We start from the raw sequence: 72,089 nt of genomic DNA on the forward strand, positions 1-72,089 counted from the left end.
TGTTGGTGCCTTATTCGTTGATTTTATGTAATCACGTTAGTTACATTAGTACGCAAAGTTTAGGAATTTCATATATATTTTTGGATACGTTTAGTCCTATGTAAACTAAATGAATCTTGTTTGTCCAGATTTGAGGCTTTTGAACATCCGGATATCACATTATATGCAAGTCCTCTTTATATAAATCATGTTTTTATTACTGTAGGCATGTTAGTCTCAACCCTAACTTTATGATGGGGTATTTATTCAAGGCTACAAAAACAGAGGACAATATAACTGATAGACAAAAAAAATGCAATTCAATAAAATATATAGGCATATAGCCTACAAAGTAGGTCTATATCTAGGCCTGTTTTGAATTGTGTATAGTAGTTATACAACATATTCCAGATGGGATAGTCCATAATTCATTCATGACTACTCATGCAGTTCATTTCCTCGCAGCCCCTTTCCCCCCACTGCGATTACGCACGAGAGTCGTTAATCGGACGGAAGATGGGAACAGCCGATCTATGGCATAGCCTGCCTTAATGTTTGCTCATTGTGTATGCAGGACTGAACAGGATATAAACTAGCCACTGTTCACTGTCTACTCTCTGGAGTGTGCAATTAATTGCGTTAACATTAAACGGTGGATTTACTGTAAGAAGCAACAACCCTCAACTTGAACATTTTGTTCTAACCTACAAATTGGCGAACAACAAACGAAGGTGAATTTGACGCAGAAAAATCAGATGGAGGCAACATACAAAAATTTGCGTAATGTGGATACCAAAGCAGGTGGACGTAAATAACACTGAGTTATTATTTGGAATAGGAATGTACTGTTGCATCTGTTATTAACACAGAGTTATATCTTTCCATCAGAGCCCTTTACTTTGTTGGGAATTGAAGAAATGTAAATTACCAGAGATGTGTGTCAATTGACAGCAGAAAGACAGAAGCTCTTCCCTCGGTGCGGTGTTAGAGCGCTCCTCTAGATTATCAGGACTTTCCTATTTGCAAAGACACAACTTTCCTCTCCGTGTGATGTTGCCAATTGCCACAGTGTTCATTTTCACACTTCTGACAGGTAAGCCTTGCACTTTACGTTGATGGATGGTGGTTATGAAATAGTTTTCAATAAATAAATAAAAAATCTGTTTGTACATTATCTTTTTCGTTTTATTCAATTTATTTTAATTGTCACCCATATGTACTTTACTGTAATCTACTTCACTGGTACTGACATATTTAGTTAAAAGTAAACAATTGACCAACAGATCAAAAATGGATGTAGTGTCCTCTTGACAGTTGGAAACACATTTGAATGAAAAGCTTATTTTATAACATTAGCCCCATACTTTGATGTAGATGCACTCATTCATTTAAAACAACAGTTCCTATTTACATACACAATGAAAAAGAGGATACAACTTTTTAAAGAGACAGGAACCATGATATCTCAACTTTTTAGTTTGCACTTACATGTGATGATAATCCTGAAAATAACATGTATTCTATGATGCTTTGAGATACCATTAGGCCAGGGTTTCCCAAAGTCGGTTCTGCGTGTACGTTTTTGTTTTTGCCCTAGCACTACACAGCTGATTCAAATAACTAAATCATCATCAAGCTTTGATGATTTTAATCAGCTGTGTAGTGCTAGGGCAACAACTCTGCCATAGGCCAATGTTTGCTAGAAAGTAGTCTGGCATGACTACTGTTTATTAATTTTGACTAAGTTGCTTAATTTCCCTTGCTTCACTGAGAGCCCAACTAGCACATTTGGTTCCATGGAAGTTGTGGGAATGTATGTTTTTGGTTTGACGTTGTTTGTGGGAACGAAGCCATACGTTTTCTCACTGGTAAAACGTTTTCTCATTTAAAAAATGTTCTGAGAATAGAAGTGAAAATGTATCCTGTTCTTAGGTTGCAGGGAGGTTCTGAGAAGGTCTTACTCTGGTTCCTTGAAAGTTTTCCTCTGAGGTTTTATTAACGCTCTGAGAATGGAAAATATAGGTTATTTGGAGATTTCTTTTATAACTTCCTTAAAATGTTCACAGAAAGGACACATGGAAATGTATTTCCTTAGGCATTAATCATGCAAACACATTAATTATTGTCTCTTTCATTGTGACACGGCATCAGTGAGATCCAAACCTATAATCTTCTGTTCTCCATCCATGGAATTAGTCCACTGCGCCACCAGGATGGAGCTAGCATGACATGTTTAAAAAAAAAAAAAAAATGTTCATTTTATTCTATTCAAATAGACCCCATTTCAAAGGAAACAAGCACTCATTGAGAGCAGGTGTGACCAATTAGTGAGCGCGGGCAACACACCTGGACACACTTCACAAGATAGAGGATAGTTTTGTTGAGGCTGAGAACGGAATGTATATGTTTTTAAATAACATTCTTATAACGTTTTCTGAACATTACTAAAGTTTTCTTGTGTTAATTTATAGAACACTGTTATCTTGGCTGCAGCGAGGTTTGGTATGGAGGAGAAAAAAAGTGAAGGCCCCATACACCATGAACAATAAAATGGCAAAGATCCACCAGATAAAAAAAAAACTGGAAATTTGACATTCACATAAGTATTCAGACCCTTTACTAAGTACTTTGTTGAAGCACCTTTGGCAGCGATTACAGCCTCAAGTCTTCTTGGGTATCACGCTACAAGTTTGGCACACCTGTATTTGGGGAGTTTCTCCCATTATTCTATGCAGATACTCTCAAGCTCTGTCAGGTTGGATGGAGAGCATCACTGCACAGCTATTTTCAGGTCTCTCCAGAAATCTTTGACCGGGTTCAAGTCCGGGCTCTGGCTGGGCCACTCAAGGACATTCAGAGACTTGTCCTGAAGCCACTCCTGCATTGTCTTGGGTCGTTGTCCTGTTGGAAGGTGAACCTTCACCCCAGTCTGAAGTCCTGAGAGCTCTGGAGCAAGTTTTCAACAATGATCTCTCTGTACTTTGATTTGTTCATCTTTCCCTCGATCCTGACTAGTCTCACACTCCCTGCCACTGAAAACCACCCCCACAGCATGATGCTGCCACCATCATGCTTCACCGTAGGGATGGTGCCAGGTTTCCTCCAGACGTGACACTTGGCATTCAGGCCAAATAGTTCAATCGTGGTTTCATCAGACAGAGAATCTGGTTTAACATTGTCTGAGAGTTCATCAGGTGCCTTTTGGCCAACTCCAAGCGGGCTGTCACGTGCCTTTTACTGAGAAGTGGCTTCCGTCTGGCCACTTTACCATAAAGGCCTGATTGGTGGAGTGCGGCAGAGATGGTTGTCCTTCTGGAAGGTTCTCCCTTCTCCACAAAGGAACTCTGGAGCTCTGTCAGAGTGACCATCAGGTTCTTGGTCACCTCCCTGACCAAGACCCTTCTCCCCCGATTACTCAGTTTGGCCAGGCGGCCAGCTCTAGGAAGAGTCTTGGTTGTTCCAAACTTCTTCTATTTAAGAATGATGGAGGCCATTGTTAATGTTTTGGTACCCTTCCCCAGATCTGTGCCTTAACACAATCCTCTCTTGGAACTCTACAGACAATTCCTTCATCCTCATGACTTGGTTTTTGCTCTGACATGCACTGTCAGCTGTGGGACCTTATAGTAGACAGGTGTGTGCCTTTCCAAATCATGTTCAATCAAACAAATTTACCACAGGTGAACTCCGATCAAGTTGTAGAAGCATCTCAAAGATGATCAATCAAATCACATTTATTTATAAAGCCCTTTTTACATCAGCCGATGTCACAAAGTGCTTTACAGAAACCCAGCCTAAAACCCCAGATAGCAAGTAATGCAGATGTAGAAGCACGGTGGCTCGGAAAAACTCCCTAGAAATTAAGGAACCTAGGAAGAAACCTAGACAGGAGCCAGGCTCTGAGGGGTGGCCAGTCCTTTTCTGGCTGTGCAGGGTGGAGATAATAACAGTACATGGCCAAGATGTTCAAACAATCATAGATGACCAGCAGGGTCAAATAATAATAATCACAGTGGTTGTAGAGGGTGCAACAGGTTTGCACCTCAGGAGTAAATGTCAGTTGCCTTTTCATAGCCAATCATTCAGAGTTAGAGACAGCAGGTGCGGTAGAGAGAAAACAACCCTAGCCTCCCAACACATAAACTATTGCAGCATAAATACTGGAGGCTGAGACAGGAGTGGTCGGGAGACACTGTGGCCCCATCCGACAATACCCCCGGACAGGGCCAACCAGGCAGGATATAACCCCACCCACTTTGCCAAAGCACAGCCCCCACACCACTAGAGGGATATCTTCAGTGGAAATAGGATTCACCTGAGCTCAATTTCGAGTCTCATAGGAAAGGGTCTGAATACTTATGTAAATAAGGTATTTCTGTTTTTCATTTATAATACATTTGCAAAACTTTCTACAAACCTGTTTTCGCTTAGGCATTATGGAGTATTGTGTGTAGATTGATGAGGGAAAAAACAAATTTAATACATTTTGGAATAAGGCTGTAACGTAACATAATGTGAAAAAAATAATTTCCGAATGCACTGTATTCTTAAGGTCCCTCAGTCAAGCAGCGAATTTCACACACAGATTCAACCACAATGACCAGGGAGGGTTTCCAATACCTTGCAATGAAGGGCACCTATTGGTAGACGGGTCAAAATAAAAAAGCAGACATTGAATATCCCTTTGAGCATGGTGAAGTTATTAATTACACTTTGTATCAATGCACACAGTCACTACAATGATACTGGCGTCCTTCCTAACTCAGCTGCCAGAGAAGAAAGAAACCGCTTAGTGATTTCACCCTGAGGCCAACGGTGACTTTAAAACAGTTACAGACTTTCATGGTTGTGATAGGAGAAAACTGAGGATAGATAAACAACATTGTAGGTACTTAATTATCAGGCAGAACAGAAAACCAGCAAGCTCCGGACCTCGTAGGGTAAGAGTTAATTACCCCTGCCCTATATAGTGCACTACTTATGACCACAACACTAACCTAAATGACAGAGTGAAAAGAAGGAAGCCTGTACATAATAAAAATATTCCAAAACATGCATCCTGATTACAATAAGGCACTAAAGTAATACTGCAAAAAATGTGGCAAAGCAATTAAGGTTTTGTTCTAAATTCAATGTGTTATGTTTGGAGCAAATCCAATACAGCACATTACTGAGTACCACTCTTCATATTTTCAAGCATAGTGGTGGCTGCATCATTTTATGGGTATGCTTGGAATCGTTAAGGATTGGAATGTTTTTCAGAATAAAAAAAAGAAATGGACAGGCAGAGGAAAACTTGGTTCAGTCTGCTTTCCACCAGACACACTGAGATGAATTCACCTTTCAGCAGAATAATAACTTAAAACACAAGGCCAAATCTACACTGGAGTTGCTTACCAAGATGACAGTGAATATTCCTGAGTGGCCGAGTTACAGTTTTGACTTAAATCTGCTTGAAAATCTATTGCAAGACCTGACAATGGTTGTCTGGCAATGATCAACAGCCAATTTGACAGAGCTTGAAGACGTTTGAAAATAATAATGGGCAAATGTTGCACAATCCAGGTGTGGAAAGCTCTCATTAAGATTTACTCAGAATGACTCACAGCTGTAATCACTGCCAAAGGTGCTTCTACAAAGTATTGACTCAGGGGTGTGAATACTTATGTACAGTAAATTAGATATTTCTGTATTTTATTTTCAAAAGATTTCCTAAAGTTTCTAAAAACATGTTTTCACTTTGTCATTATGGGGTATTATGTGTAGATGGGTGAGAGAAAAAAACATTTTGAATCCATTTTGAATTCAGAGTGTAACACAAAATGTGGAATTAAGTCAAGGGGTATAAACACTTTCTGGAGGCACTGTAAATAACTCAATGTATTAACTGTAAACATTAACTCTGTAACCCATTACAGTTACACCACTAGGGCAGAAGTGCAGTGGTCACCTTACCTGCTCCAAAGATGAGATCAACAACAATCTCCGCAGCACGTACAGTGACGCTATCAGAGAGCAAGATCTGGAGCACTGCAAAGCCTTGATAGTTCCACCAGTACCAACCACAGAGTTAAACGAGAAGCCCAGTTGGAAGGAGGTATAGGAGGTTGTCAAGAGGGAAATAGCTAGCTCAGCCCCTGGACTGAGTGGTGTGCCCTACAAGTTCTACAAACACTGCCCACAGCTACTACACCAGCTCTAGAGAATCCTGAAGGTCTTCTGGAGGAGAGGAAAATTCGCTCAACTGTGGAGATGTGCAGACGGAGTATGGATTCCTAAGGAGGAGAACTCAAAGAACATAAACCAGTTCAGAACCATCTCGCTGCTAAGTGTTGAAGGAAAGATATTCTTCAGAATTGTGTCCAGGCATCTGACAGACTACTTCCTGAAAAACTCCTACATCGACACATCAGTCCAGAAAGGAGGGATTCCGAAGGTGTCAGGGTGCCTGGAGCACACACGCATGGTCACGCAGCTAATCAGAGAAGCCCGGGAGAACAGAGGAGACATTGCTGTACAGTGGCTGGATCTCACAAACGCCTATAGCTCCATACCCCACAAGCTGTTTGAAGTGGCTCTAGTTCGGCACCACATCCCAGGCTGGACTACTACAACAGTTTCAGTTTGAGAGTCACCTCTGAGTCCACAGCATCGGAATGGCACAAGTTTGACAAAGGAATCGTGATTGTACCAACATGGTGTCCTCCCACGGATCCTCTGGCCCCTGCTGGTCCTGATCTTACAGTCAAGGGCTTCTAGAGAAGGGTCAGCAGCTACCTCCGCAAATGGCTGGAATTACCTCAAAGCCTGGGCAACATCGCCCTGTACAATCAGAAGAAAAAAACTGTAGTTACCCATCGTCAGCATACAACCCTGCATCCTGCTGCTGGCTTACTTCTGAAGCTAAGCAGGGTTGGTCCTGGTCAATCCCTGGAAGGGAGACCAGATGCTGCTGGAAGTGGTGATGGAGAGCCAGTAGGAGGCAGTAATTCCTCTGGTCAAAAAATAAGTATCCAAATACCCCAGGCCAGTGATTGGGGACATTGCCTTGTGTAGGGTGTTGTCTTTCGTGTGGGATGTTAAACTGGTGTCCTGGTACTTGGTACTTATTGTAAGATTAGGGATGTTAACCCTGGTGTCCTGGCTAAATTCCTCAATCTTGCCCTCATACCATCCCCAGCTTATAATTGACTCCCTGTAACTATTCCCCAGGTTGTTGCTGTAAATCACCATGTGTTCTCAGTCAACTTACCTGGTAAAATAAGGGTTTAAATGAAATCAGCAGCCTAAATTAAGAATTCATGGTGAGGTGCTGCAATACAGAGACACAAGTGACCCAAAAAATCTCCTGTTCTGCTGGGGCAATGTTGATTCACCATCATGTCCTCTGTGCCTGAAGAGAGGAATCCTTGAGCACATCCTCAGCTGTTGCTCAAAAGCCTTAGGTGAGGGTTGCTACTGCTGGTGCCACAACCAGGTGCTCAAAGCCTTAGTGGATACTATCTGCAGTGGAATCAGCTACTGCAAGTGCCTCTGATCAACAAAGCAGGAAATTGTATTTGTCAGAGGTGGGTGAACGCCAGCTACCAGAACCTCTTCTTGCAACAGCTCAAGACTGGGAAAACAGCTCAGATGACACTGAGGCCAGACATTGTGCGGCTTTCGAAACCTCCAAGCAGGTTATCTTACTGGAGCTCACTGTCCCTTTGGAGGACTGCATTGAGGAGGTCAATGAAAGAAAGAGGGTGAAGTATGAGGACCTGGTGGAGCAGTGCCACAGGCAGGGGTGGGCTGCAGAGGGTTTGCTGGTCAATCCCTATACAGGCCCTATAGCCTACTGGGTATCACAGGGGCCAACAGGAGGAAGGCCATCAAGACCACCACAGAGGCATCACTGATGATGTGTCCAAGTGCTTTTCAAGATGTATTTTTCAAAAAGAGAACATGACTTTAACCTGTCTGGGCTAGGGGGCAGTATTTTCACGGCCGGATAAAAAACGTACCCGATTTAAACTGGTTACTACTCTTGCCCAGAAACGAGAATATGCATATTATTAGTAGATTTGGATAGAAAACACTCTGCAGTTTCTAAAACTGTTTGAATGGTGTCTGTGAGTATAACAGAACTCATATGTCAGGCAAAAACCTGAGAAAATTACAAGCAGGATGTGGCCTGTCTGCGATTTTGTAGTTCTCCCTTTGCTTCTCTATCGAAACTACAGTGCCGTGGGGTTATGTAGCACTTTCAAAGGCTTCCATTGGCTCTATAAAGCGTTCAGAAAGCGGATTGACGCGTCTCCTGTCTCCGGGCAGATAACAGGAGCACAGTTTCTCAGTGGACTGCCTGGTGGCTAAGAGATGGGAAATGCGCGTTCACGAGACCTCGCCATTTTTTCTCTTCCTTTTTGAATCATCAAAATCAAATCAAATCAAATTTATTTATATAGCCCTTCGTACATCAGCTGATATCTCAAAGTGCTGTACAGAAACCCAGCCTAAATCCCCAAACAGCAAGCAATGCATGTGAAAGAAGCACGGTGGCTAGGAAAAACTCCCTAGGAAAAACTCCCTAGAAAGGCAAAAACCTAGGAAGAAACCTAGAGAGGAACCAGGCTATGAGGGGTGGCCAGTCCTCTTCTGGCTGTGCCGGGTGGATATTATAACAGAACATGGTCAAGATGTTAAAATGTTCATAAATGACCAGCATGGTCAAATAATAATAATAACCATAGTAGTTGTCGAGGGTGCAACAAGCACGTCCGGTGAACAGGTCAGGGTTCCATAGCCGCAGGCAGAACAGTTGAAACTGGAGCAGCAGCACGGCCAGGTGGACTGGGGACAGCAAGGAGTCATCACGCCAGGTAGTCCTGAGGCATGGTCCTAGGGCTCAGGTCCTCCGAAAGAAAGAGAGAAAGAGAGAATTAGAGAGAGCATATTTAAATTCACACAGGACACTGGATAAGACGAGAAATACTCCAGATGTAACAGACTGACCCTAGCCCCCTGACACATAAACTACTGCAGCATAAATACTGGAGGCTGAGACAGGAGGGATCAGAAGACACTATGGCCCCATCCGATGATACCCCCGGACAGGGCCAAACAGGCAGGATATAACCCCACCCACTTTGCCAAAGCACAGCCCCCACACCACTAGAGGGATGTCTCCAACCACCAACTTACCGTCCTAAGACAAGGCAGAGTATAGCCCACAAAGATCTCCGCCATGGCACAACCCAAGGGGGGGGGGGGGGGGCGCCAACCCAGACAGGAAGACCACGTCAGTGACTCAACCCACTCAAGTGATGCACCCCTCCCATGGCCGGCATGGAAGAACACCAGTAAGCCAGTGACTCAGCCCCTGTAATAGGGTTCGAGGCAGAGAATCCCAGTGGAGAGAGGGGAACCGGCAAGGCAGAGACAGCAAGGGCGGTTCGTTGCTCCAGCCTTTCCGTTCACCTTCACACTCCTGGGCCAGACTATACTTAATCATAGGACCTACTGAAGAGATAAGTCTTCAGTAAAGACTTAAAGGTTGAGACTGAGTCTGCGTCTCTCACATGGGTAGGCAGACCATTCCATAAAAATGGAGCTCTATAGGAGAAAGCCCTACCTCCAGCCGTTTGCTTAGAAATTCTAGGGACAATTAGGAGGCCTGCGTCTTGTGACCGTAGCTTACGTGTAGGTATGTACGGCAGGACCAAATCGGAAAGATAGGTAGGAGCAAGCCCATGTAATGCTTTGTAGGTTAGCAGTAAAACCTTGAAATCAGCCCTTGCCTTAACAGGAAGCCAGTGTAGGAAGGCTAGCACTGGAGTAATATGATCACATTTTTTGGTTCAAGTCAAGATTCTAGCAGCCGTATTTAGCACTAACTGAAGTTTGTTTAGTGCTTTATCCGGGTAGCCGGAAAGTAGAGCATTGCAGTAGTCCAGCCTAGAAGTAACAAAAGCATGGATTAATTTTTCTGCATCATTTTTGGACAGAAAGTTTCTGATTTTTGCAATGTTACGTAGATGGAAAAAAGCTGTCCTTGAAACAGTCTTGATATGTTCTTCAAAAGAGAGATCAGGGTCCAGAGTAACGCCGAGGACCTTCACAGTTTTATTTGAGACGACTGTACAACCATCTAGATTAATTGTCAGATTCAACAGAAGATCAGAACAGAAGAGAATATATACAGCATTGTCCAGTTGGAATATTATCGCTATTTTATGAGAAAAATACCATAAAAATTGATTTTAAACAGCGTTTGACATGCTTCTAAGTGGTAATGGAACATTTTTACATTTTTTGTCTCGAAATGCGCTCGCGCGTTACCCTTTGGATAGTGACCTGAACGCACGAACAAAACGGGGATATTTGCACATAACTGTGGATTATTTGGAACAAAAACAACATTTGTTGTGGAAGTAGCAGTCCTGGGAGTGCATTCTGACGAAGAACAGCAAAGGTAATCCTATTTTTCTAATAGTAATTCTGAGTTTAGGTTGCCCCAACGTTGGCGGGTGTCAAATTAGCTAGCCGTGATGGCTGAGCTATGTACTCAGAATATTGCAAAATGTGCTTTTGCCAAAAAGCTATTTTAAAATCTGACATAGCGATTGCATAAAGGAGTTCTGTATCTATAATTCTTAAAATAATTGTTATGTATTTTGTCAACGTTTATGATGAGTAATTTAGTAAATTCACCGGAAGTTTTGGGTGGGAATGCTAGTTCTGAACATCACATGCTAATGCAAAAGCTGTTTTTTGATATAAATAATGAACTTGATTGAACAAAACATGCATGTATTGTATAACATAATGTCCTAGGAGTGTCATCTGATGAAGATCATCAAAGGGTAGTGCTGCATTTAGCTGTGGTTTGGGTTTTTGTGACATATATGCTTGCTTGAAAAATGGCTGTGTGATTGTTTTTGGCTGGGTACTCTCCTGACATAATCTAATGTTTTGCTTTTGCTGTAAAGCCTTTTTGAAATCGGACAATGTGGTTAGATTAACGAGAGTCTTATCTTTCAAATGGTGTAAAATAGTCGTACGTTTGAAATATTGAAATTATTGCATTTTTGACGTATTTGTATTTTGCGCCACGCGATTCCACTGGCTGTTGAATAGAGTGGGACGCTAAAGTCCCACCTAGCCCATAGAAGTTAAATATAGAACCATGAGGAAAACTGTAGGAAACGTTACGCTGAAGTACTGAAATTCCAACAGAAGCACATTGTTTCTGAACTATTTGAAAACATTCCCAATGTCAAACAGTTGGAGAACGTTCCTAGAACATTACCAAAAATTTAATTAAATATAACCTTGTTTGAACTTTTAGGAAACATTGTGTAAAAATAATGAAATACTAAGAAAATAAAGTTCTTTGTCAAGTTCCAATATACAATGGAAGAACATGGTGCAAAATACAAAAACCTCAAAAATGCAATAATTTCAATTTTTCAAACATACGACTATTTTACACCATTTTAAAGACAAGACTCTCGTTAATCTAACCACATTGTCCGATTTCAAAAAGGCTTTACAGAGAAAGCAAAACATTACATTATGTTAGGAGAGTACATAGCCAAAAACAATCACACAGCCATTTTCCAAGCAAGCATATATGTCACAAAAACCCAAAACACAGCTAAATGAAGCACTAACCTTTGATGATCTTCATCAGATGACACTCCTAGGACATTATGTTATATAATACATGCATGTTTTGTTCAATCAAATTCATTTTTATATCCAAAAACAGCTTTTTACATTAGCATGTGATGTTCAGAACATGCATTCCCACCCAAAACTTCCGGTGAATTTACTAAATTACTCATCATAAACGTTGACAAAATACATAACAATTATTTTAAGAATTATAGATACAGAACTCCTTATGCAATCGCTATGTCAGATTTTAAAATAGCTTTTTGGCGAAAGCACATTTTGCAATATGCTGAGTACATAGCTCAGCCATCACGGCTGGCTAATTTGACACCCGCCAACGTTCGGGGCTCACTAAACTCAGAATTAGTATTAGAAAAATGGTATTACCTTTGCTGATCTTCGTCAGAATGCACTCCCAGGACTGCTACTTCCACAAGAAATGTTGTTTTTGTTCCAAATAATCCATAGTTATGTCCAAATACCTCCTCCGTTTTGTTCGTGCGTTCAGGTCACTATCCAAAGGGTACATTTCGAGACAAAAAAATGCAAAATGTTCCATTACCGTACTTAGAAGCATGTCAAACGCTGTTTAAAATACATTTTTATGGTATTTTTCTCGTAAAATAGTGATAATATTCCAACCGGACAATAGTGTATTCATTCAAATAGGGAAAGAAAAAACAGCATGGTCGCGTGAAGCCGCATATCCAATCTCTTAGCCACCAGGCAGACCACTGACAAACTGAGCTACTATACTCTGCCCAGAGACAGAAGACACCTCAATCCGCTTTCTGAAGGCTTAAGAGAGCCAATGGAAGCCTTAGAAAGTGCTACGTAACCCCACAGATACTGTAGTTTCGAAAGGGACTAGAAAGAAGAACTACAAATTCTCAGACAGGCCACTTCCTGCTTGGAATCTTCTCAGGTTTTTGCCTGCCATATGAGTTCTGTTATACTCACAGACACCATTCAAATAGTTTTAGAAACTGTACAGTGTTTTCTATCCAAATCTACTAATAATATGCATATTCTCGTTTCTGGGCAAGAGTAGTAACCAGTTTAAATCGGGTACGTATTTTTCATCCGGCCGTGAAAATACTGCCCCCTATCCCAAACAGGTTTTAAATGTGCTGAGAATGTTCCAAAGCCAACTATCCCGCACCATTCTCAGAAAGTTGTGGGAAGGTTGTATGCAAAATAACCATAAGACAACCATGCTCTCACCAAGCTCTAAGAAACATATGGTTCTCATAACTATATGTGCTAGCTGAGAGGCTAGTAAATTTGTCATTTTCAGTATGCATGAGGAACTAAAATGTTGAGATCTCCCCAAAAGTATGGGAACTACAGTAGTTGTGATAGTTGTAGCCTACTAATAAAAGGCACTCAAGGAAAGATGGATCAACAGTCTCAGTTACTGTACCATAGAGTGGATCAGGACTGTCAAACTAATTTTGCCTTGAGGGCCGCACTGTATAATTGTAGGTACATTATTATTTCTACACAGTTTCGATTTGATTGGACCCCCTCTGGCCCGCTGGCCATATGTTTGATACCCCTGGAGTAGATGAATGATGTGCGTTGAACTAAACCCTCAACCACACATTGGATGCAGTATGCTTGAACCCCCTTGTGTGGACAGTACCACTATTCTGCCCACAGGTCCAAGTTTAATCATTATGGAGGGGTGCGATCACACGTGGTGGTTGTAGTGGTGGTGGTGTAGGTTTTTGTAGACATGATTTGTTCACTAGGCGTGTGTGTGTTTTGGCGTCTGTTTGGCCAGAGGATGAGGTGTGTGTGTGTGTGTGTGTGTGTGTGTGTGTGTGTGTGTGTGTGTGTGTGTGTGTGTGTGTGTGTGTGTGTGTGTGTGCGGTCTCATCCTACTAGGGTGGGCCTTGCTGTGCCACTGTGCTCTTCACGTTTGTATTGAAATGATAGAGCTCAGTCTTTTGATTTTCTCCCTGCTTAGACATGAATATGCATGCATTTATTATCTTCCATTGCTGTGCACTCATTAAGATATCAAAGCTGTGCCTAAACATAGGTCGACCCTGTAGAAAGATTCAAACATCAGGAAGTATTCATATTTGCTTTGTGCACAATTTCACCTCATGACCCTCCACAACCCCAGTTTATCCTTGGAAATTAAAATGTGATTTTGATTGACCCTCTTTCGTAAGAGAAAGGTCACATAGGTTGAGCCATGAAGGGCAGCACAACCCTTCCATTTCCCAACAATAATTGGCCAGAGACTGCTTACTCTCCTCTAACAAAATGCTTATGATTTTGCAATGTGTTTGTTAATATTGTGCATGTGTGATTGGTGATTGGCTGCTTTTTTTCATGGTGAAATCACTGATCAGGTTCCTTCCACTCCGGGAACTGGGTTAGGAATGACTCTTATATCTTTGTAGTGACTGGGTGTGTTGATACATCATCCAAAGTGTAATTAATAACTTCACCATACTCAAAGGGATATTCAATGTCAGCTTCTTTTTTTTTTACCCATCTACCAAAAGGTGCCCTTCTTTGCTAGGCATTTCTTTTGGCCTTTTCTACTAAAGCCCATAGACACACATTGAATAACACATTCGTAAATGTCAAAAAATAAATCATAAGAAACAAGATTTTGAAGTGTCTGTCCTAAATGTAGGCGATATAAAGGAACTCTGGAAATATTTAGTATAATTTTTTTTACACGAATTTAACCTCTTTTTTGGCGTAGGTGCGAAACTACCATCATACTTCAATTCATTTTTTTAAACCGTTACCTTTAGACGAGTTCTGTGACACATGTGTGGGTTGTAGAGCAAAACGGTGAACACCATCATGTGAAAGTCTCCCCTTTCCATAGAGTGGTCATAATAGTTTTTTAGGTGAAACCGTTCAGACGCTACAGATGATTACATGAGAAGCTGACATAAGGAATTGTTTTAAGATGGTCATACCATGGATCATTAAGCTATTTGATTTAGAATTTTAGGACCCCTTAAGGTATAAAAAAAATATACACTACCAGTCAAAAGTTTGGACACACCTACTCATTCAAGGGTTTTTCTTTATTCATACTATTTTCTACATTGTAGAATAATAGTGAAGACATCAAAAAATTAAAATAACACATATGGAATCGTGTAGTAACCAAAAAAGTGTTAAATAAATACAAATATATTTCATATTTGAGATTCTTTAAAGTAGCCACCCTTGGCCTGGACGACAGCTTTACACACTCTTGTCATTCTCTCAACCAGCTTCATGTGGAATGCTTTTCCAACAGTCTTGAAGGAGTTCCCATATATGCTGAGGACATATTGGCTGCTTTTCTTCACTCTATGGTCCAACTCATCCCAAACCATCTCAATTGGGTTGAGGTCGGGTGGTTATGGAGGCCAGGTCATCTGATGCAGCACTCCATCACTCTCCTTGGTCAAATAGACCTTACACAGCCTGGAGGTGTGTTTTGGGTCATTGTCCTGTTGAAAAAAAAATTATAGTCCCGCTTAGCGCAAACCAGATGGGATGGCGTATCGCTGCAGAATGCTGTTGCAGCCGTGCTGGTTAAGAGTGTCTTGAATTCTAAATAAATCACAGACAGTGTCACCAGCAAAGCACCCCCACATCATCACACCTCCTCCATGCTTCACGGTGGGAACCACCCATGCTGAGATCAGCCGTTCACCTACTCTGTGTCTCACAAAGATACGGCAGTTGGAACCAAAAATCTCAAATTTGGACTCATCAGACCAAAGGATAGATTTCCACTGGTCTAATGTCCATTGCCCAAGAGAGTCTCTTCTTATTGGTGTCCTTTAGTAGTGGTTCCTTGGTAGCAATTTGACCATGAAGGCCTGATTCACATAGTCTCCTCTGAACAGTTGACGTTGAGATGTGTCTGTTACTTTTATTTGGGCTGCAATCTGAGGTGCAGTTAAGTCTAATGAACTTATCCTCTGCAGAGGTAACTCTGGGTCTTCCTTTCCTGTGGCGGTCCTCATGAGAGTCAGTTTCATCATAGCGCTTGATGGTTTTTGCGACTGCACTTTTTCCGGATTGACTGACCTTCATGTCTTAAAGTAATGATGAACTGTCATTTCTCTTTGCTTATTTGAGTTGTTCTTGCCATAATATGGACTTGGTATTTTACCAAATAGGGCTATCTTCTGTATACCACCCCTACCTTGTCACAACACAACTGATTGGCTCAAACTCATTAAGAAGGAAAGAAATTCCACAAATTAACTTTTAACAAGGCACACCTGTTAATTGAAATGCATTCCAGGAGACTACCTCATGAAGCTGGTTGAGAGAATGCCAAGAGTGTGCAAAGCTGTCATCAAAGCAAAGGGTGGCTACTCATAAGAATCTCAAATATAAAATGTATTTTGATTTGTTGAAGTGCAACACTGGCGGATGTGGTGGATTGAGATGCATCCAATGCAAAAAAAACTGATATTGGTGGGAATTTTTCTATTATGTAACCGGTGCGTCAATCGACTCTGGGGGTTAAACACTATTATGCAACTTATTAGGAGAAGAAAGGGGAATACCTAGTCAGTTGTACAACTAAATGCCTTCAACTGAAATGTGTCTTCCGCATTTAACCCAACCCCTTTGAATCAGAGAGGTGACTTGTTAAGCACATTTTTACTCCTGAACTTATTTAGGCTTGCCATACCAAAAGGGGTTGAATACTTATTGACTCAAGACTTTTCAGCTTTTCATTTTTAATACATTTTTGAAAATGTCTAAAGACATCATTTCAACCTCCCGAGTGTCGCAGCGGTCTAAGGCACTGCATCGCTGTGCTTGAGGCGTCACTACAGCCCCGGGTTTGATCCCAGTCTGTGTCACAACTGGCCATGACCGGGAGTCCATAGGTCGGCGCACAGTTGTCCAATCATCATCAGGTTAGGGGATGGTTTGGCCGGGGGGGCTTTACTTGGCTCATCGTGCTCTAGTGACTCCTTGTGGCGGGCCTGCAGGCTGACTTTGATCGTCAGTTGAACAGTGTTTCCACTGACACATTGGTGCAGCTGGCTTCTGGGTTAAGTGGGCAGGTGTTAAGAAGCTGGGTGAAGCAGGCAGGATGCATGACTTGACCTTCGCCTCTCCCAATGAGACAAGATCGTAATTGGATCTCAATTGGATATCATGAAATTGGTGAGAAAAACAGGTTAAGAAAATAAAAACAGAATTACACTTTGACATTATGGGGTATTGTGTGTAGGCCAGTTACACAAAATATAAATTTAATATTATTTTTATTTAGGCTGTAACACAACAAAATGTGGAAAAAGTAATGAGGTGTGAATACTTTCTGAAGGCACTGAGTATACAAAACATTAGGAAAACCTACTCATTCCATGGCATACTGACCAGCTGAATCCAGGGGAAGGCTATGATCCCTTATTGATGTCACATGTTAAGTACATTTCAATCAGTGTAGATGAAGGGGAGGAGACAGGTTAAAGAAGGATGTTTAAGCCTTGAGCTAATTGAGACGGATTGCGTATGTGTGCCATTCAGAGGGTGAATGGGCAAGACAAAATATACTGCTCAAAAAAATAAAGGGAACACTTAAACAACACAATGTAACTCCAAGTCAATCACACTTCTATGTAATCAAACTGTCCACTTCGGAAGCAACACTGATTGACAATACATTTCACATGCTGTTGTGCAAATGGAATAGACAACAGGTGGAAATTATAGGCAATAAGCAAGACACCCCCAATAAAGGAGTGGTTCTGCAGGTGGTGACCACAGACCACTTCTCAGTTCTTATGCTTCCTGGCTGATGTTTTGGTCACTTTTGAATGCTGGCGGTGCTTTCACTCTAGTGGTAGCATGAGACGGAGTCTACAACCCACACAAGTGGCTCAGGTAGTGCAGCTCATCCAGGATGGCACATCAATGCGAGCTGTGGCAAGAAAGTTTGCTGTGTCTGTCAGCGTAGTGTCCAGAGCATGGAGGCGCTACCAGGAGACAGGCCAGTACATCAGGAGACGTGGAGGAGGCCGTAGGAGGGCAACAACCCAGCAGCAGGACCGCTACCTCCGCCTTTGTGCAAGGAGGAGCACTGCCAGAGCCCTGCAAAATGACCTCCAGCAGGCCACAAATGTGCATGTGTCTGCTCAAACGGTCAGAAACAGACTCCATGAGGGTGGTATGAGGGCCCGACGTCCACAGGTGGGGGTTGTGCTTTACAGCCCAACACTGTGCAGGACGTTTGGCATTTGCCAGAGAACACCAAGATTGGCAAATTCACCTCTGGCGCCCTGTGCCCTTCACAGATGAAAGCAGGTTCACGCTGAGCACGTGACAGACGTGACAGAGTCTGGAGACGCCGTGGAGAACGTTCTGCTGCCTGCAACATCCTCCAGCATGACCGGTTTGGCGGTGGGTCAACCATGGTGTGGGGTGGCATTTCTTTGGGGGGCCGCACAGCCCTCCATGTGCTCGCCAGAGGTAGCCTGACTGCCATTAGGTACCGAGATGAGATCCTCAGACCCCTTGTGAGACCATATGCTGGTGCGGTTGGCCCTGGGTTCCTCCTAATACAAGACAATGCTAAACCTCATGTGGCTGGAGTGTGTCAGCAGTTCCTGCAAGAGGAAGGCATTGATGCTATGGACTGGCCTGCCCGTTCCCCAGACCTGAATCCAATTGAGCACATCTGGGACATCATGTCTCGCTCCATCCACCAATGCCACGTTGCACCACAGACTGTCCAGGAGTTGGCGGATGCTTTAGTCCAGGTCTGGAAGGAGATCCCTCAGGAGACCATCCGCCACCTCATCAGGAGCATGCCCAGGCGTTGTAGGGAGGTCATACAGGCACGTGGAGGCCGCACACACTACTGAGCCTCATTTTGACTTGTTTTAAGGACATTACATCAAAGTTGGATCAGCCTGTAGTGTGATTTTCCACTTTACTTTTGAGTGTGACTCCAAATCCAGACCTCCATGGGTTGATAAATTGGATTTCCATTGATTATTTTTGTGTGACTTTGTTGTCAGCACATTCAACTATGTAAAGAAAAAAGTATTTAATAAGATTATTTCTTTCATTCAGATCTAGGATGTGTTGTTTAAGTGTTCCCTTTATTTTTTTGAGCAGTGTATTTAAGTGCCTTTGAATGGGAAATGGTAGTAGGTGCCAAGCACACTGGTTTGAGTGTGTCAAGAACTGCAACGCACGCCTCTAGGAAGAGGGAACGCAACACCCTGCTACAACACAACTCTCCGTGGTGTGAAAGAGGTATGGACTGTAGGTGCGAGTAAGGATGACAAAGGCAGAGAGTGGTACCATTTACAAGGAATTTATTCCGTCACACAGTAATTTTGGGGAAAAGGGGCTGGACGGAACCAAAGCAAAGAAAGTAAATATCAAAGCCCCCTCTCCTACCTTACCTGCCTACCCACTACTTACCTAACTAGCACCACCTGGTGCACTAACCAAAATACAGGGGATGGTCCGCCCAAGTCTTAGTGTGCATAGACAGTAAACTACTATGGGTTATGTATGCCTGCGGGCCTCTTGCCTAAGCACTCCCTAGGTGCCTTGCCCTTCGGGAACAAATGAAACAGAATAACACAAATGTAAGTAAACAATGTCAATCATCAAAATACTGCATCCTACTTACACACACACAGGACTTACTAATTAGCTCTCTCTCAACAACCAACATCAAAGAAGCTTGCTCTGAGCAACAACCAATACAGGATATAACCCTCAGCTTCCTTCTGATGAACAGAATACTGGCTTTTTAGCTGGAGAAGTAGTCTATATTGGGATACAGCTGTATCCTGACGAGGGGGCATGGTCAGCTCTCCAATTGCAATGGGGGCCGACCAATCAGCTGCTTGGGGGAATTCAGAAAGCCATCCTGAAACACACACATACAAATACACAAACTACAACACAGAAACTGGGGAACGTAACAAACGCTGCTAAGGGTTTCATGATCAATGGTTTCCCATGTGTATCAAGAATGGTCCACCACCCAAAGGACATCCAGCCAACTTGACACAACTGTTTTGGAGCCAACATGGGCCTCCCCTGTGGAACGCTTTCGACACCTTGTAGTCCATGCCCCGAAAAATGTAGGCTGTTCACTCAGTGTATATGACAACAGGATTCAACACATACGGACCTTGAAGTTGTCGTAGAAAAAGACTGCCTAGATAAAGTTGACTCATACTTTGCCCTGTATCATTCCAAGTGCTCTCAGCTGTAAAGCTACTCAGCTGTTCTAGGTCATGTTTAAATTGAAAGGGATTGTGCTGGATATCAGGATGTGCTGTATAGTGGGGCAGGAGGACAGTGGGCTAGCTAGGGCATTCCGTGTGATGAGTGTTTGATGTACAGTATATTGGATTTCAGCAACCGTACCCTGAAAAGTGGGGTCATCTCTTCCAGACTTCCACTGAATAACCATGGTCACTGTGCATGAGAATGGCGTCAGCTTTTATTTTATCCACCACCATTATTCAACATTTAAACTCATTTTTTGGGAGAAACCATAATAATTCTGCTACTTTGAATAGACACACATTTGCTCTGTGATGTTTTGCGCTATGCTAAAAGCTGTATTTGAAATCTCATTCTCTAGGTGTCCACTGCCAGGAGATGTCAGAAGACACCAAGAACCAAGCTCCCTTCCCTGTCTACCCCTCAGTGGGCTACCAGGTCCTCAATGCAGACCACCTACTGCTGAGAGAGAATAGCCAAGAGCTGCTGGGGAACTCCGGCCTGCAGACCCAGAGGCAGGCCTTCCTCATCACCAACCCCGGGGCGGGCCTCCTGCGGCCGGCCGTCAATGCCACGTACGGCCCCCTGTCTGTGGAGAGGCCTATCGGCCGAGAGCTGCTCCTCAGCGGCCGTAGGATCCTTCCTGTCATCCTGGCCCGCCAGGTCCGCTCCTCTACGCCCATTGTCAGAATCCTCTTCCACATGCCCGATTTGGCCAGTGGAGGTGACGCTGGGATGAAGGCAGGGGAAAAAGAAGACCGGGGTAGTGGTGGGAGGAAGGGAGCGGCGGAGGAAGGGGCGCATTGTGTGACGGCGTATGCCTTCTGGGAGACACGGGAGGTGCGGGGGGCATGCCTGCTGTCTCCAGGGGGATTCTGTGTGGCCCAGTTGAAGCCTGAGCCAGCCTGGTTCAGCCCCAGGGAAAGACTGGGAGAGGTGCAGGGGAACCCCGTAGAGATCTACTTCCAAAGCCGACGGGACCGGACGGGCCAGTGTGTGCCCCAGGACAGCCTGCAGCGTGTGGGGGTGGGGAGGGGCGGCCCAGTGGGGTCTGGTATACCAATGAGGAGGGTAGGGAGTGTCAACCTCCTAAAGGCCTCACCTGGGAACCCTACATTTCTGCGTCTGAGACTAGGGGGAGCCTTGGTGGTCCAGACCTCCTCCAAACCACTGAGAACCACCGACTTGGCCACTTTCTATGTGTTCCTGTCCAATGTGTCTGCTGTGGAGAGCTTCACTCTTAGGTAAGAACACTGCTTGGATATAATGTTTGTCTGTGCGTCTCTCTCATTGCATAGCTAGAATATCCAGGTCACAATCAGATTGTCTGATAAATTAGCTATGAATGTTGTACGTACTACGTACTACTACTATGTTGTTGATATGACTTTACTGTCTATATATTGTATTGTACTGCTTTGTGTGCAGAACATATTCTGTATACACTGATGCACTCTCAAACACTGATGGCTTTTGATGACTATTGAGGATCAATTCTACATCCTATTTGTTCAATGTAGGTTTACTAATACTACTAATATACTACTAATACTAATGTGTTACTGCGTCCCCTCTGTTACTATGATGCATGCTACCATGATGTGCTGTCCCCTGGCTCAGAACATAAATCCATATGTAACATTAAATGTATAAATATGATTTATATGTTAACCTTTCATGTTAAGTGGATTTTATGAGTACGAAATACACTATATATACAAAAGTATATGGACACCCCTTCAAATTAGTGGATTGGACTATTTCAGCCACACCCATTGCTGACAGGTGTATAAAATCGAGCACACAGCCATGAAGAGCTCAGTGACTTTCAATGTGGCACCGTCATAGGGTGCCACCTTTCCAACAAGTCAGTTTGTCAAAGTTCTGCCTTGCTAGAGCTGCCCCGGTCAACTGTAAGTCCTGTTATTTTGAAGTGGAAATGTCTAGGAGCAACAACGGCTCAGCCGCAAAGTGGTAGGCCACACAAGCTCACAGATCGGGACCACCAAGTGCTGAAGCGCGTAGCGCGTAAAAATCATCTGTCCTCAGTTGCAACAATCACTACCACGTTACTTCCAGAGGCAGTTTGAAATGTCAGCACAAGAACTTTCAAAAACTGTTTGTCAGAGCTTCATGAAATGGGTTTCCATGGCCGAGCAGACGCACACAAGCCTAAGATTACCATGCGCAATGCCAAGCGGTGGCTGGAGTAGTGTAAAGCTCCTCGCCATTGGTCTCTGGAGCAGTGGAAACGTGTTCTCTGGAGTGATGAATCACACTTCACCATCTGGCAGTCCGACGGATGAATCTGGGTTTGGTGGATGCCAGGAGAATGCTACCTACCCCAATGCATAGTGCCAACTGTAAAGTTTGGTGGATGAGGAATAATGGTCTGGGGCTGTCTTTCATGGCTTGGGCTACAGTAGGCTCCTTAGTTCCAGTGAAGGGAAATCTTAACTCTACAGCATACAATGCCATTCTAGATGATTCTGTGGCAAGAGTTTGAGGAAGACCCTTTCCTGTTTCTGCATGACTATGCCCCCTTGCACAAATCGAGATCCAATCAGAATTATATATATATATATATATATATATATTTTATTTATTACAAAAAACACAAGGAAGGGGTAACATTAAAGTATTAGAACATGAAGGACAAACAATACAGCATCAAGACACTATCAAATTTGTATCAGTCTTTCCGCAACATAGCCATCCTCATGTGTGAAGGTGCGTGTGCATGATAGTGATATCAAATATGTCATAGTTTCCTTTTTCATGATCACAATCTTGTGAAACCCGAACCCTCCAAGATCCCCCCACAGATCCCCAATAGCTGTCCCTCAACCCTTCGAGACCCCTCCCAAAGTCCCCCCAGAAGGGAAAAAAATCAAAATAAAAAAAATTAATTCCATTCCCCACTGCCAAGAACCCCCCAATGCACCAACAACCAAGAGAATGAACTAAAGAGAAAAAAGGAAAAGATAGAAGAAAACAACAATGCAAAAAAAACAAAAAAACATTTAAAACAAAGGACATCAAGGACAACTGAAATCATAACTGCAATGCCTACTTTATATGTTTGTGTGCATGTCTGGCACTATTACATGTATGTGTGTGTTCTTGTATGTGTTAATTTGAATGAGAGTGTGTGTGTATATGCATGTGTACAAACACCTGCACGGCATCAGCCTCAGGCAAACCGGCATTAGTTGTAAAAACACTGCCACTTAGTGTCATTCAAATATACTTTTATTATGTTTTCTTTTGACTTTTTTTTCTCCTTCATCTTTTGACCATCATTCTCTCAATCAGAAATGGTTTGTTACGATCAGTGTGGAAGAACTTGACTGGCCTGCACAGAGCCCTGATCTCAACCCCATCGAACGCCTTTGGGATGAATTGGAATGCCAACTGCGAGCCAGGCCTAATCGCCTAACATCAGTGCCCGACCTCACTAATTCTCTTGTGGCTGAATGGACACAAGTTCCTGCACCAATGTTCCAACATCTAGTGGAAAGCATTCCCAGAATAGTGGAGGCTGTTATAGCAACAAAGGGGGACCAACTCCATATGATTGACCATGATCGTGGAGTGAGATGTTTGACTAGCAGGTGTCCACATACTTTTGGTCATGTAGTGTATGTTGGAGGAAGTTACCAAAAATAAATCTATAATTTGTGTCATTTTAGGCCTTGTGGGAAAAGTTATCACCATGATGTATGGGAGAGGCACTTCATGAAGGATAAGTTCCATGCATTTAAATGGTAACTTAAGGCCACTTGATTGGCGCCAGGGCGTGTCTCCAAGGCCACGCTGTGGGATGGTTGAACGCTGGTGTGGCTGGGAGTCATCTTGCAGTTCCGCTGCCTACACAGATTACAGACTTGTCGTATGCTAGTCCCCGTCTACTTCACTCCTGACTGAAAGAAGTTCACAAGTCGCTCTTCCATAGATGGGAAAATAATTGGGAAATTATTCGGCAGCCTTCATATCTTAACATCCTATTAATGTTTGAACAGGGATTTCTGGATATTTTCGTTCATAAATAATGCATCAATTTAATGGAGCAAGAAAACAAATAACTAACAGCTGCCTGACTCCTTTGGGCAGAAATTAACTTATTACGCAGGCAGCTCTATCGCGCCAAAACACACAATTCAATCTGTTTTGCAACAGCTCTACTCACTGCCTCGGATGCACATCACAGAGCAGAATAATATTGCTTTTATTGGAATGTTTTAGATGAGTATACTGAAAAACAGCAGAACATACTCTATCTTCTGATACAGTGATATCCCAAAGCATACCCTGACCTTGTGTTAATCCACAGTTCATATCCTATTATATGACTAAAAGGCACAGGGAGGGATATTCAGTACAGATAACAAAAGATGAAACCTCCACTAGATTAGTTATTGTCGAAATGGGACCTGTGACTGGCTGCCAAAAAATGTTACAAGTTTAATCATCTCTGAACCTGAAACTGACCTGGATTTGTTGCATTGCGTCGGTGGGGATCGAGGAGAGTTGAGTGAGAGATGCCTACCCTCTCTGGTCACAATATTTATTTGAGAGATCAATCTGTTTGCCACCTGAACTTCCTAAATCCATTGACCCACTGCAGATGCTGTTAGGCCTCTGTGCTTGAGTCCCATTGCTCTTCATAGCCCCATACTGGGATTTAGAGAGGGAAGACGAGTGAAGGGACTGAGCCGAGTGTTTTAAGGCCATGTGGAACCAGGTCTGGATTGGCTTGGCTCAGAGATGAGGATTCTTCCTTGGGGAAATCCCTGCTCCACTTCACTCCTCCAGGCCCAAGATTGAGTCCAAACCCCAAGGGTTATGGCAGATAATCCCTGTTCTGATTGAAAACGATTCGAAGAGGTTAACCCTTTGGGTGGAGATGATCTGACCACCGTTCCATTACTGCCTCCTGGACGTGTGTGTGTGCATTTGTGTTTGTTGGTAGTTCCAGTCCCATAGTCATTGGAACAAGGCTCTCGATTACAGAAAGCATATTTGCTGCTCTACCTCATAGCCAGTACTCAGAGACCACCAGGAAAAAGTACCAACTGTCATATTTGAGTAAAAGTAAATATACCTTAATAGAAAATGACTCAAGTAAAAGTCACCCAGTAAAATTCTACTTGAGTAAAAGTCTACAATTATTTGGTTTAAAATATACTTGCGTATCAAAAGTAAAAGTATAAATCATTTCAAATTCCTTATATTAAGCAAAACAGATGGCACAATGTTTTAGTTTTTTTAATTACAGAAAGCCACGGGCACACTCCAAGATTCAGATTGTAAATTATCCAAACTAAGCATGTTTATTTTATATAAATAGCAAAGTAAAGTACAGATACTACTTAAGTAGTACTTTAAAGTATTTTTACCTAAGTACTTTACATTACTGGAGACCATCCATTCCCAGTCTGTCCAAAGTGGCTATCCCTTTTGCTCTTTCCCTCTATGAAAAAGCCCACAGTACAATATCAGCATATACAGAGATCATATGCTACAATGTATATTAAACTTTAACTAATTTGATATTCTCTACAAAGCCTTAGAGAGTTACTTGTGGAATTCATTTCAATATTTTTGGTGACCGAATTGGTTCTTCTCATATCAGTTTCTTTATAAACACTGTGTATTTAATTTGAAAGAAGAAAAAAAACAAATTATACCAAGCTTACATTTACCAAGCTCACTCCTCTAGCCTAAGCTCTTAAGACTGTTAGAATCATCAAAATCGAAAAATCTGAAATTAAAATGTCAGAAGCTAATATGAGGGTAGAGAGTCTTAGCGAGTCTTTACATTAGATATGAAGTGAACTTGGAATACCAAATCCACAGACACCTACTGTAATCTATGAAAATGAGCCCACTCTGTTTGTCCTCCTGCTGCATGGTTGGCTGGGAAAATTAGCTCGGTGAAAATGACGGTTGCATGACAAGTAATTTAATTTGCTTCGTAGAATTTATCGGTAACCTATGGACATTTCAGGCAGCCTCATATTTTTATCTGCAAAAAAATAGATTGCTTAGTCCAAAGGAATTAATACTTTGTGAAATTCAGGCCATGGGATGCTAACATTGTGTATTTTGAAAAGTGCTATTTTAGTGATGAGTTTGTGCTGTGCTTTAAGGGAGGTTCAGGAAGTCTCCGGCAGCAGTCTATTTAGCTGATAGCCTGTTGGCTGTTCCACACTAAATAGATTGTAAACTTGGGACATGTGAAGGTAGTAGATGAAGAGAGGAGCTGTAAAACATCACAAATGAGATGATGACGAGTTGACTTTGAGGAAGTCACACAGACAACTCTATCAAGTCTCCCTTAATTTCCCCCCTTTTCTACATGATCTCAGGCAAAGGATTTATTTAATCAACCTCCTCATTGACTCTCGTTTCCTTTACCATCCTGATCTCATACTTAGACTGTTTACTGATCCAGCCAGGCTTAAAATAGACTGTTGTCATCTGGCTTTGCCCTTGTTGGTCTGAATTCCTCCTGGTTCCTTGTACTGGCCAACTAGATTGAGATATATATGTAAAACAACATGTCCTAATTTATATTAATGGAAAAATCCACTCAAACTATCTTTTAGTATTTCTTTCCATTAGTCCACTGTAAATATAGTCCACAAAATGTTTGCATGTCAGCAGTCAAGTTTAGAAGATGTAGGACTTTCAAGCAGGCTGTGTTTCTGCCGTTTTTGAGTGGATTTCTCTTTTAACAGGAGTAATGATATGTTTGGTTGGTAGATTGTTTGGCTGTGATGCTGGCCTTGCCTCAACAAACCTAGCTGAGAGTTGATTAGTCTGGCTCCTGACCCAGGCCTCGGCCCTGCCTGGGTTAGTATTGATCAGAATACCAGCTGTCACAGAGCACCAGTCTTTGTATGTTTGACTGACTAACACACCTCTGCAGGTGGATGGGACAGGGGGAGGGTGTGTGTGTGTGTGTGTGTGTGTGTGTCTAACCCCTGTTATCATATTTTATGAAGTTGCCTTGCCAGTGTGTTTGTGTTTTGTGGAGACTAGGAGTTGTATGTCTGGCAGAGTGGGACTTTAAGCCACTGGGCTTTCACTTCATGACCACACTATTCTGATGTCCTCCCCATTATCTGAATATTTTCCCCTCTAATACCATTGCTGTAATAGACCTAATGGAGGAGTATTTCTGTCTTTGATCCTGTTTGTGCTGTTTCAAACAGTCAGCTCAGTTTAAAGAATAATGAAATGTTAGTACTTTATAAGACAACACCCTGCTAAGCAATTAGTATTCCAATCGCAAATTCAAATACCTACCTATGAAAGCAAATCATTTTCTGTCTGACACACACACACACACACACACACACACACACACACACGGCACTGATGGGCGCTATCTGATATTATGATCCACAGCTGCATCATATGCCAGTCACATTTTCCTTTAATGCCACATAAAGAGCATCAGTGATTCCTATCACATGTGCGTTTAAAGGTGACAGGCAAAGGTCTCCACAAAACTATAACACTTAATAATAATGCTCATGTAGGCTTCATTAAATAAGCCTCCACACCAAAAAATATGACTACATTTTAGCTGTCATTTCTACTTTTTGGTGAATGCCATTTTCTGTCCGTAGAATTCAAGGATGACATAATTTCAGGGCAAAAGGAAAATAACAATTGCTCACTGCAAGGAACACAAGCTACAGACATGGCTTTTATGAGTAATTTTCTGGATCAGAAATGAAACAAATGATACTGACATGATCTGGGAAATAAACATGTATGTCAATAATGATTATACTCATATGCAGATAATGCAGCCAGGTCACCCGTGATATAAGTCAGCATTCAACGTTCATCCATGTCTGATGACGTAGAAACCAGACACTAGGGACAACAGTGAGCGCTGTTACCTTGAAGTAGGTTTCGGTTTTGCTAGGGAATTGTAAACAGGGATGGCGGATGGGTGTAAGCATGTTCGAATCCAGTGATAGAAAGTTATTTTTGAGATTTTTTATTTAAGCCTATCCCAAACCCTAACCCTTACCTTAACCATTCGGAGTTAATACCTAACCTTAAGATTTCGGAGTTAATGCCTAAACTTAACCCTAACCTAAAAAATATTCAAATAATGCCTAAACTTAATCTTAAAACACTTTGAAATTTGATGTTTGGAACAACTTCGAAATTTGAAGTTTGCGAAACATGAAGGAACGTCTAATTATGACATGAGACTGGGAAAGCAAGTAGAGATAATGAGATCCAGTATGATCTAGCTAGTTAGTTAGCTAGCTATAGCCAGACAGTGTATTCCCAATCAATTTGATGAGGCTCCCATTTATACAGCTAAGATTAGCTAAATGTTTTAGTTGATAATACTTGTTGGATGATACAACACATGTACAGTATAATGAATGTTAGCTAGCTAGTTACCTAGCTAATACACTTAGTTTACTTCTTGGGAAACAATGTTTCTGCTATCTAGCTAGCCATTTCTGCTGCAGCCAGAAAGCTGTCTAATCAAAATGTGGCTAACGACCACATGAAAATAATTTAGCTATTACTGGTCAAATGTTACCAAATGTTATCTCATTCTGCAGCATAAATCTGACCGACCACCAACTGTCACAATTACCAAGTTTCCATCAACAGTTTTTATGTGAGTAAAGTCATAACATTTAAAAGATATCACGACAACTGTGATGGAAACAGGAAGTTTCGGTACAATAATTTGGACATGGTGGAATCTTTACGTGTCGGTAAAATGAATTATGCGAGAAATGGCAGTGAAAACTCCTTTATGCGCAAATATTGATATAATAACAGTCATATATGTGCAAATATTGATATAATAGCCATCATATCAAAATAAACTTGGATTAACATGGTGATGGTGTGTCCTCCAACTACGACTTGAGAAACAATGCAATTTATTAGGCTACAGATTAAATCAATTACGATGAACATCACAGTGTGGTGAAAGTGAACTGTGATCTAGATGCTCTTTTCCAATAAATATCGAGGGTCTTCTGGTGACATGATGATCGAAGCTTCACAGCCTTTTGACAAATACAAATATTCTTGCTCTTTTCCATAATAATCTCATTATGTAGAATAGCCTACCCGCACAGCCTAACCTCATATCTAGAGCACACTAGCCAAGACCAGGGTAGGCACATTTGCTTTTTAACGCAATAATTTTTGTGACAAAACTGTAAGTAGAGTTGAAAATGCGATGGAAACAAATTGTAGAGTATTCGCATGAAAATCTGTCGCCAATTGGATCGAAACCTAGCTAATGCAACACAAGTGAAAAATGAAAACTACTTTGAAATAGCTGGATCAAATGTAAAATGTGAAATAGAGTTCTGATTTTGTTCAACAGTACAATACCGAGCATGTGAGCTCAGAAATGTGTGAAATTGTGCACTAAAATCAGACAACTTTGAACGTTTTCCAAGAATTCGAATAGAGCAAGTTGACAAAGTCATAACGTTTAAAAGTCATAAAGTCATAACGTTATATCAAGGATACAAAATCTACCCTGACCAAAATATTATTTCAGATCATTTTATGATGTATTTAGCTGTTGTATTCAGAAAGGTTTGGAAAAACAGGGACATCTTTGCCTGTCACCTTTTAATGCTGATGGGTTCTGACAAATAATCATGATTTAATCATCTTTTCTAGGAAAGGTATTTTATTCCTGTTGAGATAGATGAGAGCGATAGATCAGTGACCTTTATCTCGCTGATGGAAGATGTGCCACTCCATATTACTTTACTTTATTTAGACAAGTATTATATTAACTAGACTGCTCTCACATGTAGTGGCCTCCAGTTCTCAGTGTAATAAATATGTACAAGTAGGGATTTGTAAAAAAGGCACTGACTGCGTAAACATTGCTATGGTGGTTTTGACTAAATTCAACTTCCGGGCAACCCCTGGTCGGCCTTCAAAATCTATCACTAGGTCTTCTCCCACGCCTTGAAGTCTCACGTGTTCTTGTTCTGTTCTGTTCCCTCTCTAAGCCTTTATGTTCGCTGGGAGGAACAGACAAGCTGTCTGGCCTATGGATTGAGTCGAAAAAAGCTTAAGGCAGAGCGGAGAGAGCTCCAGGGCCATGTTGCACAGCTGGAAGAAACCCAAAAGGAGAGGAGATTAGTGCTTCTTAGGCCACACAATCAACGGGCCTGATTAAGAAACAATGTTACAGGCACTTCTCCATTTAGATATACACACGCACACACACACACACACACAATGACGGAGACAAATGGGCCTGGTCAAAAGTACTGCACTACATAGGGAATAGGGTGGCATTTGGGATACAGACTCAGTCAGCCCAGACTCAGCCAGGACAGAATCACTCCATCTAAATAAGCTTGTATGTTTTAATGTAAAGAGAAACACACAGATGACTATATGTATTACATCACATTAAACATATATTGCAAATGTACAGTATATACTGTAGTGGACAGATTGACATACATTTAGGTTATATCGGTTATATCTCACACGCATACACAAGATTAAAGACTTACTTTAACTCCTTGTACTCCTTGTACCCACCCCCAATGCACATACAGTGCCGACGTCCAGGTCCTGAACCTCCCCTAGGTTCTTACTGTGGAATGCAGTGTTTGGTTTTCGCCAGACATAATGGGATACATCTCGTCCAAAAAGTTGACTGAAGTTTGCCAAAAAGCACCAGGAAGCACCTGGATGATCATCAAGACTCTTGGAAGAATGTTCTATGGACAGATGAGTCCGAAGTATACCTTTTTGGAAGACATGGGTACTATTATTCCTGGCAAAAACCAAACAATGTAGTATGAACCTTATACCAATTCTCAAGCATGGTGGTGGTGGTAGTGTGATGGTTTGAAGATGCTTTGCTGCCTCAGGACCTGGACGACTTGCCTTAATAGAGGGAACCATGATTTCTGCTCTGTATCAGAGAATTCTTAAATCAAATTAAATGTGATTTGTCACATGCGCCGGATACAACAGGTATTACAACCTTACCGTACAACCTTTCCGTGAAATGCTTACTTACATGACCTTAAGCAACAATGCAGTTCAAGACATAGAGTTAAGAAAATATTTACTAAATAAACTAAAGTAAAAAGTAACAATAAAATAACAATGACGAGGCTATATACAGAGGGTTCTGGTACAGAGTCAATTGTTTTATTTAACCTTTATTTTACTAGGCAAGTCAGTTAAGAACAAATTCTTATTTACAATGATGGCCTAGGAACAGTGGGTTAACTGCCTTGTTCAGGGGCAGAACGACAGATTTTTACCTTGTCAGCTCGGGGATTCAATCTAGCAACCTTTCGGTTACTGGCCCAACGCTCTAACCACTAGGCTACCTGCCGTCAATGTGCGGGGGTACAGGTGCGTCGAGGTAATTTGTACATGTAGTTAGGGATAAAGTGACTACACATAGATAATAAACAGCGTGTAGCAGCAGTGTAAAAACTATGTGGTGGTGGGGGGGACCTAGACTTGATGCTCTGGTACCGCTTGCCTTGCTGTAGCAGAGAGAACAATCTATGACTTGGGTGACTGGAGTCTTTGACAATTTTTGGGCCTTTTCTGACACCACCTAGTATATAGGTCCTGGATGGCAGGAAGCTTGGCCCCAGTGATGTACTGAAAGGTATGCCCTACCCTCTGTAGCACCTTACGGTCGGATGCCGAGCAGTTGCCATACCAGGCGGTGATGCAATCAGTCAGGATGCTCTCGATGGTGCAGCTGTAAAACTTATTGAGGATCTAGTGACCCATGCCAAATTATTTCAGTATCCTGAGGGGGAAAAGGTGTCGTTGTGCCCTCTTCACGACTGTATTGGTGTGTTCGGGCCATGATAGTTTGTTGGTGATGTGGACACCAAGGAACTTGAAACTCGTGACCCACTCCACTATAGCCCCGTCGATGTGAATGGGGGCATGTTCGGCCCTCCTTTTCCTGTAGTCCACAATCAGCTCCTTTGTCTTCCTCACGTTGAGGGAGAGGTTGTTGTCCTGGCACTACACTGCCAGGTCTCGGACCTCCTCCCTATAGGCTGTCTCATTGTTGACAGTGATCAGGCCTACCACTGTTGTGTTGACAGCTAACTTAATGATGGTTTTGGAGTTGTGCTTGGCTACGCAGTCGTGGGTGAATAGGGAGTACAGGAGGGGACTAAGCACCTGAGGGGCCCCCGTGTTGAGGATCAGCGTGCCAGATGTGTTGTTGCCTTCCCTTAACACCTGGGGACGGTCCGTCAGGAAGTCCAGGATCCAGTTGCAGAGGGAGGTGTTTATTCCCAGGGTCCTTAGCTTGGTGATGAGCCTTCAATTCAAATCAAACTGTATTTGTCACATGCGGCAAATACAAGTGTAGGCCTTACCGTGAAATGCTTACTTAAAAGCCCTTAACCAACATTGCAGTTAAGAAGAGTTAAGAAAATATTTACCAAATAAAGTTAAAAAAATATATATAATAATAACAATAATAATAAAAAGTAACACAATAACATAGCAATAACGAGGCTATATACAGGTTAGTTGAGGTCATTTGTACATGTAGGTAGGGGTGAAGTGACTATGCATAGATAATAAACAGCGTGTAGCAGCAGTGTACAAACAAATGGGGGGGGGCAGTGTAATAGTCCGGTGGTCGTTTGATTAATTGTTGATTAGTCTTATGGCTTGGGGGTAGAAGCTGTTAAGGAGCCTTTTGTACCTGGCGCTCTGGTACCACTTGCTGTGTGGCAGCAGAGAAAACAGTCTATGACTTGGGTGACTGGAGTCTCTGACAATTTTATGGGCTTTCCTCTGACACCGCCTAGTATATAAGTCCTGGATGGCAGGAAGCTTGGCCCCAGTGATGTACTGGGCCGTAAACACTACCCTATGTAGCGCCTTACGGTCAGATGCTGAGCAGTTGCCATACCAGGCGGTGATGCAACTGGTTATGATGCTCTCGATGGTGCAGCTGTAAAACTTTTTGAGGATCTGGGGACCCATGCCCTCTTCACAACTGTCTTGGTGTGTTTCGACCATGATAGTTTGTTGGTGATGTGGGCACCAAGGAACTTGAAACTCTCACCCGCTCCACTACAGCCCGTTGATGTTAATGGGGGCCTGTTTGGCCAACCTTTTCCTGTAGTTCACGATCAGTCCACACTGCCAGTTCTCTGACCTCCTCCGAGTCATGACTGAACGACGACGCGGATAGTATAGAGCTGGCAGGATTTTCAATTCACCGGCAGAACAGAGAAGCTACGTCTGGTAAGACGAGGGGTCGGGGTGTGTGTCTTTTTATCAATAACAGCTGGTGTGCGACTTTAGACTACCTTTACTCCACACACAGAGATGCATACAAAGCTCTCCCCCACCCTCCATTTGGCAAATCTGACCATAATTCTATCCTCCTGATTCCTGCTTACAAGCTAAAACTAAAGCAGGAAATACCAGTGACTCGCTCAATACGGAAGTGGTCAGATGATGCAATGCTACACTACAGGACTGTTTTGCTAGCACAAATGGAATATGTTAACATAACATTGGATTCATCCAATGGCATTGAGGAGTATACCACCTCAGTCATCGGCTTCATCAATAAGTTGTCATGTCTTTACTATTTGTGATGTCATGCTATTTTCAAATCGATTACCTAATGTTTAATTATTTGATTAAATGAATCAGGCAATAACTAACTAATTTGGAATCCGGGGCACCACGGAAGCATTAGTTTATAGAGAGGGCTATCTCCCGAATCAACTCTTAAAGATCTGAAGATCTTTTAGATCAATAGCAGTCAATCATGAATTATTCTTTACCTTCTATCAGTCTCATCTGAAAGTCGTATAATTCTTGGTTATCTGCTCATACCCTAATATAAATTATGATTCAGCGATGTGCAAATTGGCTTAATTATTTATTTACTAACTAATCAAATCACAGACATACATGAAAATACACAGTAGATATTGTTCATTGAGTTGCTACATGATACAAAGGAAAAAGTCCCTAGTGGAAGAAACCGATATGACGGCTTGGTAGATAAAAGAAAAGGGGTGTGCAGTTCAAGAGCGGGAAAGTCATAGAGGATTATGACACTCATAGAAATTGCTAACACTTTACATGAACGACTGCTCATTTTAAAAGAAATTGCAATTTATATTTATGCCCGTACGTCGTTGTCTTCTCTGTTGGAATCCGGTCCGTCTGCTGGAGAGTGTCAACAGAAAAGCCTCTGGTTACGTTTCCCCGAGGATCAAAGTGTTTCGTGGATGTTAGATGGGTACTTCAGAGTACCATTCGGAAATGTTCTCATAGATAAATGTTTCGGCAGTTGACTGTGTTCTTGTCCCAGATTTACGTAATTTCTAACTTCAGACTAGTTATTAGTGTCGTCTAGAATTTCTCACTTATTCAGTAGTGAATCGATAGTCTCAGAGTTTAACCATATCCAGCCTTGTAGCCAATGCTCCACGTGGGATGGTTTTCTAGTCTTATAGTTTCTAGAGATCTTAACCATTCGAGACGTCCGGCTTACCGTGTGTCTCTTTGGCACCTTGTAGTTTTAACCACTTCACACACCAGCGTCACCTGGCATGTTTTGGTCTTAGAAATTCAACCATTTGCAACATTAGCTTACACCGGGGTTTGCGTGGTCTGGTGTGAATTTCATCAGGAGTGGGTTTTATACGTTTCAGTAGAAAATGGCTGTTCCATGAAGCCAAATGTGATGTCTGGGCTCATGGGGGTGTGGCCACTGACTAGTTCATCTTCATATGAAAATCCATACTCTTGTTTAGAAGGTTAATATCACATTACATCTTTTCTCAAATAGTTTCATGTTTATTCACATACTTTTCACAATATTTAGATGTAAACCTGACAGCTGGGAAATGTACACTTTAAGAGATACCGTTGTGTGTTTCCTGTCCTTCATGAGATCACCAAATGAAACTCGTCATAACTGTCCCTTAAGTGTCCAGGGACCATTCATCACTAAGTATTGAACGCTGAGCTGTAGTCAATGAACAACATTCTCACATAGGTGTTCCTTTTGTCCAGGTGGGATAGGGCAGTGTGGAATGCGATTGAGATTGTGACATCTGTGGATTTGTTGGGGCGATATGCGAATTTGAGTGGGTCTAGGGTTTCTGAGAGGATGGTGTTGATATGAGCCATGACCAGCCTTTCAAAGCACTTCATGGCTACCGATGTGAGTGCTACAGGAGAATATCAGGCCATCCGTCTTTGAGCTGAAGCTGAAGCACAGCTGGGTCATGTAGCAAGACAATCATCCCAAACACACATTCAAGTCAACATGAAAATGGCTAAAAAGTAACACATTTGAAGTTTTGCAATGGCCTAGTGAAAATCCAGACTTAATCCCAATTGAGATGTTGTGGCATGACTTTAAACGAGCAGTTCATGCTTGAAAACCCACAAATCTCTGTTCGGCATGGAAGAGTGGGCCAAAATTCATCCACAGCGATGTGAGAGACTGCTCAACAACTACAGGAAGTGTTGTTTTTGCAGTTTAAGATGGCTCAACCAGTTATTGAGTGTAAGGGGGCAATTGGTTTTTCACACAGGGACATTGGGTGTTGCATAACTTTGTTTATGAAATAAGTATGTCATTGTTCACTTAGGTTCCCTTTATCGAATATTAGGTTTTGGTTGAAGATCAGTATCAAAAATATGCAAAAGTAGAGAGAATTAGAAAGGTGCAAATATTGTTTCACAGCACTGTACATGCTTATTCAATCATTCCAGGAATAAGTCTGATGACAAGATCTCCATGGTCAGGCCATGTTAGAGAGCGTTCTTTACCCACACCGGATCACCCCGTCCTAGGGAGTTTGTATGAGGGCCTCGTACTGCCACCCTGCCTGGTCCTCCCACCCTTAGAGGCGTGTAATGAGGGCTCCTGCTCTGCTGTTGACTGGAGAGATAGACGGGATGATTCACACAGCAGATTAAATGATCAGTGGTTCCTCAGCAAGCAGCTAGAGCTGATGGGAATAAGATGTGCCTGCTGATTCTCGGTTTGCAGGCAGGGAGGTAAACATCACTTCTCCGATGTCTTTCAGCACACCTCATTAGAACACGCACACATGCATACACACGCACACGCACACGCGCGCACACACACACACACACACACACACACACTGAGACCAGCCAAACACTGGTAAAAACACGTTGATCTTCTTTCAAATTCAACTTTCACCAACCAGGCAGCTTTATATGCAGAGCACAGAGCAGTGCAACCTCAATAGACAAACATTGGCATTAGAATGGCCTGTAATGAAGAGTGACTTTTAACTTGGCACCATCATAGGAGGCCACCTTTCCTAAAAGTCAGTTCGTCAAATGTCTGCCCTTCTAGAGCTTCCCCGGTCAACTGTAAGTGCTGTTATTGTGAAGTGGAAACGTCTAGGAGCAATAACGGCGCAGCCGCGAAGTGGTAGGCCACACAAGATCACAGAACAGGACCGCCAAGTGCTGATGTGCATAGCACGTTAAAATCGTCTGTCATCGGTTCCAACACTCACTACCGAGTTCCAAACTGCCTCTGGAAGCAATGTCAGCATAAGAACAATACGTCAGGAGCTTTATGAAATGGGTTTCCATGGCTGAGTAGCCTGCACGCAAACCTAAGATCACCATGTGCAATGCCAAACGTCGTCCAACATCAGTGCCCGACCTCACTAATGCTCGTGGCTGAATGGAATCAAGTCCCCGCAGCAATTTTCCAACATTTGGTGGAAAGCCTTCCCAGATGAGTAGAGGCTGTTACAGCAGCGAAGGGGGGGACCAACTCCATATTAATGCCCATGATTTCAGAATGAGATGTTCAACGAGCAGGTGTCCACATACTTTTGGTCATGTAGTGTACGTCAGGCTTCTATCATTATCTGAGGTTCTCAGGTGATCTTAGACCCACCTCCCCTGCAGCAGATACTCATGGGTCAATAATATTCAAACAGATACGTGGAGATTCTGTTGATATCAACTCAAGTAGCCTGTGTTTGTACAGTATGTGTGTATGTCAACTAACCTGTGTGTGTTACAGTAACTGTGTGTCTGTGTGTTCCAGAGCCACAGTGAGGAAGGGCATGTCATTCACTACAGCGAGGCCCAGTGACTCAGCCTTATGGGACATCGCCCTGGAGTCTGGCAGAGGGGGCGCAAACACCATCTCCGCCGTGTGTCAGAGGAAAACAACCACCACCAGGAAAAGGTGTGTGTTCAAGAATGAGAGGTTCCTAACAAACCTCTACTGAATTCAAAAAAATGAAACTACAAATGGTTCTGAACATCTTATTCATTACAAAACTGAATGATTGCCAAATTTCTAAAAGCCCTAGATTTTCCGCTTTCTTAAATGGCCTTCCTCTGTCCTGTTACTACTGACTGATATAAGTAGTGTACAATTGTTGATGCACAGCACGTGCCCAAAGACAAGGGTAGAAGAAACAAACAGGTTGTTTGTTATAGATTTCTGAGAATTCTCCTTGTTAAAACATCAGGATTTGTTTTAACCTGTTAGGGCTAGGGGGCAGTATTTACACGGCCGGATAAAAAACGTACCCGATTTAATCTGGTTACTACTCCTGCCCAGTAACTAGAATATGCATATAATTATTGGCTTTGGATAGAAAACACCCTAAAGTTTCTAAAACTGTTTGAATGGTGTCTGTGAGTATAACAGAACTCATATGGCAGAGAAGATTTCATGCAGGAAGTGGCCTGTCTGACAAGGAGTCGTTCTTCTTGTCTCTGTTTATTGAAGAGTGGGGATCTTAGCTGTAACGTGACACTTCCTACGGCTTCCATAGGCTCTCAGAGCCCGGGAAAAAGCTGAACGATGACGAGGCAGCCCCAGGCTGAAACACATTATCGCCTTTGCCAAGTGGCCGATAAAAGGACAAAGGAATTAGGCGTGTGCCCGAGTCATCCCGTGCTGTATTTTCTTTCGGCTGTTTACCTAATTGCAGATTCCCGGTCGGAATATTATCGCTTTTTTACGAGAAAAATGGCATAAAAATTGATTTTAAACAGCGGTTGACATGCTTTGAAGTACGGTAATGAAATATTTAGAAATCTTTTGTCACGAAATGCGCCGTGCGCGTGACCCTTATTTACCATTGGGATAGTGTCTTGAACGCACGAACAAAACGTCGCTGTTGGAACATAACTATGGATTATTTTGGACCAAACCAACATTTGTTATTGAAGTATTTGTCGGGTGTACGTCAAATAAATAAAAATGTGATTCACGTTTTTTTTTTAAATACATTTATAAACAGTACATTTATATTTTCGAACGGGGCTATACATTTGTGTGAGATTTTTTCTCTCGCCTGAGTAGCCTAGTTTCACTGCCAAAAATAATGTGTTTAGCGAAATAATACAATGTCAAATACAGGTAGCCTAGTTAAATAATTAACTACTAATCATATTAACCGTTACTCTCTCACGGTAAACCTTCACTCTTGTGCAGACATTTAGAAACTAAACATGACAAGCCACAGGAGTTTTTTGAGCGAGAGTAAAGACGACTTTTGAGTAGTAAGACATGTATAAAAGCAACAGATACTATTAATAAGAAAGGGCTAGAAGCATCTTATATTGTGAGCTACCGAGTGGTAATGGCTGGGACAATGCTGGGGAAAAGTCTGAATCTAGGATTACAGGGACTCTCCGCAACTACACTCAATGTGCAGGACAACATTGAAGCTGTGATTAAGAAGTTGGAGCTCTTTTCTGTCTGTATGAACTCGGACAACACACAAGTCTTTCTGTCATTGTATGATTTTTAGTGTGCAATTGAACTCAAGCTGACGGACAATGTCAAATGTGATATAGAGAAGCACCTGAGTGAGCTGAGTATGCAATTACGCAGGTATTTTCCCAAAACGGATGACACAAAATACTGGAGTCTTTATCCCTTTCATGCCCTGCCTACACTTACCAATATCTGAACAAGAGATCCTCATTGAAATTGCATCAAGCGGTTCTGTGAAAAATTTAATTTAATCAGAAACCATTGCCAGATTTCTGGATAGGGCTGCGCTCAGAGTTTCTTGCCTTGGCAAATGACACTGATGCCCTTTGCAACCACGTACCTATTTGAGAGTGGGTTCTCGGCCCTCACTAGCATGACAACTAAATACAGGCACAGACTGTGTGTGGAAAATTAATAAGACTGAGACTCTCTCCAATACAACCCAACATTGCAGAGTTATGTGCATCCTTTAAAGCACACCCTTCTCATTAACCTGTGGTGAGTTATTCACCATTTCTTATGAACAAATAAGGTTTTATATGTAAGGTGGCTAAATAAAGAGCAAAATCGAATAGTGTGTGTGTGTGTGTGTGTGGCAGGGTTTAAATGATGGCAACAAAAAAAAACATTTGAGAGTGCACTGACCCTGGTGCTAGAGGGGCGCAGCTGGAGGTTGAATGTTTGAAGGGGTACAGGACTATAAAAAGTTTGCGAACCACTATTATAGGGAAGGAGTTGAATACCTCTGGTTTAGATAATTTCTTCATGATGTGATCTTGTAATCCCCCATCTTTATATCAGACACATCTTGTTATTGACAAAACATGTCCATTTGTCAATTGTTATTTTGTCATTAAAGGCATTTGATCTATGTACTCAAGTGATGTACACAAGTCACTGCTGCCAATAGATTTGAGTTGCTATATTATTAATGTATGTATTTAATTGAAAACATTCAGAAAAGTTGGCACCATACTGCATTTTACACTTCATTTTTTCTCATGGACACATGAAGAATTGCAACAGGCCAGGTAATGTGATGTTTTACAGATGCACATGTACAGTATTTATTGGTGGACTAGACATGTTGGCTTTAGAGGACAGCATCACGCGTCACATTATCAAAAATGGAACGTCAACATGGAACATTGTGTGCTGCGATCACAGCACTACCTGATCCAGATGGCAAAAGAAACCTCTGCCCAGCAACCTCCCAGCACTTGCTCTCCCCCTCAGGCAAACGCACACACACACACTCCAACCCGGCTCAGCATGCCGCCTGTCCGACCCACTTATCTGTAATCATCAGTAATCATCAGTGCGTTATCCGGGCTTAAGCACTGGCTGGCGTGCTCCAGGGAAGATTAGGAGCCCAGATATTCCAAGTCCCAGCAGTGGTATTAACTAGTGAATAACCAGTGAACACCCAGGCTGGTGGACAGAGGTTTCCACCCCCCCCATGCACCCACTCTGGAACTGATGATAGGAAGCTTTACAGGCTGCGACAACCAAAGCCCTCAAAGAGGGAAAATGTCCACTTTTTTTCATCTCCATTCCTGTCTAGTAGTAATTGTGTGGAATCATGGTGAAAATGGTCCCAATGAACCACCAAGAATCCTGTCCAATCACTTTTATTGAGAAAGAAGTGAATGTAGAGCAAAGCTATCTAGAGGTCCTATCTGAGTGTTAGAGATGCTGTCAAGGCTCTGACTGGTTTAAAAATCCTTAGGAGTCGATTGAGTTACCCGTGCGGCCATCAAAATCCATCCGTTTAAGATAGAGATATCAGTTTTTTTTATGGGCTGCGTCTCAATCCACCACATCCGCCCATGTCGGCCTTCAGATAGGCTGCTGTTTGTCAGACTAGGAGACATCCAGAAAATCGGTCTTCTCACAAAAACGTCTGTAGCGTCTGAATGGTTTTGCCTAAAGGCTAATATGATCACTCTATGGAAAGATGAGACTCTCACGAACACGATGGTAATCCCCCGGGACTCGTCTGAAGGTAACCTGGTACCGGAAATATGGAAGTAGTTTTATACCAACAAATAAAAGGGGATAAATATGTGTCCCAAATAAAATATATTTCCTGAGCTTTCTTATATCTCCTAGATATAGGACAGACACTTCAAACCCTATTTTGCCATTTGTGAATGTGTTATTCAATGTGTTTCTATGGGCTATAGTAGTAAAGGCAAAATGATATATTTTATCATTTTTTAAAATTCTTATTTTATACATACAGGGGTCCTAAAATTCTAAATCAAATAGCTAAATGGTATGACCGTTGAAGTGACGTTGATATCTGCTAGGTTGGAGGAACATGAACAACTATGATACCCAAACTATGACTGTCAACACTTACCTACACTACAGTATAACCAAAGTGTATGTTAGAACGGGATCGTTTTATAATAACACTGGGACTTTGAATGGGCATGTTAGATCTTGTTGATTGCAGCATTCATGTCCATTCATGAGCTGTAAAACATTGTATTGAATGCTTTTGTGAAAATCATTAGAATGGGAATGTGACTCTATTCCAGGATTGTCAGGGGTCTGTTGGAGGTATTGCAGCTTGACTTTGAGACCAAGGAGTTGACTGATCAACAATCAGAGAGCCAGATGATCACGTGGCGTTTTGAAACAGGAAACATCAAGGATGTCGGCATCATGAGGATCTATACCACTCAGAGAGACTACGTGGGTCTGGCACCACTGGTTATGGTGAGGAGTGTGTGTGTGTGTGTGTGTCAAATCAAATGTTATTTGTCACATGCGCCGAATACAACAGGTGTAATGTGTGTGTGTGTGTCGTGCTCGAGTGTGTGCGTGCATGTGTGGCATTTTATTACTATGTGTGCATGCACATCTTTGTGTATGCCAGTTTGTATGGCATAGCAGCAGCTGCATTAACAGTAACACCACCACTGTATTCTCCCCGCAGCTTAACTGTGAGTTGAATTAAACTCCCCTGGATGTGCAATTAAGTGTAGGCTGGGTGTACCATCATTTTACCTCTATTGTTCTCTCATCGGGTTTGATGTTTTATGGAGGCGATAAAGGAACAATAAAGTGTGTGTGTAAATGATTGGGAGAGCCCTGGAGAGGGGATGTCAGGGGGGTGTCGATGTGTTAATTGTTGTACGGCTGAGTGCCAGCTCCCTTGGCCTCTAGCTTTGATCAATTCTGTCCCAAGTCACACTCTCCCTCAGTCAGTGTTAATGAATTTGACGTTCATTGAGAGGATCAAACGGCTCCCATAGGTAGGAATGAACCATCTTTTTAATGAAGCCACAATGCATATTCATTTATAAAATGTCTCCCTAGTATGTACTAAGTACAGATCTGGATTGTCAGAAGACACTAATACCACCTGCGTACTTGTGACCGAAATCAAGCACACTTCCAATACGTTTGTCAGTACTTTACACATTCACATTAGTGAATGCTTCTTTATAGTAGGTTTGTACCAATAGTCAGTTAGGTTTGGGTGACTTTCAGAGGCAGAACTAGAGCTTGCCCTTTCTGAATCGCGGTCAGCAGCTGTTGTGCTGTGCTGCTGTGTTTAGAACGGCTGACAGGCTGCCCTGCAACATCTGTCGAGTGCTTCAGTTAAATCTACACCAGGCCAGCCACTGTTTCCACCCCTACAACTCCTAGATTAGGAAGACATTTTATTAGAGAGCATCACGGCCAGAAAACTGTTTTGAATCAATGTTCAAAGAGAGGTTATGGAGCTATAAGAGAGATTTCATCAGCCGTGGATCAACGCTGACTTGTCTATTCATGTTGAGAACTTATACCTAGCAGTTAAACACAATAAACAGTACAAGGGAATGTGTGTGCATGTGATTGTGTGTGGGCATGCATTGGTGCATGCATGTGTATGTACAGTACATGCCAATTTTTTGTATGTATTTGTGTGATAATCTGCCTGCCTCACACGGTCACTCTGTCCTGTCTTGCCCCCTGTAGGACAGTGACGTGCTGAACACAGCTGTTCTGACTGCTAAGAAGGTGTCTGTCCCAGTCAGGACTCTGGCTGTGGAGGCTGACGGCTCCGTCACTGATGTCACCAACTACACCAACTGCAGGTCCACTGATGAAAACGTGCTGAAGGTACAGCATTGGAACCCCTGTTTCAATATTCACTGTTTCCCTATGTTGCAAGATAACAAGACAAGACCTGAGAGAGTGAGAGACTCTGAATACCCCATATACTCATAAACAGATCAATATTGTTAACCAGTTTGTAATAGGCTGTCCCCGTATACTATTATTTCGGGTCTTCCATATTGCTAATTTAGCTGCCCCTAACTCAAAATTAAGCAAAATAACTACACCCCTTCGACTAAACCTATACTTAAGCCCAAATATAAACAGTTGGGAAGAGAAAACCTCTCCCAAAGCTGAGAACCAAGAAGTGATCAGGTCAATCATCCCGACCAACCTGGGACACTGTAAAAACAGATGTGCCTTCCCCAACTGTCAGATCCAGATGTACCAGATGCATATTGGTGGCTATGGCTCCATGTATTATCCTCCATTGGAGGTCAGCTGTTCTCTTTTCAATAGGCAGTTTGTGAAAAAGAGGCTCTTCAAAAAGCCACATCCCTGGTGGCGTGCCGGCTTACGGGACTTGACAAGAACTCTCCAATCCTGTATAACAGACTCATAAAAGGCTGTGTCGACCCAGCTATAACCGTCACTGTACAACAGTCTCTGGGCTGCTTGAAACCGAAGAAATGTCCACCAGGCCTTGCCCATCCTCATGTAGTGGCAGGTACAGGGCTGCAGCTTTAATCAAGTGTTGTCCAGACTAGAAGAAATTGACAAGGGTCTTCTGAAGCTCTTGTATCAGAGTGGCTGTAAAATCATTAGTCTGAGCCACAGGGTAGAGGCAGCAAGGTTATTAGCTACCAGTACCCTTCCCCTATAAGACAGCTGGGGTAGCACCCATTTCCATCTTGACAGTCTGGCACACACTTTCTCCACTACACCCTCCCAAAACATGACATCATGTAACAACTTAACATTAAAATTCCAGTAAGATGATGACCTTCGTGGACAGGACAAGTGAATATCAACAGTAACAATATGGTGATCAGAGAAACCCACAGGAGTAATATCACACCTTCCAACCGTACGACAGTAGTGATCAGATACATACAACCTGTCTAACCTTCCAACCCTACTACAGTATTGCTCAGATACATACAACCTGTCTAACCTTGCTGCACTGACACAACCTTCATTAACTTTTAGCCATGTGTACTGCCTAACTTTTGCATTCTTTACTCTCCACACATCAGAAAGCTCAAACTCAGTTAATAGACCAGACAGGCAAGTGGCTGACCGCAGATGAGGTTATTCAGCAGTGCGGTCAACAGTAGAATCTACTGTACAATTCCAGTCCCCCCCTAAAACCATACACCCCTCTTGGTCACACTGTCTTAAGGTTTCCTTTATTTTATCAAATACAGCAATACACTCTGTACCCTCATTAGGAGCATAAACATAAAAAAACGAATAAAAAACCCATAACATCCACCTTGACCAATAAAACCCGTCCCTTGACAATCTCTGTTGTAGATACCACATTCACCCCTAAGCCTGAGGAAAACAAAATTGCCACCCCAGCACTGAAATTAGTACCATGACTGAGTATATGCTGCCCCTCCCACCACATACCCCAGTCAACCTCATTAGCCTCATCCTGTAGAAAAACTACATTAAGCCTTTTCTGTTTTATTACTTCCAATACCCAAGCCCTCTTATTCCTGTCCCTTCCCCCATTAATATTGAGAGAACCTACCCTTAGTACCTCCATATAGAAAAGAGAACCTACCCTTAGTACCTCCATATAGAAAAGAGAAAGGAAAAGCAGAAGAAACCACAAAGAAACCAAAGAGAAAAAAGACACCCTATGAGGCATGATCATCATCATTGTTATAATTTTCTCTTAACCTGACCACGTTTCCCACCACCTTTTGCTGCTGGGACAGCAGTAACACATTTCCTCAAGCGAAAACGCTTCTTCTCACTCAACTGGTCTAACCCCACCATCTTCTGTAACATCACAGCTGACCTCACAAACTTATCAATATCAAAAAAAATCTGCCAATTTGACAGATTTCCCAAAAGTCTGATCCAGGAACCTATTTACCTCCTCTAGATTGTATATTGAGTCGTCACCAGCTGCTATCGTATCAATAGAGATATCCATATCCTTATCCTTATCCTCCTCAACTGAGGCCACAGACCACTGACTCCCTTCTACCACATCCCTTTCATCACTCCCCACTTGCACCCAATCACTCGTATCAGGCATCTCCTCCACTACCTGGGAGACTAGCCCCACCTGCACCCCCTCCTGTACCCCATTACTCATAGTGGGCATCTCCTCTACTACCTGGGAGATGAGCTCCACATGAACCCCCTCATGTACCCCAGCACTCGTACTGGGCACCTCCTCCCCAGTCTGAGGAAATGGCTCTTCAGATCCATCCTTACCGTCTACAACAATATTTTTCTTCTGCATAACATTTCCCTCTGGTACAAGTTGCAACTCCGTGCCCTCAACACTGACAACATGTTCCTCAGCAACATGTGCTTGTGGCTGCTCTACTGCTGTCGGCCCACCTCTCCCAACATCAGTGGGCCCAGGCGTTACGAGGACCACCTGCGCCCCTCCCTCTGCCTTCTCCCTTTTCGGGCAAGCATGTCGCTTATGGCCAACATCACCACACTCAAAACACCATTGACTACCCGTACTAGCATAAGCCATATACAGTCTGCTGTCATACTTGACTTTAAACAATAACTCCAAAGTCTGCTCCGGTGAGTCCAAAAACATAAACACCTGTCGCTGAAACGACATAACCTGTTTCAAAGCCGGGTGTTTGCAACCCAACGGGACAATCTTAATTGAACTTGCAAACTTCCCAAACTGCAATAACTCGCGCTCCAATAGCTCATTGGGAATAAACAGAGTGGTACATTCGAAATCATTACCCGTGTTGACGGAGAAAAAAGCGGCATAACTTGAATAAATACGATACGATCAACAAGGCGCTCTTTAAGAAAAACCACCACCACTTTATTCATCCGTGACGCATAAGCAACATTCTCATATCCTACCTTCTCTCCCCCGGCGACCAGAAACTCCTCCACCGTGACAGTAGCTTCAGTAACACACCTAAAGCCGTGCCGAAGTGACAGGGACGGTGTCCCCATGTGGGTCGCCATCCCCGCCAAAACCAGGGTAATTTCGACACGAAAAACAATATACTTAATTCTACCACAACAACTAAATAAAAATAATGATAACCTTAATCATGCATAGGAAGAAAAAAAAAGATAGCACCAAGAAAAGGAAGCATAAAAGAAAACCCAAGATATCTAACTCTACACAACACTCGCACTCACTCACACAATTCCCAGCATGCACGAAACACTCCCAGCATGCAGAGAGAAAGAGAGCGAGAGAGAGAGAGAGAGCCGGGCAGGTCTTTTCAAGGTTAGCCCTGGAACTTTATCCAGTTTCTTTCATATCACTCTCTCTAAGAGTGACCCCTCTTAGAGTAAAGCACCTCACTGGGTCAGGGTAAAGGATGATCCCCGAACATGGATACATTGCTATACACATAAACACAGATACAGTAAGATGGTTCAACAGCATGCTCTTTCACTTTTCTCTCTCGGCACTTCGATGGATAAGCCTACAGTATGTGACTATGGGCACAGGGACCTCACGTTTGATAGAACTCTTGCTAACCACTTAAATAACTCCACATGAAGAGGTTGTGTTCCTTAACTCAACCCCCCCCCCCCCCCCCCCCCAGGTGTCGGATCGTTGTGACTATGTGTTTGTGAACGGGAAGGAGACGAGGGGGAGGATGAGGACGGTGCTCAACTTCACCTACAGCTACCTGAGCGCCCAGCTGGAGATGAGTGTGTGGATGCCCCGCCTCCCCCTGGTCATTGACGTGGCTGACCCCGAGCTCAGCCAGATCAAGGGCTGGAGGGTCCCGGTGGCCGCTGGCAACAAGAGGTATGGTTTTGTTTGTTTACAACTCTCCACATATTGATGTTGGCAGAGCTTTCGTCTTGGTCAATGCTATTTTAAAGCCACAGTACAGAATGGGAGAGCTGATGCCATGACCTGCTGGAGTTTGGCATTCATTACATTTTAAAGAAGGATTTGATAAATTGTGAGTTGCACAAACGTCATAACAAATCATCACAAGAGCTACTGGTAGTGGCACACTGTATAGTGACAAAGGATGAAATCAAAGAACATTAAATGTAAGTAGGATTTCACAGAGCTATACCCAGAATCCTAAACCCCTAAACCACAAAATAGTGTTTGTTTACCAGCCTCATAAACTAGAGCTGTGCTGTTCAGACAGATAGATGAATTCATAAATGCAAGAAGTACAGTAAGTACTATGACAGAGAGGGTACGGAATGGAAATCCCCGAGCTTACCAGCCTTGCCTAATGCATATTACAGAGAGACTCTATAATAATCAACTATAATCACATCACTGTTAGTTACATAAGTGTGTTATGCCCTGTAGATGGGACTGTATAGACATGCTCTCAGGAAACAGGTCAGTAGGGTCTCTCTCAATACTGAGTGCCGTACCGCTGCCTGGTTCTCACTCAATACACTGACATGGATGGATGGATTGTGTAGGTTGTTGTTGTTTTTCTCTGGAGATATCTTAACATGGTTATGGGTGGTGTCAGAGCCAGCTACCCAAGCCCATTTAACCCTCAGTTATTTTTGCAGACGTCTGTCAGTTCTTGGTTTAAGTATACTTAAGCAATAAGGCCCTGGGGGGAGGTGGTATATGGCAAATATCGTCTCATATACACACGGGTGGGTGGTTGGGTTGAGCCAATTAGCACCCAGTATCAAAACTACCCGGTTTACACAATTTATAAAATTATGTTTTGTCTTGCATTACTCTGGTCATAGCCATAAATCCCCTGTGTCTCTGTGTGTGTGTGTGTGTGTGTCTCAGGACCAGCTGGGACAGTGAGGAAGAGGAGGAGATGAGGAAGGGCAGGGGCTGCATGCTACAGTACCAACACACTGTGGTTAGGGTGCTCACACCCTTTGTAGCCGAGCCGTCGGACCCAGCTCCAGACCCCATGGCAGGGAAAGTGGGGGGGGCTCTGGAGAGTTTCCTGGGGACAGACTGGCAGGTGGATGTCACCAGGCTGGTGCGTTACTCTTTCAGGGTGAGAGACCCAGCTATAGCCAGACTACAGGCTGGGACTGTACTGCAGGGACGCTCTGCAGGGACCACGACTCTACAGGTAATGTGTTTGTATGTGTGTATACGTGTGTACATACAATGCCTTCAGAAGGTATTCACACCCTTGATTTTGTCCACATTTTGGTGTGTTACAGCCTGCCTTTAAAATGGATTCAATGGATATTTTGTGTCACTGGCCTACACATAATAGCCCATAATGTCAAAGTGGAATTATGTTTTTTTATTTTTATTACACATTTAATTGAAATGAAAAGCTGAAATGTCTTGAGTCAATAAGTATTCAAACCCTTTGTCATGGCAAGCCTAAATAAGTTCAGGAGTAAAAAAGGGATTAACAAGTCACATAATAAATTGCATGGACAATGTGTGCAATAATAGTGTTTAACCTCTATCAGGATCAGTAACTCTACCTACATGTACATATTACCTCAACTAACCGGTGCCCCCTCTCATTGACTCTGTACCAATACCCCCCTGTATATAGTCTCACTATTGTTATTTTACTGCTGCTCATTAATTACATGTTACTTTTGTTTCTTATTCCTTTCCGTATTTTTTAAAACTGCATTGTTGGTTAGGGCCTCGTAAGTAAGCATTTCACTGTAAGGTCTACACCTGTTGTATTTGGCGCATGTGGCTAATACAATTTGATTTGAAAGTAACAAGAACATTTTCCAGCACATAGACATATCTGATATGGCAGAAAGCTTAAATTGTTGTTAATCTTACTGCACTGTCTAGTTTACAGTAACTATTACAGTGAAAGAATAGCTTGCTATTGTTTGATGAGAGTGCACAGTTATGAACTTGAAAATGTATTAATAAACCAATTAGGCACATTTGGGCAGACATGATACAACATTTTGAGCAGAAATACAATGGTGCATTGGATCAGTCTAACATGTTGCACATACAATGCTGCCATCTAGTGGCCAAAATCTAAATAGCGCCAAAGCTGGAATAAAACATTGAGGCCTTTCTCTTGAATTTCAAAGATGATTAAAAAATGAATTCTTTGTATTATCTTTTACCAGATCTAATGTATTATATTCTCCTACATTAATTTCACATTTCCATAAACTTCAAAGTGTTTCCTTTCAAATGGTATCAAGAATATGCATATCCTTGCTTCAGGTCCTGAGCTACAGGCAATTAGATTTGGGTATGTCATTTTAGGCAAAAATTTAAAAAAAGAGTCCGATCCTATTAACTTGATTTTTGAATGACTGCCTCATCTCTGTGCCCAACACATACACTTATCTGTAAGGTCCCTCAATGGTGAAGTTATTCATTACACTTTGGATGGTGTATAAATACACCCAGTCACTGCAAAAATAGAGACGTCCTTCCTAACTCAGTTGCCAGAGAGGCCAATGGTGATGGATGGATCAACCACATTGTAGTTACTCCACAATACTAACCTAAATGACAGATTGAAACTAAGGAAGCCTGTATAGAGAAAACATTTTCCAAAACATGCATACTGTTTGCAATAAGGCACCAAAGTAAAACTTCCAAAAATGTGGCAACTTTATGTCCTGAATACAACGTGTTATGTTTGGGGCAAACACAACACATCACTGAGTACCACTCATATTTTCAAGCAGGGTGGTGGCTGCATCATGTTATGGGAATGCTTGTCATAGGCAAGAACTAGGGAGTTTTTTTATCATAAAAATAAATGTAATAGAGCTAAGCACAAGCCAAATCCTAGAGGAAACCTGGTTCAGTCTGCTTTCCAACAGACACTGGGAGACAAATTCACCTTTCAGCAGGACAATAACCTAAAACATGAGGCCAAATATACACTGCCGTTGCTTACCAAGACAACATTGAATGTTTCTCAGTAGCCTTATTGAATCCCAATTTGTAATTCAACAAAATGTGGAAAAAGTCAAGGTTTTGAATACTTTCTGAAGGCACTGTATGTGTCTGTGTATATACTAATGTGTGTGTATGATGTTGCAGGTGATTTCTCCTCTATCTGACTTGATCCTGGCTGAGCGGATGGTCAGGGTTCTGGATGACAAAGTGAGCGTGACAGAGCTGGGAGTGCAGCTGGTCTCTGGCCTCTCTCTGTCCCTCCAGCTCAGCTCAGGGAGCAACAGGGCCATCGTCGCCATGGCTACCACACAGGAAGTCATGCAGAAACCCAAACAGGTAACTAGCTGTAAAATAAAACCTGTATCAAACTTATTATGCAAAAATATAGAACTTCCAATATAATACTTTTTCCAAAGAACAAGCCCCAACACATTGTGCCATTCAGAAGCTGGGGCACTGCTAGAAAACTACCCTCAAAGCCCTTCACAGATATTACGCAAGAAAATTATACATTTCACAGTGTAACCTGGTGGTCTAGTAGCATATGTTTTGTCCCTGTGATTTCTGTGTGTGTGATTTAATGGTGTCCACAGCTCAGGCCTGTAGTACAGTGGCCACGCTGTGAGTCAGGCAGGGAGCACGCACACAGTTTAACAGCTCACACATTAGCCGGGCAGCATGCCCATTCAAAAACACCCAAACTGTGAGTGGGGAAACCATTAGGCAGTTGTCCATACTTCATAGCCAGCATTATGACAGCCCTGTGCTGCCTTGGGGCCTGGTGAACCGCTAGCTTGACCCAGTCAATACTCAAGCTATTAGAATGGAGCTAGCGCACATGCCCATTTGTTTCTGTGATGGGCTGTGTTAATGTAAAATTCTGGGCTATGCATAATGTATTTCCCCTCAGAATATAGGCCAGGCCTCTTGCTCTAATCGTTCATATCAGCTAACAGCTCTCTGGTTCTATGGTAACTGGACTGACTTGTGGTGGGGGTAATTACCCACATTGCGCCCTCTGGTGGCTATTGTTAACAGTCTTTGTTATGCATCTACTGTATATTGATATTGATCCCCTGTGGTTAAATTGAGTTTCAAAGCATGATTTGATAGGAATGTGGTGTGTGGTACAATAGCCTCCGAGCTAATTATAAAGAGATTAACAGAGGCAGTTCTTAGATACCAACAAAAGGACGGATTATCTAAAATGGCAACCCAACCGACAAAACACTGAGGCAGGAAATTAAATAACTGTGGAATTGTGAACCATTGGGTTGCTTGAGGATCCTTTGGAAAGATACAGAATCAGATCAGCTCCTGATTTACCACCTACTATTATGCATTATCACAAGATCTATTTATGAGAGGGAATATTTGGAAATAAATTGCTGAACAAAACTTGGGAAGAATATTGATTTCATTGTTGCATTTTGTCCTACTTTAGGATTTCCATTGTCCTCTCCTGATCCAGTCTCTGTGTTGTCTCTCCTTAGGAGGCACTGGTTAGCTGCTGGGTCCAGTTCAGTGATGGCTCAGTGACCCCTCTGGACCTCTTCGACCGCAGCGTCTACTCCCTGACTGTGACTTCATGGGACGAGAGAGTGGCGACTGTGCGCCGGACCCCCCAGTCAGCGTTTGTGGTTGCGGAGGGCGAGGGTCAGGGGGCGCTGGTGAAGGCAGAGCTGAGGATTTGTGAGGAGTGCCAGAAGTCCAAGAGAAAGAGCAAGCTGGTGGTGGGCAACGGGCTTCTCAGGGTCACTTTCCAGATGGGCAGCAGGCCCGACGGAGGGGACACTGGTGGAGGTGTTGCTGAGTATGGCAATGATGGTTCAGAATCAGAGGGAGAGCCTAAGCCTGTTGTGACATTACCATGGGAGCCCACAGCAGTCGTGGCATCACAACGAGAGCCTGAGCGCATTGTGACCTCACCACAGATTCTAACTGAGGAGGACGGAGACAGACGCTTGTTCAGGAGCACTGTGCCAGACTTCCAGGAGACCATCATGACTGACGTCACCACATCATCTAGCAGGGCTCAGGAAGTGGCTGGAGGTGGCATCTCTACCATCAGCACCACTACCACCAACACTGACAGTAGTACCACCACCCTGGGCAAACCTGGCACTGACAAACCTCTGGTGACTGGCAGACCTGGCAGGGATAGAACCCTGGGAAGAGGACAGGGGCTGAGGAGAGACTGGGGAAACCTGGTGGAAAACCCCAACAAGAAGAAAGAGATGCCCAAAGCAGAGGCACCACCCCAGAAAGAGCAGCCCAAGCAGTCCAAGCCGCCGCTGGTGGTGGAGAGTGACCTTGTGAGGACATTTAGAGCCATGTCAGACCTAGAGATCGGTATCTTCGCCCTGGTGGGGGTCTCCGTGGTGGCCATCCTGGCCTTCCTGCTAAACTGCACCTCCTATAACCTCTGCTTCCGGGGCCACAAGACCCCCATCCAGGGCAACCCAGATCCCAACAGCCCTAAGGAGCACAGGAATGACTGGGTGTCGCTGGGGACCACCACAGGTCCCCAAGTCTCCACCCTCAAGCGGGAGAACCACCGCTCAATGGAGTCCAACTGCAGCCTGCAAAGTCACAGCTCCATAGATACCCACCGGGCCCTGGAGAGCAGTCTGAGTATGAGTGCTATCCCAGAGAGGACAGCCACCCTGGGCAGGAGGACCAGCTCCCAGCAGGTTCCCGCCCTGGATCCCACTGCCCAGCGTTCAGCCACCCTCCTAGCCAAGCCCACCAGCAGCGATCCCCTCCACTCCCCCACCAGCAAGAGGAACCAGGTCCAGTTCACCACCTTCACCACGCTGGACATTAAGCACCTGGCTGCCCTGAAGAGGAACGAAGTGGACTTTAACTGGCCCAGCCAGGCTGGGGGAGCTGGGGAGCCTCAGGGGCCCCTACCTGACATGCCATGGCCTGTAGTCAGACCCCTGGGCGATCCAAAGTGAGATTCCACATGGGTTGTGTGTGTTTGTGTGTGTGTGTGTGCGTGCGTGCATGCGTGTGCATGCATTTGTGTGTTCTGAACCTGTTTAAGTGTATAAACTGTGCAAGTAGAGTATACACATAATAATAGGAGTATGGACACTGTCATTCCATTATGTCACACATATTATGTCACACACATGAACAAATTATACACATGACCAAATTACCAAATGAATGACCAGACCTCATTAATATGGGATGGTAAAAAATGTATATTTCTACAGATTATTGTTTACACTGTTTAAATGCAGTTTAATATTTTTCCTTTCGCTTTTATATATTTGTATGACTCCTCCACAAAATAGCTTCAGATTTCACTTTGTACCAGTTGTTAGGGTAATTGCAATATGAAAGACATTATTTGTAGTTGGTTATATACTTTCCAGCCTTTGTATAATTGTATGATTCCTCAACAGAATAGTTTAAGAGTTTGAACAATTGGTCAGAGAAAATGCAATATTTATGAATATTATTGGAAAATGATTTTATACAGACCACCCTTTTGAATGGACGTTTATTCAAATTGTATGTGCTATGCAAACACAGTTCATGTTCATGTAGAGTTTGAATTGTATGTACAATAATTGTCTTGGGGGAAAGAGTTCTTCCATTTGAAAAAATAAAGTTTAATCTTGTCCTCAACACAGAGCAATACATTTTAAAAGAGAGGATTATTTCATGTGTAAATGAAGACGAATGGTGCTCTGTCTGTGCAATGCTGTTTTGATGTTCAATTCCTATGAGATTAACCAATAAATTACTGAATGAAGGACAAAATGTATGTTTTGGGAGCAGAATTTCATCAGTATTGTCTTCTACCATTATTCCTTTTTATTTAAAATAATGTGATTATTTTTATATTCAAAACTCATAATAATGGGTGATATTGTCCAAAATATATTTTGTGTATTACTATAAAAGCCAATGGAAATTGTGGGATTCCCTGAGCTTTGGTTTGTCTCTGTATGTCATGTGGCATACAGTACAATATGTCAGTGGCATCACAAGAGTAGGTCTTGCTGCAGTCCCCCTCCTCTATGTGGCCTGTGAAATGAAGGAACTTTTCACGCCACTTTGATACAAAGTGATTTTCATAGCAGGTTAGGAGGGCATTTTCGCTAACCCTTTTCCTAACCTTAACCTGATCTCCTAACCTGCTACATTAATTATCCTAACCTGCTGCGTAAGTTCTCCTAACCTGTTACGAAAAAGTCACTTTCGTATTGAAGAGGGGTAAAAAGTGTTCCTCGTTAACTGAAGTCACCCACTGAATGAGGTCCATTTTGAGTGATAGGAGTAAGTGAGAGTGAATGAGTGAGTGAGAGAGAAAGATGGTAAGAGAGAGATCTCCCTTTTGCTTATTGCGATAGCGCCAACACACTCCTGAGGAAATGCTGTTTGTTATCTTCTGCCGAGGTACACAACTCCCTGGCTCCCTCTCTATGGTGTAACCGTGGCGACACATCTCTAAATTACATTTCAGCAGTAAAAAAACCTGTACAAGCTTAAACTAACCCAGATAATCTGATGTGCTGATGCACTGAACCTCAAACTGACAGTAGAGGATTTGACAGCATGTGTCATTTCCTTCTGCTGTAGAGGGGGACGGATTTGAAGTGTTGATAAAGGCTATTTAATACATTTTCCCAGAATTCTCTCCCTTTACACATCCAGCATGTTTTCTAGCTATGTGGGTAGACTCTCTCCCCTTCAAACAGTTTATCTTTCTTACAGGAGCTGGAGAGTTAAATACACTTTCACCTGCGTCAGTTCCCGTGAATCTCTGCAGTGTTTCTGACCACAAAATTACTGTAATAATAGAGATTACATCAACTGACAATGTGTAAAGGCAAATATTAAAAACTATACTCAATATCAATTTTCTATATGTAGATCAGCTATAATATTGCAGATAGATTGTAGCTACCATCAATGTTATTGTCTGCATCATTTCCAATCGATCTTTTATTTTTTTGTAAATATACTACCGTTCAAAAGTTTGGGGTCACAAATGTCTTTGTTATCGAAAGAAAATGATTTTTTTTGTCCATTAAAATAACATCAAATTGATCAGATATAAAGTGTAGACAGCTAATCCAAGTTTATCATTATAAAAGGCTAATTGATCATTAGAAAACCCTTTTGCAATTATGCTAGCACAGCTGAAAACTGTTGTTCTGATTAAAGAAGCAATAAAACTGGCCTTCCTTAGACTAGTTGAGTATCTGGAGCATCAGCATTTGTGTGTTCGTTACAGGTTCAAAATGGCCAGAAACAAATAACTTTCTTCTGAAACTCGTTTGTCTATTATTGTTCATGAAATAGTACCCGCAAAACAATACCCGCAAAACACCAGTCTCAACGTCAACAGTGAAGAATCAACTCCGGGATGTTGGCTTTCTAGGCAGAGTTGCAAAGAAAAAGCCATATCTCAGACTGGCCAATAAAAATAAATGATTACGATGGACAAAAGAACACAGACACTGGACAGAGGAACTCTGCCTAGAAGGCCAGCATCCCGGAGTTGCCTTTTCACTGTTGACGTTAAGACTGGTGTTTTGCAGGTACTATTTAATGAAGCTGCCAGTTGAAGACTTGTGAGGCGTCTGTTTCTCAAACTAGACACTCTAATGTACTTGTCCTCTCTCTCAGTTGTGCACTGAGGTCTCCCATTCCTCTTTCTATTATGGTTAGAGCCAGTTTGCGCTGTTCTGTGAAGGGAGTAGTACACAGCGTTGTACGAGATCTTCAGTTTCTTGGCAATTTCTCACATGGAATAGCCTTAATTTCTAACACAACATGCCATTGGAACACAGGAGTGATGGTTGCTGATAAGTGGCCTCTGTACGCAGTTGAAGATATTCCCCAAAAAATAATAAGCTGTTTCCAGCTACAATAGTAATTTACAAAATTAACAATGTCTACACTGCTTTTCTCTTAAAAACAAGTACATTTCTAAGTGACCCCAAACTTTTGAACGGCATTGTGTGTGTATATATATATATATATATATATATATATATATACATATATATATATATATATATATATATACATATATATATATATATATATATATACAGTACCAGTCAAAAGTTTGGACACACCTATTCATTCAAAGGTTTATCTTTATTTGTACTATTATCTACATTACAGAACAATAGTGAAGAACTATGAAATAACACACAGTTTAGAGAGAATTATTTCTTTCAGTTTTTTTTCTTGCATCACATTCCCAGTGGGTCAGAAGTTTACATACAATCAATTAGTATTTTGTAGCATTGCCTTTAAATTGTTTAACTTGGGTCAAACGTTTCGGGTAGCCTTCCACAAGCTTCCCACAATAAGTTGGGTGAATTTTGGCCCATTCCTCCTGACAGAGCTGGTGTAAATGAGTCAGGTTTGTAGGCCTCCTTGCTCACACACGCTTTTTCAGTTCTTCCCACAAATTTTCTATAGGATTGAGGTCAGGGCTTTGTGATGGTCACTCCAATACCTTGACTTTGTTGTCCTTAAGCCATTTTGCTACAACTTTGGAACTATGCTTGGGGTCATTGTCCATTTGGAGACCCATTTGCGACCAAGCTTTAACTTACTGACTGATGTCTGGAGATGTTGCTTCAATATATCCACAAAATGTTCCTACCTCATGATGCCATCTATTTTGTGAAGTGCACCAGTCCCTCCTGCAGCAAAGCACCCCCACAACATGATGCTGCCACCTACATGCTTCACGGTTGGGATGGTGTTCTTTGGCTTGCAAGTCTCCCCCTTTTTCCTCCAAAGATAACAATGGTCATTATGGCCAAGGAATTCTATTTCTGTTTCATCAGACCAGAGGACATTTTTCCAAAAAGTACAATCTTTGTCCCCATGTGAAGTTGCAAAACATAGTCTGGCTTTTTTATGGCGATTTTGGAGCAATGGCTTCCTCCTTGCTGAGCGGCCTTTCAGGTTATGTCAATATAGGACTCGTTTTACTGTGATATAGATACTTTTTTACCTGTTTTCTCCAGCATCTTCACAAGGTCCTTTGCTGTTGTTCTGGGATTGATTTGCACTTTTCGCTCCAAAGTACGTTCATCTCTAGGAGACAGAACACGTGTCTCCTTCCTGAGCGGTATGACGGCTGCGTGGTCCCATGGTGTTTATACTTGCATAATATTGTTTGTACAGATGAACGTTGTACCTTCAGGCGTTTGGAAATTGCTCCCAAGGATGAACCAGACTTGTGGAGGTCTACTATTTATTTTCTGTGGTCTTGGCTGATTTCTTTTGATTTTCCCATGATGTCCAGCAAAGAGGCACTGGGTTTTAAGGTAGGCTTTGAAACACATCCACAGGTACACCTCCAATTGACTCAAATGATGTAAATTAACCTATCAGAAGCTTCGAAAGCCATCGCATCCTTTTCTGGAATTTTCCAAGCTCTTTAAAGGCAGAGTCAACTTAGTGTATGTAAACTTCTGACCCACTGAAATTGTGATACAGTGAATTATAAGTGAAATAATCTGTCTGTAAACAATTGTTGGAAAAATGACTTGTGTCATGCAAAAAGTAGATGTCCTAACCGACTTGCCAAAACTATTGTTTGTTAACAAGAATTTTGTGGAGTGGTTGAAAAACAAGTTTTAATGAGGAAAGTGATGGTCCACAATCACCTGACCTCAACCCAATTGAGATGGTTTGGGATGAGTTGGACCGCAGAGTGAAGGAAAAGCAGCCAACAAGTGCTCAGCATATGTGCGAACTCCTTCAAGACTGTTGGAAAAACAATCCTCACAAAGCTGGTTGAGAGAATGCCAAGAGTGTGCAACGCTGACATCAAGGCAAAGGTTGGCTACTTTAAAGAATCTCAAATATAAAATATATTTGATTTGTTTAACACATTTTTGGTTACTACATGATTCCATATGTGTTATTTCATAGTTGTAATGCCTTCACTATTGTTCTACAATGTATAAAATAGTAAAAAATAAAAAGTTGACTCATACTGTATAGTGTACTTTATACTTGACATTTTATAGGCATTTTCAAATGTACCCCAATGTAAAAAAAGGAAAGGTAGTTGAGACATCTAGATAAAAAATATTTGGGTTTGACAAGCACTTTGCGTTTCCTGTTTGTCATTCATGAACAACAGGGAGGAAGGACAATCTCCCTACATCCGCAGTATCATTACAGTGGTCCTTTAATCTGGAGCATCAGCTTCCCTATTGACATTGAAGGGATTGGGGTCGTTATGTTGGGCTGGGATTAGTGTGCATTAGTGGACCCTCTCCATGGCACATGCCCTTTAATGTGGGCCAGAGAAGACAAGGTTGCTTACTTGTTGCTATGTTAACAACACTACCCTGGGTTATATTCAGCACGCTCAATGGGGCAAATGCTGTCAAACTGAAATCGAGGAGGAGCGCTCGTGTACTGGACAGGTTTGGATGGTGCCATCTCGTTTTGAACGTGACTCTGCTTCTGATTTGCCATAATAGATGGAATGTTATTCTAATGTTGTCTTTTCTACTAATGATATACAGTGCCTCTAACCTTACACTTGTTCTTTCATGTAGGCTACAGTATTTCCTTATTGAATCCTCTGATATGCTACTGTTGAAGGAAGTTTAGATGTGAGTGGTGTTTAATAGAAAGGATATTGCCCCAGATACTGTTTAAGTCTTCAGATGAATAAGAGAAATCACTAACAGTGAAGTGACGCAGTGTGCAATGGCAGTTCTGCCTGGTGCTTCATTAACTCACAAAAGGCAGGCATCAACAGATCTCCCTGGTGCACTTGCCGTAACACATCTCGCAGATTTCACTGATCAACAGTCTCCCATTTTACTTATTGATACGCAACGATAATGTCATTCTGTAAAGCAGGGCAGGTTAACTACGGAGCACGATGAGGATGAACACAAATGAAACAGTGGCAGAAGAAAATAAACCAGGCCAGTAGAGCATAGCAGCCAAGTCGACTGACATCTGGAAAACAGAGGAAGGAAAAGAGAGAGAAAGAGAGAGAGAAAGGGTAGATATAGAGAGAGAGGACACAATAAAACGAGACGATTAAGCCCACAGCAGCCTGTGTATAATGAGGTAGTCAGTCAAGCCTGTGATGAGGACCTGAGTGGGACCACACAGTCAATGCCCCAAGGGCCCCTGGGACAGACACTCTCAGGTCAGGGGGCCGCTGGAGCAGAACAAACAAGGACATCCATTTTTCCTCTCTCTGCGGAACCCGAACCGGCCAATCAATACCCTAGCCTGAGGGGCTGGAATGTGACTAAAAATGTTTTTAGGGAGAGTGAGAGCTCTCACTTACAACGTGTATAGATTGTTTCTGAGGAAGAAGATTTAAACTGCTGGCAGATACAGTACATATTTTTTGTACAATAAATGTCTTCAGCAGTCTAAATCTATAAGATTATCACTCCATGATTACAGTGTCTTCAGAAAGTATTCACACCCCTTGACTTTTTCCACATTTTATGTTACACCCTGAATTTAAAATGGATTAAATTGAGATTTTCTGTCACTGGCCTACACACAATAACCCATAATGTAAAAGTAGAATTATGTTTTTAGACTTTAGTATTCAAGTATTCAAGACTAAATAAATTCAGGAGTAAAAATGTCCCTGACAAGTCACGAAATAAGTTGCATGGACTTTGTGTGCAATAATAGTGTTTAACCTTATTTTTGAATGACTCTATCATCTCTGTACCCGACTTGTCTGTAAGGTCCCTCGGTCGAGCAGTGAATTTCAAACACAGATTCAGCCACAAAGACCAGGGAGGTATTCCAATGCCTCGCAAAGAAGTGCAGTTATTGGTAGAAAAAAAATAAGCAGACATATCCCTTTGAGCATGGTGAAGTTATTACATTTTTCTTACATTTTAGTCATTTTAGCAGACGCTCTTATCCAGAGCGATGTATGAATGCATACATTTCATAATATTTTTTTTCTTCCGTTTTTTCCGTTTTTTTTTCCGTAAGTAAGTTATAAATGACACTTTGGATGGTGTAGCAATAAACCCAGTCACCACAAAGACACAGGGGTCATTCCTAACCTCAGTTGCCGGAGAAGAAGGAAACCGCTCAGGGATTTCACCATGAGGCCAACAGTTACAGAGAGTAACAGCTGTGATAGGAGAAAACTGAGGATGGCCCAATACTAACCTAAATGACAGGGTGAAAAGAAGGAAGCCTGTACAAAATAAAAAATATTCCAAAACATGCATCCTGTTTGCAATAAGGCACTAAAGTAGAACTGCAAAACATGTGGCAAAGAAATGAATGTTATGTCCTGAATACAAAGTGTTGTGTTTGGGGCAAATCCAACACAACACATTACTGAGTACCACTCTTCATATTTTCAAGCATGGTGGTGGCTGCATCTTGTTATGGGTATGCTTATCATCGGCAAGGACTAGGAAGATATTTAGGATAAAAAGTAAATGGAATAGAGCTAAGCACAGGCAACATCCTATAGAGGAAAACCTGGTTCAGTCTGCTTTCCAAAAGACACAGAGAGACACATTCCCCAGGACAGCATGACAATTCAGTAGGACAATAACCTAAAACCTGTCGTGACATTGCTATCGTTAATGTGATGACATGCCATTTATCGAATAATTAACTATGTTTATTATTACGTAATTCAATGAGTCATGTAACAATGAACTCAGTAACCTGGGGCACGACGGGAAAGTTTGTTTATGAGTTACCATTTCCCAAATTAACTCAAAGAAATATCAGAATATATCGATTTCATAGCAGTCACTAATTAATGAATTTCCTCATCAATCTCATTCTGAACATCTCATAATTTGTAAATCTGCACAAACCTCTCACTAATCATTCCGTACCACACAAATTGAGCTGATTATTTATTTACTAACAAGCTAAATGATAAAATTATATGCATATACACAAACAGTCTGGGTTATTGGTTAGAAATGAATACAGTGGCAACAGGTCCCTAGTGGACCAACACAATATGACACATGTTACACAAGATGGAGATTTAAAGAGAGAGAGAGAGAGAGAGAGAAGCAACACTTGGATACATTTGTAAACTATGCTTAGTTTTAACCCTAACACCTTGCCCCGAACTGCCGCTCTTATGGGTAAGAATTGTAATGCCTGTATTTATGTGTTAAAGGTCTCTGTTGGGTATCTCTTCGTGTAGCTCTGATGGGCTCAGGCCTTCATGGGCTGCGTTCTTCTTAGTGGGTCTTGTTCTTCGTATGGCCGGGTGTAAGTCTCTGATTGTCCATAAGATGTCACAATGTCCTTTCTCTTAGTTGTCTGTTTCCTTGCACACGTTCTGTGAGAGTGGGCTTCGGAGGAGGCTAATCAGCTGTGTCGACGCTCCCAGCGTGGGTAGGAGGACCGTGTAGACAACCGGTGACTTGAAAAGAATAACCGGGTGGTCCTGCTTGAATTCATCTTCTTAGATACAGTACTCAACCATAGCATTGATTGTTAAGAGGTTCCTTTGTCCTCTTCAACAACTATTCGTAGACCTCGGCTGCACCGTGTGGTCAACTTACTCTTGTATGTTAATTCTTAACTCACATGCTTTATACCCTCGGGTCAAAAGGGGGCGTTTCTGTCTTCATGACATGCTCTCTGGGTTCCCTGGAGCGTAGCTCGTTACGAGGCAAGGTATTAGAATTTACTATGATCTTGTTTAGACAACTAAAATCACAGTTTATCATTAAAAAACATTCTCTTTAATCTGGATATTTTCTACACAATGTAAAGGATGTAAACATCATATACACATGATGAAAACTCTTCGCTACAATGTTTTCCTTCTAACGTCCTCATTTAACTTTTAATAACATCATAAAATAGACATACATTTTCATATTCCATCTGTCATTATTTCCACCATTTGGCTGATCAAATATATTGTCCCAAAGTCCATTAATTTGATGTTTTAGTTTTGGTCTGTAAAGTCTTCATAAGGCACACAGACATTCTGATCTCTCACATTAGACCAGAAAGGAGTTGGTATGCTGCTTTACAATTTACGATGGGCATGAGGTCATCCCCCCCCCCCCCATGCTGTAATACAAGAAAATGTTGAAAAAGTCAAGGGGTATACTTTCTGAAGGCACTGTATATTAGTACAGGGGTACATTCTTGATCAACTATTGATAAACCTGTAGGATGAATTTACTCTACCGTATACCAGTGCAGAGTTGCTTTTTGATAAATCATCTTAACAGTATACTCTGTTTATTAGGTACACCACCCCGTTCACAAACATGGTTCGCTCCCACAGACAGTGAGTCGTGTCCGTGGCTTGCTATAAAAAAGCAGGCAGACAGGCGTCGAGGCATTCAGTTAGTGTTCGATTTGGTGTTTTATTAGGATCCCCATTAGCTGTTGCAAAAGCAGAAGCTAATCTTCCCGGGGTCCACACAAAACATGAAACATGACATAATACAGGACATTAAGAGACAAGTACAGCTCAAGGACGTAACTACATCAGTAAAAATGTGAAGGCACACGTAGCCTACATATCAATACATACACACAAACTATCTAGGTCAAATAGGGGAGAGGAGTTGTGCCGTAAGGTGTTGCTTTATCTGGGGGTTTTTAAACCAGGTTTGCTGTTCATTTGTGGTCCCGTGTTGCTCAGTTGGTAGAGCATGGTGTTTGCAATGCCAGGGTTGTGGGTTCGATTCCCATGGGGGACCAGTACGGGAAAAAAAATGTATGAAATCTATGCATTCACTACTGTAAGTCACTCTGGATAAGAGTGTCTGCTAAATGACTAAAATGTAAATTTGAGCAACATGAGATTGAAGTTTGATGCAATAATGGCTCTATATAACACTGTACACTTTCTTGAATTTGTTCTGCATTTGCAGACTGTGAAAAAACCACTGGTGGCTTGTCTGGTGGGGTAAGTGTGTGTCAGATTTGTGTGTAGTTGACTATGTAAACAATTTGGAATTTTTAACACACTGTTTCTTACAAATAGAAGAAGTGATACAGTCAGTCTCTCCTCAACTCTTAGCCAAGGGAGACTGGCATGTATAGTATTTATATCAGCCCTCTGATTACAATGAAGAGCAAGACGTGCCGCTCTCTTCTGGTCCAGCTGCAGCTTAACTAGGTCTTTCCTAGCAGCATTCGACTAGACAATAATCAAGATAAGACAAAACTAGAGCCTGCAGGACTTGCTTTTTGGAGTGTGGTGTCAAAAAAGCAGAGCATCTCTTTATTACAGACAGACCTCTCCCCCATTTTACAAATATTGAATATATGTGACCCGATTCAGGAAACTAGGCATATGTCACAAGTCACGACTTCACAGGAGAGCTGTTTGAACATAAAAAATATTATTTTATCAAAATGCGTTTTTGTTTGGCAGAAATGCCTTCTCGAACATGTAAACTTTCATGTGCCTTAATATCAAACTTGTGTGCCATCTGTAAATATAAATAAAATTGTTAAATTACGAGCCTAGTTGGTTTAGCCACAAAAAAAGTGAGCAACCTTCCCGCTAGCCATGATTGGCTGAGACAATGAGTGGGCTGGACATGCCGAGAAATGAGTTTGGATTGATCTACCATATGAGTTTATATGAGTTTATTTTATTTTTACAGGGACAGTGCACGTTAATCAACGTTTCAGTAAAAGTGCCGGTTTTAGCCAGCCGGCTAATTTTCAACCGCAGTCCCTGGGCAGGTTATTAAAAACAATTACAATACAGACAATCATTGAGCAGTGAGCACATTCAGAGCAACATAGGACAAGCAAGACATAGTATACAGACAGAGCAACATAGAACAAAAAGCAACAATACAAAATCCTTAAAAGCAACAAAGTGTTTCCATACCTCACAAGCTACAGACAACAGACAACATGGAAAGCGGCAATACACAGCTAGGGATTATGTTCACAAATCTGATTGACCTTTAGCCATGTCTTCATGAATTTTGTGAAAGTGTGATATATGGTGCAGTAATGTGTGTCTGATGGCAGTGTATTCCAGACATGGGAAGCTCTCACAGAGAAAGCAGATTTACTAAAGGTGCTTTTCCTTAAGGGAACTATACAGTCACCTCTCATAGCAGACCTTGTGGATCTGCTGCCATATGTTTGGGTTTTCTGTTTAACAAAAATACTGAGTGGAGGGGGAGCCAGGCCATTTAGGATCTTGAATACAAGACATGCGTCGGTGTATTGCACAAGATTTTCCCAACTCAGGAGCTCATGCTTTCTGAGGATGTAACAGTGATGATGGCTATTGGGCTTCCTATCAAGCACTTTGAGAGCCTGTTTGTAGACAGACTGAATAGGTTTTAATGTTGTACAGCAAGCTTGGGCCCAACTAGTCAAGCAGTATGTTAAGTGGGGGAGTATCATTGATTGGAAGTACAGTGTTGCAACCTCTGTAGTCAAACAATTTCGTATAAATCGGAAATTAGCTAGGTTGAACTTAGTTATTTGAATTCACTTTTTCACATGCTTTTTAAAAGAGAGGTTGGAATCAAGTATGATGCCAAGGTACTTAAAATCAGATACCACCTGGAGCTTCTCCCCTGACACATAGACATCTGGCTCAGTAGCATCTGTTGCCCTCTTTGTGAAGAACATGCAAACAATTTTTTTTCACATTGAGATGCAAACACGAGTCACTGAGCCACTTTGTAACCTGGACCATTACATTAGTGAGTTCTTGTGCAGCTTGTTGTTTGCTCTTTGCATGCACATATATCACTGTATCATATGCATACATTTGAACTTCAGACCCAGTACAGACAGAACGCAGATCATTAATGTACAGGCTGAACAGGAGGGGTCCCAGTATTGACCCTTGGGGCACGCCCACATCATAGCTAAGAGTGTGCGACAGCTCATTGCTCACTCTGACACACTGAGTTCTGCCTTCAAGGTATGATTTCATCCATCTCAAGGCATCGGGGGAAAAGTTGAACTTGGACAATTTTGTGATGAGAATCTCATGGCTAACAGTATCAAAAGCCTTCCTTAGGTCCAGAAACACAGCCCCAACAACGCCCCCTTTGTCCATCTTGGACTTCACATTTTCCAGAAGAAAGCAGTTGGCTGTTTCTGTGGAGTGTTTCGCTCTGAAGCCAAACTGCATGGAGTGTAATGTGAAGGGGTTGTTGTTGAGGTGGGAAATCAGTTGTTCTGCTACACACTTTTCAACAACCTTCGAAACCACAGGTAGTATACTAATGGGCCTGTAGTTACTCATGTCAGCAGGGTCGCCCGATTTAAAGATGGCCGTTATTATGGCCGACTTCCATACCCTTGGAAACACCCCCAGACCAGTAGATGTGTTGTTGACCTTAGTAATGGGGCCAATGAGTGACTCTTTATAGTTTTTAAGAAAGGTAGAGTCCAGCCCAAACACATCTTTGGCTTTAGAGTTCTTTAGTGAGCTAATCACCTTGTTCACCTTTGACTCAGAAACATCCCTTATGATGAAGACAAGTTGAGCGTCATTCACTAGCACTGAGCCCAAGAAACCAGTGGAGGGGTTCTGTGTCAGTACCCTGACAGAGTCAATAAAGTAGGAATTGAAGGCTATTGCTATTTCGACTGCATCCTGTGTTAGATTGTTATTCACCATGATTTCTAGTCTTTTTGCAGTGTTACTATGTTCTTTCCCTGTTAACTTTTTTAGATTCTCCAAGATCAATTTAGAATTTCCCTTTGTTTCACCAATTATGTTAATAAAAAAAGTTTGCCTTGGCCTGTCTGATTTCTTTCATCACCTTATTTCTCAACATGGTAAACCTACATCTGTCATGCTCTAATTTTAATTTTAGGGTTGTTTTTAGAGCATAATCTCATTCTTTCATCAAATCCAGATTTCTCCATTTAGCCAAGGAAGAGTGCTCTTTTGACCAGGTTTGGATTTGATTTTCTTTAGGAAACCATTTATTGTAGTCTGGATTGTGGATAGAAAAACCTGACTATCAGCTCCCACGTCTGTATAGGACAAGAGATCATTCCAGTTAATTCCCTTAATTGCGTTTTCAAAATAGTTTAATTCACTCTTAGGTATTCTTAGTTGATCCGGCTTTCTAACAGTAGAGAGGTTAAACCTGCTCTTAGACAGCTTTCTGGCTATAAGTTTCAGATTATGATCAGATAGCCCAGTAACCATATTGAAAGATTTAGTCACTCTCTCTGGTTTATTACTGAACACCAAATCAGCCTGTGTTTTAGAGCAACAAGTCACCCTGGTTGGCCCTTTAACTAGCTGTGTAAGGTCAAAGGTATTAGTGATCCATTTGAGGGTTTTCCTACAAGACTTGTCTTCATAATTAATTTTAAAATCTCCCTTTAAGATGACCTCTTTCCCAAAATCACATTCCCTAAGCATGTTATTAAACTGATAAAAAAAACACACTTTTGGTGGAAGGTGGTATATACATTCCAATAAGGGTAAAATACATTTGGGGAGACAGTGTAACATTCAGGCCAATACATTCTAGTTCATTATCACATGACCACATGACCATGTTTACATCGGATATGTTCTTTAATGTAAATCATCAGACCCCCTCCTCTTCCTTCAATCCTGTCTCTCCTGAAAACATTGTAGCCAGGCACAATCAAAGCAGCATATGGAGAGTTTTTATGGAGCCATGTCTGTGAGAGGCAGAGGAAGTCAAGGTTGGAGTCTGTGAGAAGATGTTGAATTTGATCACTTTTTGGAATGACACTACAAATGTTCATATAGGATGCATCTGTCTATTGGAACTGATCAGTATGCTTAGGTAAACGCGTCAAACGTGGCTTAAAAATATGTGTTGTCTAGAAAAACTACATAAACCTAATGTCAAGTTAAAGTGTTCTGTTAGCTAGCTGACGTTAGCTGGCTGGCTCGCTAGCTAACATTATGTGTATGCTCTCCACTTTCTGGAGGACCGAGTTTTGAAATCAGTGGAATTCAAGTATGATAGCTAAGGAGATGGAGAAAATACCAGTCTGGAATACATCATCAAACTTCGGCAACCATGCATGGCATCAGACAGGAGATGCGTCCAACCATGATGTATACTGGTAAGATGTTCAGATTTGACACATTTCTAATTTTGGCAGAAAATGTTTTAATTTCAAGTGCTAACGTTCAAGCTAACGTTAGCTGGCTGGGTCGCTAGTGTTATAAATATATTTGATAAGCTGGTCTATTGCGCAACACTTATCTGCTGATACAAAAGACACATTCTGTGTTGTACTGATACTAGCTATACACGCACACCTAGAAACAGATTGGCCGAATTAGACCTTACACAGCACTGATAAAATAGGAAATGACCTGATCACAGGGGTCAACGTCCAGTCTCGCAATAATATCTTGTGACTACAGAGATACACAGACAAGGACTCAGCACAAAGTATACACACACACACAAACCCATCCCAGAGGGCTGGGTCAGCGGAACAAAGAACACACTCATGGACCAATGGGGAGTCGATCCCGACCCGAGACCAGATCGTCACTCCACTCATCGACCAGTCAGGAGGACGAATCTACAAGACTCAACATACGTCATTACATTACAATCATGTTGTATAAAACAGATGCACAATATGTTTACGGGGCTTGCTTCCGCTAGTTCCCTAAGAACTGAAAGAACGAGCCCGTGCACGTTTTGCCAAATATCTTTGTCTCTTAATAAAGCTGCCTTACGATAATTGAATCCACCCGGTCCAGCGTCTTGACTTGGTCTCCTTCTCAAGTAACTGTTCATCAACAAAACTTGGTAGCAGAGGATGGTTTCATACTTCTGAATTCGGTCCATAGATGGTTGATGTGAGAGGGGACAAGTCCAGGACAATCTCGTGAGGACGGGTGACCTGTCCGCAGGAGCCATCGGTGATTCTACTTGCCCCGGGAAACTGATCAATGAGCTCGACTAATAAAAGGTAAGCAGAGCCTGTTAAAACAAAAATCTGCATATTGTATTATAGTCATATCCAAATTTTGATCAGAAGTACCGGGCGTGAGTATGAATTACTGTTAATATTGTATAGGATTGTAATAACGAAATGTAAGGGCTGAGTACAAGGATATTTGTGGTAATAGGCTTGATACCAAGTAGCATCAGTAGAAACTGGGATTGGTACAAATGTATACCGTGAGATTATGACCATTCACCGTGGCGTGTGGATAAGGGACATCAATAGAAAGTCGGATACATAAAAATGGAATAGAGAGATCGTGAATAGAGTGAACAGAGAGATTGTGTGTCGGTCGCCCATGCTAAATTAAAAGCATGTGTGGCGAAATATTGATAGTATACATCTGCTAACTAGAGAAGGCCTACTGGAATAGCTGACCAGAAGGGAACACTCAGAACAAGCGGATGCAGTAAAGTAAATATAACTAAAACATATTAATCCTGTTAAAAATTATTTAGTTTCGTCCCGGAGATCTGGAATTTATTCTGGTTCCGGTTTTGACTTTGCTTAGGGAATAATGAAATAGCAAGTAGATAGATAAACCGATTTTGGTCGGAAGCCCCGTACATTGTAAAATTATTTAGTTTCGTCCCGGAGATCTGGAATTTATTCTGGTTCCGGTTTTGACTTTGCTTAGGGAATAATTGAAATAACAAGTAGATAGATAAACCGATTTTGGTCGGAAGCCCCGTACATTGTAAAATTATTTAGTTTCGTCCCGGAGATCTGGAATTTATTCTGGTTCCGGTTTTGACTTTGCTTAGGGAATAATTGAAATAACAAGTAGATAGATAAACCGATTTTGGTCGGAAGCCCCGTACATTGTAAAATTATTTAGTTTCGTCCCGGAGATCTGGAATTTATTCTGGTTCCGGTTTTGACTTTGCTTAGGGAATAATTGAAGTAGCAAGTAGGTAGATAAACCGATTTTGGTCGGAAGTCCCGTACATTGTAATAACGTGTTTAGTTTCGTCCCGGAGATCTAGAAATAGTTCCGGTTTTGACTTTGTTTAGGGAGGGATTTGTGCGCCTCCAGTGCGTCTGGAATTTGTTTCCAGCCCTGTTTGAGTGTGCTTGTTTGTACGTACCCCGAAGGTCCGAAACTATACCAATAGTTTGGGTTTCAGCCCGGGTGTGCGATCTGTCTGTCTATAAAACTGAGTGAGGATTTGATTTGCAAGTACTGCGGGGGACCTAAATAACATTGAACACCAAATTGGGGTAATCACCGGGGAGTTGGTATTGACCGGGTTAATGTATTAGCCTATTCAAAATATTAGTCCTAATATTTCAAAAAAACTTTGTTTACGAGGGTGGGGCACCAGAGATAAGTCTGAGTCAGCACCGTGAATACATCGCTGGTCTTGACCAACGACGAGCTAAGTATACAAAGATAGAGGGACATTTATACAAATAATAGCATGGCAGCTATTCCGCCCACCAAACTTAAATTCAGTGAATATTTGGAACAAAAAATACAGGATAGAGCTGGAGGAGAGGAACAATATAAAGTAATAAGAAAAGTGTGGGAGGAAGTGAAGTTGAGATGGACACAGGCGGGCTATTTTAGCGGGGGAGCTCCCACTAAAGGCCAGCTGATGGTGATGGAGGAAGGTTTGAAGGAGGCAGTTCAGAAAGGAATAGAAGGTGAGATAGAAGGTAACAGAAAGCATATGTTTAAGAAAAAAGGGACTAAGAACAGAGAAAAGGCAGAAGCAGAATTGAGAATAGGAGTTTGGGCTATAGAGGAGACTAGAAGGGCGCTTCTATATAAAAAACCAGATATGCTTACCCAGTACCCAATGCCTGTTTCCAAGACATTAGTATAGATTACACAGACATGGGAGCAGATAACGTGGGGGGAGGAAAAAGGTACCTGTTAGTAATAGTAGACAGGTTCTCTAGGTGGGTAGAGGCAATACCAACGGCACGGGAAGATGCCAAATCAGTCATCAAATGGCTGCAAAGAGACCTCATCCCTAGGTATGGGGTTCCGAGACAAATCCGTTCCGAAAACGGATCCCATTTCAGCAATAAACACCTGAGACAGGTGGAGGAAAGGTTTGGAATTGTGCACAAATTCGGGTCAGTGTACAGGCCACAATCTCAGGGCCTAGCGGAACATGCAAATCAAACTCTTAAGGCTAAGATTGCTAAGGTATGTGCAGGTTCGAAGCTAACCTGGGTGGAAGCCCTACCACTGGCACTGATGGCCATGAGGGCCTCGCCAGGGGCGGGGACCCATCTCTCTCCCCATGAGATAATGACGGGGAGAGTCATGCCTGGCCCACCAAGGGAGGGAGGTCATATGCCCCCTCTTGATGTGCTGAGAATTGGAATGTCTGACTATGTGAGAAAACTGACGGAACTGTCTGCAGCTCTCTCCACACAGATCCGCAAGGTCCAAGAGGGGGAGCTGTCGGGAGACTCGCCACCACTGAAGGTAAAAGTTGGGGACTGGGTGAGGGTCAAAGTCCACAAGAGAAAGTGGCTAGAACCCAGGTGGACTGGACCGTACGAAGTGAAGGAAGTTACTTCACACTCTGTCCAGGTCAAAGGCAAATCAGGCGCGCCTTGGCACCACCTTACACACTGCACTCCGGCCCCAACCCCTTCCAGAACTTTGACTGAAACCAGGGCCGATTTGCGCGCCCTAAAATTCGATTCCAACCACTGAAACCTTAGTTGGGGAAAATGGGACCACAGCTCCCGTTTCCACGACCTAAGGCGCCACGCCCAGGGTCGGGTTATCTCCCTCCCTGGGAGAGGCTGGGGATATCAGCTCCCCTGTTTGTTATTTTCATAATCATTGCCGGAGTATCCTTAGGAACTCTCACTGGTGGGGATTTGAACATTGCATGGAAAAATATTAAGTTAGTAAAGTGAATTGCAGGTGGAGTTAATTTTATTTTTACAGGGACGGTGCACATTAAACACAGTTGTGTATAATGGCAAGGTATTCTTAGCAAACAGAATGGGCCGGTTTGCAGACAAACTGAAGGGGTTTAAGGTTTTAAGCAATCTTGGGTTAAATTAGTTAAGTAGTATGTTAAAGTAGGGGAGTTTAATAGGTTTGAAGTACAGTATTGTATCCAAGGGTAGCGCATGTTCAAGTAAGTTTAAAACTAATGACCGGGGGGAGTATAATGGAATTATAAAGTATTTTTAGGTTTGGTTTGTAGTTAACGTTTGGGTTTTTGAATAGGTGTAGTATGAGGAAATGCTGACAAAGTGGTTATTTTATGGAAAAAGGAGCGCTTAACTGTCTTTGGAAAAATCCTAGGGACAGGATATCTTAAAGGGGTATACACACATGGCATTTTGGAAGTTTTGTTTTCTGAGTTTTAATAAACACACAAAATTCTTTTGATAAGGGATGTTCTGGGAACCTGGGATACAAATGTAGATAAAGTTCTTAGCTTTAATTTGTTTAATGTAGTAAGAAACACGGTTCTGAAAGGGTGGTATGACTTTTTAACCCCTCTGGTGACTTTTCCTGTGTGGTCTGATCAGCCACATTGAAAAGCCATTTGGATGGTGAATTTAAGGGCATTGGTGATATTGATTTTAAGGGAATTTGTAGAACTGATAATAATGATGGAGTTAAAGCTCTTAGACACAATTGATAATTTGAACCAATGATAGGACTAAAAGGGTAAAGCCTTAGACTAAGGGTAGGCTTCCTTAAGTCTATTTTCCTAGAACAATAAGGGTAAAATATTTTTTCTGGGTGGAGTAAATCAGATGAGTCATTTTGATCTGATTATGTGATTTGAAAATATTTTGACCAGTAGCAGGGGTATTTTTTACATGATCTAGATACGTTTATTTTCCCTTAGGAAGTCAGCTGTTGTTGAATTCAGTGTAAGAGATTTAACACAACAAGGCTGTGAAATTGATATACTAGTATTACTATATTTTGTTGTGAATAAGTTTAATAATGGTAGACTTATGTCAACAGGACAGGGATACATGACATCTTTAGGTGATCCAGGATTATTGAGGGTATCGAGATAAATTTAAGTAGATATGCAATATCTAGACGGGTTGATTTTTCTAAAGTTCAGGAGTGCAACCAAGGAGACAATGAGACATCTAGTCAATATTTGGAAACAACCCAGATTTGATACTTTCTGTTATGAGAAAAAGCTGGAGACAGATAGAAGGGCAGACAGAGAGATCCTCCCCTGCACTGCTGTAACCTTGAGGGTTGGGGAGTAAGTAGCAGGAAGAAAGAAAGGGGGCCAGCAGGAGTAGATAGGAAGAGAATTTGGTTCACTTAGCTTTAGGATATTA

General features: G+C 42.2%; 1 protein-coding gene across 1 annotated transcript; it reads left to right on the forward strand.

The window, feature by feature from the left end:
• Positions 1-456: 456 nt before the first annotated feature.
• On the forward strand, positions 457-53,600 carry LOC115204020 (transmembrane protein 132D). The gene is made up of 9 exons (XM_029769234.1): positions 457-1,072; positions 20,255-21,137; positions 37,016-37,159; positions 41,254-41,434; positions 42,686-42,829; positions 46,555-46,763; positions 47,742-48,039; positions 49,968-50,159; positions 51,317-53,600. Exons 1-9 carry the CDS (start codon positions 1,030-1,032, stop codon positions 52,781-52,783), a joined length of 3,561 nt encoding a protein of 1,186 aa, XP_029625094.1. The 5' UTR covers positions 457-1,029; the 3' UTR covers positions 52,784-53,600.
• The last annotated feature ends 18,489 nt before the right edge of the window (positions 53,601-72,089 follow it).

This window comes from Salmo trutta, chromosome 12 (assembly GCF_901001165.1).
Source record: "Salmo trutta chromosome 12, fSalTru1.1, whole genome shotgun sequence".
Lineage (NCBI taxonomy): Eukaryota > Metazoa > Chordata > Actinopteri > Salmoniformes > Salmonidae > Salmo > Salmo trutta.

Coding starts and splice junctions, on each gene's coding strand:
- LOC115204020 (XM_029769234.1), top strand. CDS start 1,030: ATGTTGCCAATTGCCACAGTGTTCATTTTCACACTTCTGACAG. Junction 1,073..20,254: donor CATTTTCACACTTCTGACAG/GTAAGCCTTGCA, acceptor CTCATTCTCTAG/GTGTCCACTGCCAGGAGATG. Junction 42,830..46,554: donor CTGATGAAAACGTGCTGAAG/GTACAGCATTGG, acceptor CCCCCCCCCCAG/GTGTCGGATCGTTGTGACTA.